Below are 67,856 nucleotides of genomic sequence, written 5' to 3' on the forward strand. Positions count from 1 at the left end.
TAAGAAGGAATGGTTCATTAGACAAAAACAAATAGTTTCTTATTTATTCTAAATCGAGGCCTGGTTGGTTTCTTTTAACATCGGAGCTGTTTAAGTCGACCATTATTAGTCCGTGCATAGCGAACAGAAAACTATCATCATCATGAACCGGCACGAGCTCTCGTCGTCCTCCTCTTCATCTTCTGCTTCGCTCCCAGACCACGTGCGCCAATTTGTCCGGCGTGGAATGCAATAACTCTGATGGGCGAGAGAACGGGTACAGAGAGAGTGAAAGAAAGAGATATAAAGAAAGAGAAAGAGAGAAATCGCTGGCGAAAAATATTCTTTGGCGAAGCGGAATTCGTCCTGTATACCCACGATCCGAAGGCGAGCGTCGTAACCACTCAGCTATCCAGGCACGCTAGCATAGCGTAGCATAGCCTTGTATGTATAGTATAACAAAAAGGTGGGAAGGAGACGTGAGGGTGAGGAGGTGAAAAAGGAGGAGGGGAGAGAGAGCACAGCATAGAAAGAAAGAGAAAGAGAGAAATAGAGAGAATCAAAGAAAGAAAAAAGCACAGCATAAAAAGAAAGCCAAAAAAGAAATAGAAGGAATGGGAGAAAGACACAGAATGAAAAAAATAGAGAAAGAAATAAAGAGAGATGAGAGAGATAAAGAAAGAAATAGAAATAAAATGAAGAGAGACACAAAATTATAGAAAAAAACACAGAGATGAAAGAAAAAGGACGCTGTGCGAAGCTTTTGTCTTTTTCTTTTGCTCAGCTCTCTTATCACCCCCTTCAAAAATAGACAAGCACAAATGCATTTCCTCTGGCTCCGGTGAAAACGCAGCACGACAGCATATTTGCGTATCTAATAATTGCGTAGGCATTAGCACGTACGCTCAATTATTGACGAAATGTTCTCTTTAAAAATAAATGAGTGATAAAAGCCCTTCGTTATTGGCCTCGAGATTGAACAGAGTCGACACCTAGCGGCGAGCGGATGACACCCCGTAGTGTGGACGGCTCCTTGCGTCGTCTGCTAGCCACACCGTGTTCGCATGTGAGCTAAAAACATGCACGTCCTCAGAAGGCAGCTTATTCTGTTGTGTCAGCACAGTATCAAATTCTTGTACGTATGCCTACATGAAATACGCAAGCGTTTCTTCTTCTGAGGCTTCTATGCACTCTAATAAGTGAGGGCATGCACGCGCCGGTAAGACACTAGGCGTAATCATCGTACCTTCCATTCGCTAAAATAATTTCAATGTGGATGCCACCTCGTCGTTCAAGCACATCACATAATGCATTTGGCATCGTCCTAAACGAAAGAATTACTAAATATCGAGGTGTGAATGCAGAATTTTAGCGTCACCATCTCGTGAAGTGTTGGCGATTTCGAAATTCTTGTGATACCGCAAGTATCAACTAGTCTCCGCAGAGGCTGGTTAGTGGTAAAAAGACCTCAAGCATTGCACATCTATCGTGGTACACGCATTCATGCAAACAGAAAAGCAGTGTGCAAAAAGTTCTTTTTTCAACAAATTACGCAGAAAACGGTTTTTTTTTTTGGTGTAGCCGCTAGAACAGAAAGTAAATACTTAATTGGCTCAGTCGCACAACATTTATATTGTAATAAGGTAGAACACAAGCTAAACACGTACAAATACAACAAGCAAAAAAATCAGCGCAGATTGCACAAAGTCGCGCAACGCTAGGTCACAGCAGAGAAGGTAGACTAGAAGCAGAAGAGGAAGAAGATAACGTAGAAAGTGAGTGCAGGTTCATGAAGATGATAGCTTTTCTACGCCACACGGCAAACTCTTCTTGCTATACTGCACTATATATATGGCTATGCTGTCTCTCATTTTAAGAGCGACGCTGTTCTTAGTCGAGGCTTTCATATCCGGGGGCCGTGTTAACGCTGATCATAAACGGGTACGTGCCTCAGAAATTGGGCAAGTCCACTACTCACCATCTGTCCACTAAAAATGAAGAAGACAACAGTTGAAGCTTCTTGGAGTGGTATGGTCAACACAAAATAAAACTATACTACCACCTCAAAGCTTAACAAAGAGTGTTAAATACAGAGCAGTGATACAACATATGTGAAAGACTTGCAAAACATTGAAATGTGGTAGCGTGACGAAGGGAAGGCCTCCAGCTTCGCTGTTTCATCGGTGTCCGCGAAGATTTTGTTTCTATCTTCTTTTGTGTATATTGCTTTACATATATATATATATATATATATATATATATATATATATATATATATATATATATATATATATATATATATATATATATATATATATATATATATATATATATATATATATATATATATATATATATATATATATATCCGTCTTTTTCTCTCTTTCTTCTTTTTTTTCTATCTCTTTCTCTGTGCTCGTTCTCCCATCCTCCTTTCCCTCCTCCTAACTTCTCCTTCCCACCACCTCTCTTTACTATGTTATACTACAAGGCTATGCTATGCTCCTCTCTGTCAGCATGCTCGGATAGCCGCTTGGACGCGTGCCGGATATATATATATATATATATATATATAATATATATATATATATATATATATATATATATATATATATATATATATATATATATATATATATATATATATATATATATATATATATATATATTCATGTGAATCATTCTGCGAAAGCAAAATCCAAGGCTTAGGAGGAAAAGGAAAGATTCTACCATAGCCCCTCCCTAAGTAACTCGCTATGCTCGTCCTGGCCATAATTTTAGCAGTGCAAATAATCTATTCTTTTCTATGTTCCTTTGCAAGAGCTGTACATTGGGCATTCGGTTCGCGACCCTGTCTTCTATCTCAGCCGGCCTGTACGTGCACGACTATGAATATGTGCACTTAATGCTTCAGCGAACCAAGTAATCTTATCTCCGAACTTCGCGAGGGGAACATCCTTCTATTCTGTTATCCGTGCACGTAGACTTATTCCCACCACGTTCTTTGTCAAACCACGGAAGAATTTGTTTTTGTTTCTTCCTTCTCTTCCAAATCTTTCTCCGGAGCATCCTCAAATAAATATAGCAGGCGGCCTCTTTCATGATGCTTTAAAAATATGACTTCCATTTTCCTCTGCTTTAAAATTCGCTTTGGCGAGCGAGGCCAGCGCATGCCGGTGCAGCCCCGTATTGATATTGGGTCGGCAAGCAGTATGCAAATAAGTGCATATATACGTGCTCTTATTTCTGAGTAGGCGCACGCCACTACGATCGCGCCAAACATCCTTTCCGTATAAAGTAATGTTGTGTTCACCACGTGGACAGAGAGAGCCGATTTTTTTCCGCCACACTGTTCAAAGACAAATTTTCAACGCATTCCGAATCTATCTGAGGAAGAAGTTAAGGTGTTTGAAGAGTGGCGTACTAAAGGCGCACAGTGCCTGCATCTTGTTCTACAAAGGATGAAAATACTTGCGCCTTAGTTATCGATACTGAACTCTGATCGGGTGCATTGCAGCAAATGAACATGGATGCAATAAGCAGCAATAAAATGATCTTGTGTCTTCTGCTTATGCTTGTCTTCCCCCAAGTCAACTTTACAATTCATGTTGTGCTCTTCCATGAGTGCGCGGACAAGTTTACAGAATCACTGCTAATATTCTTCCACGTAATCTAGTTACAAGCCGTTATCTGAACTTCATTTATTATTCATATGTTTTGAGGCAAATCTTTACGATTGACAGAAACCCAGACCTGTACTTTTGCTACGAAGACCCTCAAAACGCTTTGAGTTGTGCAGTAAATTTGCTTGTGTACATGGAAAAACTAGTTTAGAAAAAAAACCTGCATCTTACTTACTTTCGTGCGTTTGGGACATTGAAAAAAATAATTGCTATCATTTTATTGCAGCAGCTTCTTTTCAAGTTTACTTAATTAAGAAACAGTTAGCAAAGTTTTCTGTTTTAGACTCAACGAATTTTTATATCAGCTTTGAGCTTGGGAAAAGTTGGTTATAAAAGGATTGTTATGTAACTTGCTCAACTAAATCAGTGCGTCTTGTGGTTGGCAAGACCTTTAGTTATGTCCCAAACTTGCTTTAAACTACTGGTACGTTTTTTTTTTTTGTGCGTCGTACAAAGCTGAAGATCAAAGCATTCATCAATGCCAGGCAATAGTGGTGCGCTCCATAGCGACAGTCACGTTAGCTCTCTGCCAAGATTTTGAAAAGGCACCTACAATGGAACTTCAAACCTGCAGCTTTGTTGTGCCGGTTGCAACCGAACGTATCAATACTCCCGATACCAAGCTTTTTGCGAAGCCCCCTTAGCTAGCACATACTTCTTTTTCAAAACACTTGCTGACGTGCATGCTGCCGGAGGCGGACATTCGCCGATCAATATGCGTTGACTTGCTTATTAGAATCTATACTCCGATACGACGGCACGTACGTGTGCTATGGGCCACAGTTCTTGCTGGTCTGATGACTGCGTTTTTCTTTTTTTATAAAGATTCAAGTTTGTTTCTTTTTGCGCTAGTACTAAAACGTTCATGAAGCGTGCAGTGAATAGTATAACAATCTATTCCGCGGGAACTGATTGCAGTAGCCGTAAAATTCATGTTTTAACCACTTTGTACAAGAGCACTGCAAAATGTTCTTATTGATATTAACAATAAAAGAATTAAGGCAGCTTTGCACTAGTGATGCCGAGCCTGAAGGAAGTGCAGGCTGGGCGGCCTTCTTTATTTCTCTTTGTTTTTGTTTTCGTTCTTCTTTTCTTCCTTTCTTTTTCTCTCTTTGTTTTTCTATGCGCTTTTCGTCTGTGTTTCTTTCTTTCTTTCTTTCTTGCTTTCTTTCTTTCTTTATTTCTTTCTTTCTTTCTCTATTTCTCACTTCCACTTGCCTTCTCTTTCTCTCCTTCTCTTTCTTTCTACGCCATGCTTTATCTCCTCTTCCATTCATTCATAATTTTTTTTTAATTCATTATTTTATCATGTCTATCGGTTACGCTACTGATGCTAACGGCGACGCCTCTAAACGCACGCGCACAGGCGGCCTAGAGCTGCGCTCTAAAAGCCTTCTTTGTCTATTCAAGTCTGTAATAGAAAACCCCTGCAAAGCTTCCTTCTCCACTACATTATGTGCTGTAAGAAAAAAATGCAGTGCCTTAGCTCGGCTATGCCAGGATATACGTAGCGTTAGCAAAGGTTCAGCTGATTATTCTGAGCTTTCCAGATTGTCTAGGATTAGCTTGATTGCCATGCTTACTGCTGCTCCAATGACACACGCACGGAATACGTATTATGTGGCACATGCCTATTTATTTTTGCTCAACGTCAGGTTGCTTTTTCATTCTTCGTACGCTGAACCGCTAATTGCCAGGCAACTACTTCGGAATCTGATGACATAAGCTTTTCGGCTCTTCTGCACCGTTAAGCAGCATTTGCGCTCTCCTTCTCCATGGCATTGTCCGCCTGCAAACCCCAGTCAGAGGCGCTATCAAGCGGCTCTAGCACAGTGTCAAACGGCGACTGCACAGCGAAGGCGAATAGCTGCGCGCGCCATGGCTACGACGTCACCCCTCTCGAATGCGCAGAGCAGCAGCGGCGACTCGCGCGCGCAGGCGCCAGTCTGTCTGCCCGGCTACGACGCCTCTCCTCCCGCTCTCCGCCACCAGCAGCGCCGAGCCGCGCGCGGCGGTGGCGGAAAGCGCGTAAGATGCCGGCGCCGCACTGATCCTCGCGCAAGCGCAGCACGGCTCATGAGGAACCAAGCGAAATTGGCTCCGGCGAGGCAAGTGTAGCTAATGCTACAAAAAGCCTTCTTCGGCTATCTCATCTGTAATAGCAAATATTTGTAAAGCTTGCTTCTCCACTATGTCATGTGCTGTGATAAAAAGCCTTCTTCGGCTATTCTCGTCTGTAATAGCAAACACCTGTAAAGCTTGCTTCTTAAATATATCTTGTGCTGTGAGAAAAAGCTTGCTTCCGTTATTCTCGTCTATAATAGCAAACACCTGTAAAGCTTGCTTCTCCACTATATCATGTGCTGGGAGAAAAAAGTCACAGTTTCGCCGCAAAGGCGAAGCAATGAATGCGATAGCAAGAAACTGTAATGCTATACGAGGTGAGGTTCGCCAATGGATACTCTCAGTTTGAACAGCGCTCCTGTTGCAAAAGCGGCCGAAGCAGCTAAGGAAACTAGCGTGATTCAAGTGTCTAGCTGTGACACTTGATAGTTCGCGCTCATCTTCCGTTTGTTCGTTTAGCGGCGTCCCTTGAGCTCGAGTGACGTTCGTACGCTCCGTAACATGAGCGCGGACATCACGGTGAAAGCCCGAAACATCCCTCCTCCCCTCACCACGAGGTAACCGAGCGAGCAGACAGCGGAAGGGCAAGGTTCTCCCTGCGCAAATATTAGAAGAACCGGGTGAGCTAGCCGACGACTTTTAAATACGCGCGTTGCGCTCCTCGCGCCATCTCGCTGGTAATGAAGAAACACTTATAAGCGCCAGCCGTCTCGGAGTACTGCCAGCGGTAAAGGGTGTGTATATAACGCTCGCCGTTGAAGGATCTGCGTTTTGTGGCGTAGTGGTTAGCGCCACGCGCTGCGGAGCGAGAGGTCGCTGGTTCCATTCCGTGCTTCGGAAGCATTTTTCTGAATTATTTTTCCTTTGGGACTTATATATATATATATATATATATATATATATATATATATATATATATATATATATATATATATATATATATATATATATACGGGACATGACGGCGGCGACGGCAACGGCAAAAACCAGCCGAGACTGTCGATATAATTGCTATCGCAATAAAAGCCTTCTTCGGCTATCTCGTCTATAATAGCAAACAGCTCTAAAGCTTGCTTCTTCATTATATCTCGTGCTGCGACAAAAAGCTTGCTTCGGTTATTCTCGTCTATAATAAAATATATTTTATCCAAATAAATATCCATCTAAATAAAGATATTTTATCTGTAAAGCTTGCTTCTCCACTATATGATGTGCTGTGAGAAAAAGCCTTCTTCGGCTATTCTCGTCTGCAATAGCAAACATTTTTAAAGCTTGCTTTTGCACTAAATCATGTGTTGTGAGAAAAAGCCTTCTTCGGCTAATCTCGTCTATAATAGCAAGCTCCTGTAAATCTTGCTTCTCCACTATAGCATTTGGTGTGAGAAAAGGTGTTCTTCGGTTATTCTCGTCTATGATAGCAAACACTTGTAAAGCTTGCTTCTCCACTACCTAATGTGCTGCAAACCTGCTTCTGTAGTTCGCTTCTTTTTACTGTGTCCCGCGAGCAAAAATAAGTTTATTGAACAGTAAAGCAAGACATTGTGCTAAGCACGTTATACAAACGCAATTACGCGTGGCTGGCCACAATCTTCTAGAGTGGGACCCGTAAGGGGACGTACTAAAGTTCTGCACAAATTTTCTAGATGTTTTTCTGTAAGAGTAATTCTGTACTGTATTCGAGGAGTGCTTCTGTAGGGAACAGAGCCGTTAACCAACATATTCGCAAGGCTATCACAGGCGGCTTTGCTTAAAGCCGATACATCATTTCCGCGTTGTCTACAGCGGAACGAGCACTGGCTTCCTCCTATTGCGACGCCAGAGTACTGTGGTAGACATGGCGCGACGTGGAGCACATCGTAGTAGCAAACCAGAACACATGAAAGAACTATCAAGCGGACACAAGCGCTAACTTTCAACGAATAATGTTTTTTGCAGAATCCGTCGTACTTATACGCACTTATGCGTTCACAGTGTTGTCAGTGCTTTATGTTACACGACGACACGAAAGCACTTTGTAAGGAGTGGGGTCCAGCAGGTCTAGTTTCGGTAGCTGCTTCCGAGAAATCCCGGCGACGAGGTTGAGACCGGCCGGAAGGTCGTTGACTTCCGAGATCCTTCATGACAGCCACTGTCTCGAACACCTGAAAATGCTTATGTTTGCGTTCAGATGAAGACAAGCCCTGGCGCGATGAGAACCTTTCCAGCGGCTCCCTCTCACGTTGAGGACGCCGCGCAGGAATGGGTGTTCGTGACTTCCCCGTCGGGCGTCCGCGTAACACACGACGACGCGTGACAGGTGAACACACATCGGCTTCTGTCGGGTTGAATTTCAGGGCCAATCTGAACGCCTTCTTAAACATGCACGACACCGCAAACACAAAAAGAAACAAGCAGAATACGCTGCAGATGACGTTCCTTCTCAACGAACGTGTCAGCGTTGCTGTCCTGTCCGTTTGTTGTATGTTCTTGTGTCTTCGTTTACTACTGCGCTACGATAAACCCATTCCGTGGTGACAAACCAACACGCACACACCCGAGCACTCGTCAACTCCCTTTCTGCTGCAGTGCCGGCTTGGAGTTCCAAGATAGTGTCGATCCTGCAAAGTTATAATTTAGCGCATCTTACTAAACTGCATTAACACCTGCTCTACAATTTCTTGCGCGAAAAACTTCTTAGACAAAGGACGAAAAAGACACGGAGAGGCGCAGAGTTTTCGCGCAAGGAATAGTAGAGCATGGAGTACCAACTAGCTCGAACCCAAACCTTGCACTAATCCTTCCAACTGGCGTCAGAACTTTACGGACCACTCTCAAAAATTTTATACCTTTCTTTTCAGACTCATATTCGGTCTAAGCGTGCTTTCGAAGCGCGAAGGTGGATGCTAGCGCAAGCCGATTCCGAGGTTTGTAACGATTCACTGGGAGACTGGGAACGCACTTTTTCCAGCTTCCCCGTATACCGGCGACTGCAAACTCGGTGCAGAAGCCACCAAGATATAACTAAAGAAATAATTACGTCGTGAATCATTTCAAATATTATGACGCAAAGATCAAAAGCTAAGTACAAGCACTAAAAAAATGAATAAACAGTAAAGAAACAGCGCTGCGTTCTCGCACGCAACGAAAAACGTTGTACGCACCCGCTGATTTACGAGCGCGTTGTGAAGGCCGTTTCGCGTAGGAGCAACCGAGTATAAGTTTAAGTAGCTGAGGTAGACCTTTAAATTTCTTCTTTTATTTCAACGTGAAGCTTGAAGAAATAAAAACAGCTTGGCCACTTTTTACATCACTATAACAGCTGAAACAATTCCTAAGCAGAAAAGTGCCCATCGCTAGGTGGTCACGTAGCGACATTTGTCATCGCGGCGCAGGAACCCTGTGCGCTTTTACGGGCAGCATTGCTGCTATTGCGTCCGCGAGGCTATAGGTGGCTCTTTCCTTGGAACATTTGGTCACATCTGCAGCAACACGGCGCACCACAATGTACGTTTCGCTGCCCCATTCGTGTCACAGTTAATTGATATATATACATATATGGACGTAGGCTGTATGAACCGACTTCGAATATGAACAGTAGGCCCCGTAGAATTCACGTTGGATAACTTTTTTTTTTCAGTTTTTCATTCTTTGTTCGCGAGCTGTCAAGTTCTGCTCTAAGGCGTTACCCTTAGTTTATGCTGATTGAAAGAGTTCGTCCTTTCGTGATAGTGTTGTCACCCGGAAAGTCGTATGCCGTGCATTAGGCAGGCGGTAGATACGAAACCGCAGCTACTGGTATCAAGAGCGTCTTGATAAAAATTATTACAACAGAGCTGTTATGCTCGAGGTTGGCCTTGTGTCGTAGATGGAAAATTATCTTGAACCGGCACGCACGCTCCTATTCAATGTCGTCTTCTACTTCGCTTCCAGAATATGTGCGCCCATTTCTCCGGCGTGTGATGCAATAACTTTAATGGGTGAGAGAACGGGTAAAAAGGAGAGAAAGAAAGAGAGAAAGAGGCAGAGAGAAAGAAAGATAAATTTTTGGCGAAAAAAAAAATTATTGGCGAGTGCAAGCATACGCATTTATAATTTAGTATAGCGAGGGGTGGGAAAGAGAGAGATGAGAGGGTAAAAGTCTAGCCAAGCGAGGACTAGTTAGGTGCCCACCAGCTATGCTGCGACCAGCCTTGCGCGTCTTAGTGAAAGCTGCGCTATTTTTTTTCTGTCATGTAGGAATGTCGGTGTGTATGATCATGAATTGCTGCGATGTTAGGTGAAGTAGGTGGTTGAACTAGCGTCCCTCGCTAAATTTAAAGCTTTACGAAATTCTTACTGAGCTCTGGTTTTTTTTTTATTCGCTATACGAGATTCATCATAGGTTTTTTGGGCTTCGTCGCAGAACAAAACGAGGCACTTTATCTGCGGTTGCCTATGATTAGAGGCAGGTTATGGCTAGTATGTTGGCGTAGTTTCAAGTGTCTTAGCGTTTGTTACGCATGCTAGCGATCCATTACATCTTTAAAACGGAACAGAATTGATCCCGGTGTTATGGCGGAACTACGAAAGAAACCTAGATTAAATTCAACGACACAGGATAGCGGGGCATTGTCGGCAATTTTTCGGCGAAGTGAAATGTTTGTAGAAGAATTAATGTTGCATCTGTGAACATTTCATAATTAATGCTCGAAAACTTTGTATGCGGCCTAGGATTCAAATGCGCTATATATATAGTCATAAACGGGTCATGTCTTGATTTATGTTACTTAGTTACATGCAACTGAACTTTTTATTCCACACGGTAGAAATGAACAGCTTCGCTGAAAATTGCGTTATGATTCTGCAGCGTCACAAAAGTCGGCTGTTTTGTTAGGAAAGTCGTGCGATTAAGATTGAACGGCAGCATAGAAAATGGAGTTAGCAAATTAAGAATGCTAATCGCAACAAACTACCTCGTCTGTTTCTTAATTAAAGTGATGCCAAATATACTAAATGTATGCTATCAATGAGTCACAGTATTAATGAGAACTAACAGACAATAACGCCAAGGAAAGTAAGCCGTAGCTCAGTGGTAGAGCATCGGACGCGTTATTCGAAGGTCGCAGGTTCGGTCCCTGCCGGCGGCAGGTTATCTTTTCGTCCACTTTACTTTCTTCACATTTATATTCTGAATACTACAGATAACACCCCCTATACTTTCCTTGGCGTTATTGTCTGTTAGTTCTCATTAATATTGTGTCTAACAAAGAAAACGAGCCCTTAAGAGTCATCTTCTTTCCTTCATTCATAGCAAGGGTCTCGCTCTGGCAGACTTGATGCCTTCAGGTAGTATGCGAGGGATTATTGGTCAGCTGCCAGCTCGTAAAAAGATCACGTGCTACGTGACGCCAGAAAGGCAGAAAAAGAGTGTTCCACACTCGCCGCCATGGCTGCGACTGGCGCTGACTAACACTCCAAGGTTTAAATGCACATATATACCCCATAAAGTGGACGGGAGGATGACCGCCGCCGTAGCTCAGTGGTAGAGCATCGGACGCGTTATTCGAAGGTCGCAGGTTCGGTCCCTGCCGGCGGCAGGTTATCTTTTCGTCCACTTTACTTTCTTCACATTTATATTCTGAATACTACAGATAACACCCCCTATACTTTCCTTGGCGTTATTGTCTGTTAGTTCTCATTAATATTGTGTCTAACAAAGAAAACGAGCCCTTAAGAGTCATCTTCTTTCCTTCATTCATAGCAAGGGTCTCGCTCTGGCAGACTTGATGCCTTCAGGTAGTATGCGAGGGATTATTGGTCAGCTGCCAGCTCGTAAAAAGATCACGTGCTACGTGACGCCAGAAAGGCAGAAAAAGAGTGTTCCACACTCGCCGCCATGGCTGCGACTGGCGCTGACTAACACTCCAAGGTTTAAATGCACATATATACCCCATAAAGTGGACGGGAGGATGACCGCCGCCGTAGCTCAGTGGTAGAGCATCGGACGCGTTATTCGAAGGTCGCAGGTTCGGTCCCTGCCGGCGGCAGGTTATCTTTTCGTCCACTTTACTTTCTTCACATTTATATTCTGAATACTACAGATAACACCCCCTATACTTTCCTTGGCGTTATTGTCTGTTAGTTCTCATTAATATTGTGTCTAACAAAGAAAACGAGCCCTTAAGAGTCATCTTCTTTCCTTCATTCATAGCAAGGGTCTCGCTCTGGCAGACTTGATGCCTTCAGGTAGTATGCGAGGGATTATTGGTCAGCTGCCAGCTCGTAAAAAGATCACGTGCTACGTGACGCCAGAAAGGCAGAAAAAGAGTGTTCCACACTCGCCGCCATGGCTGCGACTGGCGCTGACTAACACTCCAAGGTTTAAATGCACATATATACCCCATAAAGTGGACGGGAGGATGACCGCCGCCGTAGCTCAGTGGTAGAGCATCGGACGCGTTATTCGAAGGTCGCAGGTTCGGTCCCTGCCGGCGGCAGGTTATCTTTTCGTCCACTTTACTTTCTTCACATTTATATTCTGAATACTACAGATAACACCCCCTATACTTTCCTTGGCGTTATTGTCTGTTAGTTCTCATTAATATTGTGTCTAACAAAGAAAACGAGCCCTTAAGAGTCATCTTCTTTCCTTCATTCATAGCAAGGGTCTCGCTCTGGCAGACTTGATGCCTTCAGGTAGTATGCGAGGGATTATTGGTCAGCTGCCAGCTCGTAAAAAGATCACGTGCTACGTGACGCCAGAAAGGCAGAAAAAGAGTGTTCCACACTCGCCGCCATGGCTGCGACTGGCGCTGACTAACACTCCAAGGTTTAAATGCACATATATACCCCATAAAGTGGACGGGAGGATGACCGCCGCCGTAGCTCAGTGGTAGAGCATCGGACGCGTTATTCGAAGGTCGCAGGTTCGGTCCCTGCCGGCGGCAGGTTATCTTTTCGTCCACTTTACTTTCTTCACATTTATATTCTGAATACTACAGATAACACCCCCTATACTTTCCTTGGCGTTATTGTCTGTTAGTTCTCATTAATATTGTGTCTAACAAAGAAAACGAGCCCTTAAGAGTCATCTTCTTTCCTTCATTCATAGCAAGGGTCTCGCTCTGGCAGACTTGATGCCTTCAGGTAGTATGCGAGGGATTATTGGTCAGCTGCCAGCTCGTAAAAAGATCACGTGCTACGTGACGCCAGAAAGGCAGAAAAAGAGTGTTCCACACTCGCCGCCATGGCTGCGACTGGCGCTGACTAACACTCCAAGGTTTAAATGCACATATATACCCCATAAAGTGGACGGGAGGATGACCGCCGCCGTAGCTCAGTGGTAGAGCATCGGACGCGTTATTCGAAGGTCGCAGGTTCGGTCCCTGCCGGCGGCAGGTTATCTTTTCGTCCACTTTACTTTCTTCACATTTATATTCTGAATACTACAGATAACACCCCCTATACTTTCCTTGGCGTTATTGTCTGTTAGTTCTCATTAATATTGTGTCTAACAAAGAAAACGAGCCCTTAAGAGTCATCTTCTTTCCTTCATGAGTCACAGTGTGATTTCACGGTTGTTTCTCTAATTATAGCATACCTATATTGTAGTAATGACAATTATCGTGATAAGATCACTAACGATAATTATTATCTTGCTGAGAAAATGGCGTATGTATAAGGCCGACCTTTCTCTGGTATATGCTATTAACATTCGGAGCAAACATTCCGAGCAAGAAGAGCGACGTGAGGTTTCGTTTTATTTTTGCAGAAGACGGCCCGCAGCTCTGGGAGCGTAGAATCGACGACTTAGCAAGGTGTGCGGCTCCAGGCACCTGCGGCTGCCATCGGCACTGCCCACTTTTCACCGCGTACGTAACAAACGTAATTAGGGCACTAAGAAAGAAATTCGCTCTCGGCTCCTCGCACTGTGGTTGTTCAGATCGCCTAAGCCTCAGTTATATGTATTATTTGAAACAGCGATTGGGAAGAAGCTATCGCTCAAGCAACGCCCTCAACTATCTATGTCCTGAAATCTCTCGCTCCTTCGAAAGAGAGCGTCCTTTTATCACACCTTTCTCAGTTATGTGCACCGTATAGATTACCATTATGAAGCACTTGCAACCTTCTTGAAGTACTGCATGCTAGCTCAGACAAGACAGCATGCGGTTTGAGCCGCTCTCCGAACCCCAAGCATTGCATGCAATTAGCGACAAATGGCAGCGTAGAGCGGCTAGGCTAAACAAATATAGTGGGCGTGTGAGTGTGTACAACCAAAGACGATGCGGAAAGAGCCTGCACATGTAATTGAATTTTCGATGAACTGGCAACACCGCCTAGATTCTGTGCTCCTGCTCACCTGACTTCTATTTGACTTTGTTTCTGCGAATTAGCAGCACTCAATTCAATCATGGTCGGTTCACATGTGCCTTTGGGTTCAGCCGTAAACATCGGATTCCTTACGCGTCCTTCGCTAGCGAGAATCTAGTAGTTTCGAGCTACTCACAATAAAGATAGGATATCTCGGTCGACCAAGAAATTATCAATGCGTAAAGCTGTGCGAATAAACATTGTTCCAAGAACTAGCTCAATGGTACGCGTTAAACCAGAAATGCAGTTAATAAACCGCAAGAATAATGGCAGTGGAATGATTATTCCTGTCATAATTATCTTATGGTACATCCGACTGGTCGTTTGAGAGCGCTCTGACTGTGTTTGAAACTGTTGAATTCAACAGCTTTAAACCTATTCAACGAGAACAAGCAGGTATGCAAGTCATCTTTCTCCTTCCTGATCATGTTTTGACCCGATAATGTTAGTAGCAATGGTTAATTGCTATTTTACACACTTTTTTCAGCGCCTGCGGAGCGCTCGAAAACGACCAGTCGAATGTACCATTAGATGTGCACAGTTTCTCTTAACAGAACCTAACATTCGCAAGATTCAAGAAATAGCAGTCCATGCATCCCGCCTAGGGTCGCCCCAGAAGGCAGATTTAAAACATGTAGGTCATTCGTTGTCTGGTTTTTTACAGAGAAAGCTGATATGAGATCACAACAGCCGATTTTGGCGCTTTAGTTTTCCGCCGCCGCCGGTGTCCGTAACCACTATCACGCGAAATAAGAAAAAATATATCAGAAAAAAATATCCAGGATCAGATGGGAGTTCAACCCAGGCCCTCTGCGTGGCAGTCGAGTATTCTACCACAGAGCCATGCCTGTGCTTAGAGAACCCATACAGGCGTCATGTCGGGCAAGGAATCGCGTTAACATACGTAATGTAGCGTCGTAGAAGAGTAAAATAAGAACCAGGCGTCACACAATGCGAATTGCACAACGAGTGAGTCGATTAATGCTTCCAACCCATTACAAAGGGCTCAGCCAGAATTCTTCATCGTCATCAGCCACAGCACAAACACGGTGCACATAATGCCTTACATATGTGTAGCGGGTACCACGGTTCTTAGCAGAATGACGAAAAATGGCATAGTAGGTGCCTCCCTACTTCACTAAAATTACGATGATTTATGGTGTAGTGGGAACCTTGCAGTTGCATTAGTTGCCCCAAGAGAGTTTACAACGGGCTCAAGAAAGGCCGCTCTTCCAGCTTTCGGTGTGACTGTGGCTGTGCTGCGTGTTCGGCACCAGCCTGGAGATTTAGTGTCACGAGAACAGAGTGACAGAGTGCGCGTGCCGGTACATGATGACGATAATTTTTCATCTACGACACACGGAAAATCTCGACCATAAGAGGTCTGTTGTAAAAAACAGAGTATGTTACTGTTTTGTCGAATCCCGACTTGCCACGTATATGACTCGCTTTAAAGACACACGTAAACTTCCTCTTGGTTCCCACGACTTTCCGGCAAGTTCACGTGGCTTCTTGAAAAGAGTCATATACGTGGGAAATGAGGACTTACAAAAAGCTCTCAAAAGACCTTCTTTTTTTTTAGAGTGTATGTGGATTCAGAAAGAGATAAGGGAAAGGGAGGAAAGTTCACCAGGTAGAGCTCCGTTGTCTACCCTGCACTGGGGAAAGGAAAATGGGACTGAAAGATGAGAAAGAGGAGCTAAGTTCATACTTCGTACTAACACATACACACAGAGAAAGTATCAGCATCCAGTGCGTCACCAGTGTTGGTGTAGGTTCGTGCATCTCAAGAAGTGCAGCAGCGCTTTTGTAGCTTTGTACACCATTGCATTTTTAATACTATCAAGACTTTTTCGACCCCAGGATACGGTAGCTTCTAATATCGGCAAGAAGAAACGAGATCAGCGATACGACGATCAGCGTCACACCGGCTTTATGAACACATGATCGCACAGAGAGGGCAATTTTTGTGTATGCATCTCCAAGCAAACAGCGTAGCAGACGTGCGTACTCTCTGCGCTTGAGCATCATACGGAAAATATCGGTACTTCCGCCTATATTAGGTGCTACCATGTTCAGGGGTCAGCGCTCGCGCGGTATTATTAAAAATTGCAAGTGTGTACATGATATCCACACAGGGGTATGGTCGCGAAATCATCGCTTCTGTTAAAGACAGGCCATCTAAATTCAGCAGAAGTCATGCACATGGTAGTGTGATATCTGATTTTAGTATATTATGTCGGTTATCCAGTTCTCACTCGGCGTAAGGCGCCACTTATTTTTCATAGAATTTTCTCTAATGTAATATAATGTAATATCGGTGATCGAGCACGAAGCGCTTTGCTGGACGTGTTCAGTGAGTCTTGGAGAGATGGAATGGTGTCCAGAGAACGGAAAACAAGCCGTTTCTTGCCACTTCTCAAACCTGGAAAATCACCTCTAGAGCTGACGTCATACCGCCCAATAGCGCTGGCTAGTGGCGTAGGGAAGCTGTAGGGCTAGTGTAGGGAAGGCGGAGCTCTCGTCGCCAGCCTTGAAGCAGCTGACCCAACTCATGTTGCACGACCATGAGGCAAAGACCATGTTAAACTTAACACGTATGGCTCGACAACTGTTGGAGGATCTGCAGGAGCTGTGATCTTCCCAGCAAGAGCCCAAAACATCCAGTTTCGAACGCCACACAAGACAACGTCAACAGCCGCGGAGCTCGCGGCACTCCGCCGCGCACTCCGCAGGACTGATAGAGAAGCACCACTAAAATAGTGCATTTTTACTTATTCGAAGCCAGCTCTGCAATATCTTCGAACTGCTCTACGTCGTGGGCCTCAAGACCAATTGGTGCTGGAGATACGACAACTGTACCATCAACTAATAGACGAAGGACATTATGTAACCTTTCAGTGGTTACCAGGCCACTGCGGCATCATCGGTAACGAGCATGCCGACGATGCAGCTAAGAATGCTCACGAAAATGACGTGATGGAACCTATTCCACTATCAAGAAGCGACGCAGCAGCAAAGATTAATACGCTCACGCATGATGTCGCAAGGTCTAAGTGGAACACGCCCGGTTTTCTTCACAACAGTCTTCACCGCCTGGATCCAAGCCTACGACTCACTATTCCATCCGGCCTACCCCGATCCGAGACAACCCTTCTCTGCTGCATGGGGCTTGGGGTGTCTTTTACGAACGCCTTTGCTTCCCGCATCGGAATGACAGACAGCGCTGCATGTAACCATTGCGGCAATGACGATACCATTGAACATATTTCATGTCAGTGCCCTCAGTACAGTTCTCAGAGACAGTCCCTCTCAGCCAGTGCTGGGCAATATCGAAGATACATGTATCTTCGGTACTATCTTAGATACTTTTGGGGTATCTTGTATCTGTATCGTGATACGTCTCGCAAAAAAGTATCTGTATCTGTATTTCCGATACATTGAAGAATGTATCGTGTATCTAAGATACAAGATACTGCGATCGCACCACCACCGTGCGAAGCAATAAACGTTGGCTGAGCTCGAGCTTCTCAAGCTGTTACTGCTGCCACTAAGTCACCGGAATAAAACTAAAGGCGGTGACATTATTTTATCTTTCCGCAAGAGCTTTCCATCGAGGATAGGCGATAAGCTCCGAACGTCCCTATATATTGGTTGAGCAGAGGTACGAGGTGGCGCTCGCGTCGTCTCGAGAGACAAGCGCGGGAACGTCGGCGCCCAGCCGAATTTTTGTTTAATCGTTATTTTAGTTTTGTCAGTGCCATGACAATCGGCACTTAGCCACTCTCCTGTGCCGCGTACTACAATGCGTGCGGCGTCTTTCGCACACATGCTGATGCCGCTGTAAAGTCATTATCGAAGTTCGTCTTGTGTGGTGCTTCGTTACGAAGTCTGAAGAATGCAAGAATGGCGGGTTGCTTTGCCTCTCGTGGCTTTCACACTTCGGCGATTTGAAGGATCTCGTGAATGTAAGTTTGCATTACATGCAATGAGATTGCCTTATATGCAAATAGGATTCTAACAGCTAATGCACCAACGGTACCTCTGCTGAATTTAACAGAACAAGCATTCACCTAACAGACGCTATCTTGGCGTAGGTCTGTTTTTCTTTTATTCAAAGAGTTTCATAATAATTTGATTGTTAGCAGAAGTTATTTCTTAGCTGTCCTTCTTTTCCATCCCGTACATTACCTATGTCTCTATATTGTTTTTTTTTCTTTTTCTGCTGGTCAATATGCCTTTAACGTGCTGCCAATGTAAGCTCTCTGCTTTATTCCTAGTTTTAACTGTCTGCGTCATTTCTGCTTCTGTTCTTCTTCAAGTGGAATATGAGCTTATATACTTATATTCCACTTGAATTTACTGTTATGTAAAGGTGATGTTGAGAACAAATATATAATAATCCGGGCGTGCCTGGAGTATACAGTAACGATAATTCCGCTTACTGCTAAGTAAATTAGCAAATTTTAGTTTGCATTATAATAACGTAAATTATTAGGCGCCATATTAAATACGTTGGCAAAGGTATTCGAGAAACACTGTTATACCATATGCTCCGTTTTTCTCATGAACGTCCTAAAGAGTCATTTTACGCCATTTTCCATAGGCACTGTATTTAATTGTCGTAGCTATTAGTGGTTACCCGCCGCGGTGGTCCAGTGCTTATGGCGCTTGACTGCTGGCCCGAAGGTCGCGGTAGCCGGATTTCGATGGGGGGAAATGGTAGAGGCTCGTGTGCTTATATGTAGGTTTTAGAACCACAGGTGGTCAAAATTTCCGGAGCCCTCCATACAGCGTCTTTCATAATCATATCGTGGTTTTTCGACGTAAAACGCAACAATTATTATTAGCTCTTGGGGGTGCCTCCTGTATCGTGTTTCTATACTTATTCACTGTGTTTGATACGGAACCGCTATTCTATTTTACTTAGATATATTTGTTTTCGTTGTTTAGGCTTCCCTGAATCCTTTTACTGTTGCTGGTCACCAGGTAATCGGATCTATAAGTGTCGATAACGTGAATAGCGGCGGTGTCCTGCAGCGGTTTGCGCAACTGTACAATTCGTCTGAAACGTTTCTGGACTGCACATGTTCTTGATGACGTACACCTGTCCGGTGATCCGTTATTGCGAAAACCGTAATATGTTTGCCGGCAAGGTAGAACTCCACAGCGGTATTTGCACCATCGTGCGGAGGCTTCTTACTGAAGTTCATATGGTTACTTGGCAACCCGCTTGCTGGTCAGCAAGCACAGCAGCGACTGGCTACCATCAGTTACAAAAACTACAAGAAAGAACCGCTATCAGCGAAATGTATAAAGAGCTGTCATATTAAGCAGCTAAAACAGCGCCAATAAGTTGTTGCGGAATGAAACAGATATACCTTGAACAAGAAGTAAAAAACTTTTGAGATACTAACAGAGTTTTCATTCACATGAAACACAATTGGTCGCAGTTAATAAATTTTCAAGCGAACATCTATGTGCATAGGCATTTAATGTTGCGTTATATAGATATATATTAACAAATTTGAGAATATATCGAAGTACCTTACGATACAATTGGAATGTATCGTATCGGATACAATCAGTGTTGCAGTATCTTGTATCTGTATCTCAAATACTTCTTGCCTGAGTATCTTTTATCGTATCGCAATACAATTTTAAAGTATCTTTGCCCATGGCCCTGCTCTCAGCAGTGTTGCCAGCAGGGCACTGACTACGGTGACGGGGCCCGTCAGCGTAGTACCATCATAAAAGTGACGGGGCCCGTCACCATAGTGTGAATTGTAATAGTGACGGGGCCCGTCATAATAGCGACGTGCTTATTGTGACGGGCCCCGTCGTCGTAAAGCGGTGACCACGGTGACGGGGCCCGTCAGCGCAGTACCGTCGTAAAAGTGACGGGGCCCCTTTACCGTAGATTTTTGGTCGTTTTAGACGCCCATGTCGTGTCGTGTTCGTGGCGTATAGTTGGTTGGCGCGCTCTCCATAGTGTTATGGCTGCAGGTAGTCAGTTCGATAACACCCGTTTTTTTTGTTGTTGTTTTTTTGTCAGGTTATGCGTCAACGTCAACGTCAACGTTACTGCTCTGACGGAGTGGTAACTTTTTCGTTCATGTCTGCGGCGGTTACAGAGCCCTAGCATTCGGATGATGCGTTGTTCCTATGCGACCTCTGTTCTAATCGCGCTGAATAAGAAAATGTTTCTGTTTTTTTTTTTTTTTTTTCAATATTGTTTCACAATACCGTCCCGAGCTTCCGGCTAGTCAACAATAGTTACTCATTCGTGGTAGCACGGCTCAGCGTGGGAGAGCGGAGCCCGTTAATCAGCATATGTCGCTGCGCCGCTGACGCTGCATATCAGCATGCCGCCAATGTCGCTGCGTCGATGCTCCCCACGCCCCCCTCCCCCCCCCCCCCCCGACCCCCGGAAATGTTTTCGTACTGACGTGCACCGCCGACCACAACAGCCACCTGCGCCTGAAGTCTTCCTGGAATTTTTCTAGAATTGCTTTCCATGGTCGAAAGAGATCTCGGAGGGAACATTGCTGATTTGACTGGCTGTCTTCGCTGCGCCCATGGCGTCCCTGTATAACTGGCTGCGCAGCGCATGACCGTCAGCCGCGCCAGCGACATGCTGATTAACGGGCTCCGCTCTCCCACGCTGAGCCGTGCTACCACGAATGAGTAACTGTTGACTAGCCGGAAGCTCGGGACGGTATTTTTCACAATACTGAAAAAAGAAAAAAAAGGAAACATTTTCTTAGCGCGATTAGAACCGAGGTCGCAAAGGAACAACTAGGCTTATGCGAATAGTAAATTTTAGGTCCGAAGCGAATTCGAAGCAACTTTGACTAGTAGCAGGATTTGACTTTCGGTTGAATGCAACGTTAATTAAAATTTATTATAGTTAGAGCATATAAGCCGGTATAACAAGCTTTTAAACTTAAAAAATGATGAATCGATGTGAGGGTAATACAGTAAAACCTCATTAATTCGAACTTTTATTTCGAAATCCCGCATAATTAGAAGGATTTCTATGGCCCTGTATTTTGCAATGTAAATCTGAGTGGATAATTTGAAGCGGCGGTGAGTACCAGCCCGGTTAATTCAAAAACTTTGGGTATGTGCCAATTCCCGATCCCGATTTAGCCGCAAATCCGCAGAATCGATGGCCCTTAGGAGCCACAAGGCAATGCAATGTAGCGATACTAATGAGTGACAAGTCAAGCATCCCAGCCTCGGTGCTGTCCAGCGCAAGAAAAAAACAAAACAAACGGCGGTCTCGTGGTCAACTGAAATGTGCGCCTGCGGAAAAGAAGACGTGCTTCACTGCAACACAGCAGTGACACGCGGGCAGCATGACGAATGCTTCTCTGAACGTCAGTGCGTCATGGTTTACCCATTTTTTCAGGGAAAATAGAGAAATTAATAAAGGGCGGTCTGACGGAATTCGCGATGTGTGTGAACCTCCGATTGGCGGTTGTTCCGGCAGTTTGCGCACTTGCACTGCTGGCGGAGTACTTGCCCGCAACGCCTACTTCGAAAACTCAGTTCGAAAGCTTCAATGATCCTCTTTTTCCACCCAGAACACATCGCGAGTTCCGTCACACTGGTCATTATTACATTATTTTACCAGAAAGAATGGGCGAATGGCCGCATCATGACGCACTGACGCTGTGAGGAGCAGGTGACATGCTGCCCGTGTGTCACCACTGTGTTGCAGCGAAGCACGTCTTCTTTTCCGCAGGCGCGTATTTCAGTTGACCACGAGACCGTTTTTTCCCCTCTTTATTTTTTTTCTTGCACTGGCCTCAGCGAGGCCCGCCGTTTCCCCGGTTTAGCGGCAAAATTCGGACCAAGTATTGCTGGAAAAAACCCTTGTAGCCGCAAACTAGGAGGCACAGCAAACGACCACCTCTGATTACTCCAGTAACACAAAGTTCCTTGCATCCCGCCTTTTGTATGTTTGGTTAATTCGAAAACCCGCTTAATTAAATTTGTCACAGTCCCAGTGACTCTGAATTAACAAGGTTTTACTACATGCTCATTTAACCTTGAAGTGGGGCTTCGCGGCAGTGCGGATTTTTCTTGGAAAGATGTGTTCACGGTATAGCACACGTCCACTGCAGTGAAACCACTTTTACAGGGGGTTACATGCGGTTTATATATGTCTATTCGTTCATTTCGAATGCTTCGAAATTTCCTAGAATTTAAATTCGTTTCGAAGCGAATTCGAATACTGTAATAATCGTTCGAATATTTGAAGTGCTCGAATATTCGCACAAGCCTAGGAACAACGCATCATCCGAACGCTAGGGCTGTCTAACCGCCGCAGACATGAACGAAAAAGTTACGACTCCGTCAGAGCAGTAACGTTGACGTTGACGCATAACCTGACAAAAAAAAAAAAACCCGGGAGGAATCGAACTGACGACCTGCAGCCATAACACTATGGAGAGCGCGCCAACCAAGGAGGTTTGGCGCCAACCAACTACGCCACGAACACTTTTTTTTTCTTTATTGCCTCGCACAAGTAACTACTACGCCACGAACGCCACACGACGAGGGCGCGTCTAAAACGACCAAAAATCTACGGTAAAGAGGCCCCGTCACTTTTACGATGGTACTGCACTGACGGGCCCCGTCACCGTAGTCACCGCTTTACGATGACGGGGCCCGTTACTATAAGTACGTCGCTATTATGACGGGGCCCCGTCACTATTACAATTGACACTACGGTGACGGGCCCCGTCACTTTTACGACGGTACTGCGCTGACGGGCCCCGTCACCGTAGTCAGTGCCAGCAGGGTTTGCACTTCTCGACGACCAGCCGCTTTCTGAGCAATCAATCTTGGAATGCCGGAAAGATCAAGCGTTACGCCAGAAAGCGCGCGCGCGTCTCTCTCTCTCTCTGTGCGTGCGTGTGCGTGTGTGCTTGTGTGTGCGTGCGTGCGTGTGTGTGTGTGTTTGTGTGTGTGTGCGTGCGTGCGTGTGCGTGCGCGTGTGTGTGCGTGCGTGTGTGTGCGTGCGCGTATGTGTGTGTGCGTGTGTGTGCGTGTGTGTGCGTGCGCGTATGTGCGCGTGTGTGTGTGTGTGTGTGTGTGTGTGTGTGTGTGTGTGTGTGTGTGTGTGTGTGTGTGTGTGTGTGTGTGTGTGTGTGTGTGTGTGTGTGTGTGTGTTTCCCTCCCTTCCTATCTCATTCCTCTCTTCCTTACTTTATCCCTTCCTCAGTGCAGGGTAGCAAACCAGATATTTGTTTTCTGGTTAACCTTCCTGCCTTTCCGCATTACATTTCTCTGTCTCTCTCTGTGTGTGATGTCGCTGATTCTAAATTGAAAAGACCTTGTCTACCTAATCAGACAACACGCACAAGCTGTGCCGCTAATTACGGGATCGCATGGCGACAGACAGCAGGGTCAGATGAGGCGGTAATCTCACACTGGGAATGTCGTCTATGAGTGTTTATTCCGCGCTTTTTTCTTGCTGCAGTCTTTAAGAGTACCTATAAGTGTTCCTCTAAAGTAGCTTCGTTGGGATGTTGGCGCACTGCAATATAAAATGTCCATAGCCTAACAAGTGGGTTGCAGAGCTAGCTTCTTGGTTCCTTTTTGAAACATTTAAAAATGCGAAAACTTGACGGGACAAGAAGACAAACACAGGACCGATAGAGCTTGGTAATTCAGCCTGCTGCTTAATTACGGCGAATAGGAAAAGCTACAAAAGAATTGCGTTGCCTATTTATGATAAGGCAAGAATCTGTGTTTTTTCTTTCACTCGTCCGCGTCTAATTCAATTAACCTTGACACCAGCTCACAATCGCTAATGCACTGCTCGTATCACTCGGTCGTCTTCATCACGCATTCGTAACTACGCCCTCGGCAGCGTCGAAGCGAAGTAAAGGATGAAGATAAGCTGTGCACTAAAGGTGAGGAGACAAGTCTAGAGGTGAACCAAGCGAGACACGAATTCCGCTGGGAGTTTTCCTGACGAGACTGCGATCCTTATGGATGGAAGACTTCGGCGAGGCTAGTGCATCAACTTTTCTTGTTCTTTGTCTGCAGTCTTCTTTTCGTTCTCTCTCTCTATCCTAACGCGAAACTTTAGCAAGCCAGTAAAATCTCTGCAGGATCGCGGCGAGATTGCTGAGTAATCTTGATGTCTTTGTTCGCCTTCTCTTTTTCACACTCGCCGGCTTCGCTGTCATTCACGCTTTCTTCTAACCTGTCGGCGAGGCTGTCTTGGGAATACGTCCTAGAAGAGTTTTTTTCTGCAAGGCAGTCTACGCCACTACGATGCATCTGTGCCGTAGTGTGAAGAAATCTGTTCGAAAATCCCTATCATACTTTACTTTATGACATTTTCTTTTTCTATTTGCTTAAGTCGGGCTGACAATAAGAATAAAAACCGAAGCCATTTACACCCCAAGTGAGAGCTATATGAACTGCGGAGCAGTGATTGGCCCGTGTTTCACTTGTGTTTATCTTGTGTTTATTTCAGTCCATATGAAAGGCTTATAAGAGAATGCAACCAAAGCAGAAGTAGCATCTCGAAAGAACCTGCCTTGTCATTACCCCTTTGTAAGACCTGCCACCCTCAAAATTGGTGCCAGGAAGTTGAAAGCGATAAACCTTGCACTTTAGGCTAGCCTGGCGCATGTAATTGATAAGAAAATCAAGTGTCAGATTCAAGATTAAGCTGCAGTCGAAGCAGTGAAAAAGCGTCTGCCAATCTCTTTCCTCTAGAAAGCCACTGTCGTGTGTATGGAGAACCCTTCAAAGTTATTCTTCTGCGCACTGCTCCTACATCAAAGCTGTCGAGAGTTTGATGCGCCTGACAAATTTTGTATGCAAGTAGCTAGCGAAACAGCATTCGACATCGTGACTCTACAAAATGTTTCCGAGGCACGGTATCTAGATATGTACAAGTCTTTCCCTCTGAGGAGGAATTTCAAAAGTAGTCTTAGCTACTTACAGACAGTCGTGGTCACCCTGTACCGATGGGACAACGTCCCGAAATGGCAAGTTGGGCTACTTGGTGGTTGTTCATTTTTGAAGAAAAACCACGCACAAGAAAACGCAGACAAAAAAAGCGCTGTGTGTCTTCCCTCTCTTTTTTTGTCTACGTTTCTTTCTGCGCTGTTTTTCTTCGAAAAAGGGATAACGTATACGCTGTTGTACGCCACGTTGGCCGGGAAGCGCGCCACTCGCTCCTACATAACCAGTACTTACCATTAGGAACGTATGTAAATGTATATAACCATCTGGTTCCTCTAATGAAGCCCGCGAATTATCTGCCCGCGAAATATCTGCCTATCGCACTCGCCAGTCATGCAAGTAAGATCAGGAAAAGGAAGAAATTTAGCCGAATGTGATGGCACCTCGAAAACCACGATATAAATACTGATGCCAGGGCTTATTTTAGTCTCGGACGTTCGTCAATCGACTGCGTCAATGAGCTTGATTACAAGCCGAATCAATAAAGCGTCCCTCTGCGCCGTTTTTTTTTTGTTTTTTTATTTTTATTTATTTTTGCAATTGGTGATTGTGACAACGTAACTAACAAAGCACTTTTTCATTCACTATCTGCGTAACTGGGTGACAGAGTCATAAGTACATTTAAGAATTCTGCACCTCTGTGTGACATAGTCGCGCACACACTGTGGAGGAGTCACCAAGAACGGCGACATGCCCACCCATCGGGCACATACTTCCCAGAAAAACGTACCCTGATTTCCAAGAAAGAAATAATCTAAATATAATAACGTTAAGAAAATCAATGCTATTGAACGTCATGCCCCCTTAATAAACGCAGTTAAACTTGGCAAGTATTCGCGGACCACTTGGCTAGGATGTCTGGTTCCTCGTGTGACATACTTTGCGTATGAATTCATCGTACAGCGGCTCCATACGAATCGATGGCAGAAACTCTAGTTACTGCATTTCGTCATCTCCGAAACAATAACCTTGCGCATCGATGCGTGTAAGAAAGGCATGCGGCTCTCATACAAAGGCACGAGCTTCCCACACGCGCACGTGCTGCGCTCACCCCTTCACATCCAGCGTCTGTGGTGTGCTCTCTGGAAGACAGAACTAACCATGCGCGAAGTTCTCACGCGCGCATCTTCCTCTCAAAGCGCGCCATCTCATTGTTTCAGCCCACTGCCTTCAACGAAATGCAGCGCTTTTCCTGAAAAGGCCTATTTCCCTGGGGAGTCTCCTACGTCTCCACGGACCTGGTTTCTCTCTCTCTCTCTTTTCTCTCTCTCTTTTTTTAAGTTAGTATTTTTTTCTGGTTCTCAGGCATTCGCTTTTTGAATATTAGCTTTCCCCGTTTAAGCTGTCTCTTTTTATTTCATTGTGCCATGGTTAAATCAGTGGGGCGCTTTCTTTTCAGCTTCTTTTTTTTTTCTTTTGCTAAGTATTGCAAGAGAAGTGCACGGGGTTGGCCACAGAGACTCTGACGTAGCAGCTTCGACAGCCGTGGTGACACTAACCGCGCTATGATCAAATACGCGTCCACTGAAAACTCTCCTTCCTCTCTGTATTCACACCAGAACTGCCTTCGACATATCTCGATTAACGAAAACACGTCTTATGTGGTTCCTCGCTTCGTCCTTTGTGTTTTTTCCGCGCTCCCAGTTCGCTGAACGAAGAAAATGAATTACCAACTGGCCCACCTTTCGATCCTCCTGCGAAAACACTCCGTTTCGACAAAAATGACCTCCGAGATTGCGCTGCCTGCCTTCACTATTCTCCTGCTACGAAAAGCTATAAACAAACACCTCTATCTAATACTATAAGTACACAATGAGAGCGTAACGGTTATAAACTATTCACTGAGATCTGGAATTATCATGCAGTGTCGCTGCACGACATTTAAAGTTGAGTGGTACATAGTGCGTAAGCTGCCAAAATTTCGGAGGCCATGATCACTCGAGCACATTGAAGACTTCAGCCGAAGGATATCTGCTGTTCCACCACAGCTATCCCTGACGTCCTTAAAAAGTGATGGCAGACATGGGGCCGTATTCGTTACATGCTACAGGTATCTGTGCAATCTATATAGAGATAAGTGAAAAGCTGTACTGCAGTAAATATAATAAAACCTGATTAGTTCTTGCAAAATTGATAACCGCACGTTACCATCTCGTTTCATACGAACTGCCATTAAACAACGGCACCATGGAGTCTACATGAAGTGTTGAGGTGAGGACGGTTTTAGAACAAGTATGACATAACTTAAAACCAGTAGTTTAAAATGGTGCGTGTCGGAAACGGAAGCGATCGAAATAAACGTCCATCGTGAATAACGTCAAGAAAAAAATCTTTACAATTAATTAACGGCTTACCTAAAAAAAACATCCATGACACCCTGGATAAGCTACGGGAGAAACCTCCTATAGCAACTACTTATACTGGTTATTTTTCGTTAAACTAGCAACGTTACGCTAAGAAAAGCATTTACAGTGAAACCTCGGTGATACGATCACGGCTCATACGAATTTCGGGGTGATACGAATTTTGCTTTGGTCCCGGCCAAGGCCCATTGGCCTGCAATGTAATGGAGTACAGTTGTTGCGAACAGATTTTCACCCGCGACGTTTGATACGAACGTAAGCTGCCGCGCAGGTACGAAGAGGTGCTGCCACGGAAGACGTGCCAAGCACGTGCGGGCGCAGAAACGCAAGCGCGGGCATGCGCGCCGCCCCGCCAATTCCTCAGAATCACGGTGTAAGAAAAATACTTTTCTTACACAATGATCTCAATAAACATTCAGTGACGTGTCGTAGCCTCCGAGATTGTGTGAGCGAATCTTGGAGACCCTAATGTGCCTCCGTGTGTTTTCGCGCTTAGATTACAAGTCATGTCCTCAATGCAAGCGATGTCCTCGTGCATCAGACGTCCTATGAAAGGCGGACGAGGACCGAAAGAAGAATCTCTCGAAAAACATGCGAAAAACATTTGAAGGATCTCTCGAAAAACATCCCCAACACCACCGCGATAAGAAAATAATAACATAGGATCGCGGTTCTGAAGTTTTCTGGCCTTCATCTATCGCGTCAAAGCGCTCCTAAATCACTTTCGCCGCACTACTCCAGTGTCACGCGGAAAAGCATACTGAAGTTTGGAAGGGGCTACTAGCTGTCGCGGGTCACAACACATCTGGTTCAATAATTACACACGCGTGCACGGGCCGTATATTTACGAGTGCAGGTATGATCGTTGACGTCTAAAAACTTCAGTGGTAATCATTCAGAGCTGTTCGTGACTTTGCTGCGGCCCTGAAAAACAATAACTGAAAATGTATGCCTGCTTTCTTTTGTCGCATGCTAATTTTCCATACTTTCTGGTGATACGAATTTCGGATGATACGAATATTTTTGGTGATCCCGCGAGATTCGTATCACCGAGGTTTTGCTGTAGCTTGTTTTTCCCTGTTCTGAGCGGTCGCACACTCACAGTCTAGATGTTTACTCTCTCAGATGGCCTACTTGCGCTCACCAACTTACCGACTAAACAGGCCTACTTGCGCTCAATAATCGCTCACTTCAGTAAATAATTCACGCTAGCCCTCTCTCGCTCGGCCGGTGTTATGGAGTCGTGAAGTGCCGTTGCTTCTGTTGACGTGAGAATGGAAACTGTTGCCCCGTTTCGCTCGCTCTCGGCTTCTAATCAGGAATTGCGCATTACTCGCACGCTCAACAGGTGCTTGTAAGAGCGTACGGCTCACAAAGGGAAGGGCAGACAGGAGTGGAGGGGGGGGGGGGTATTTTTAAGAAAAAGAGAGCGGCTGTCTTTTCTGCAGCTACTAATTACCGACAGACGCCCTCTTCAACTGTACGTGCTGCTACGAAAGCATACTACGCGTATATCCTCCATGGCTCTCGACTAGGCTATACTCACGTGGAGGCCCAAGCGTATCTCGCTAAATTCGTGCAGTTCACTGCCCCTATGAAGTCACGCCCTTAAGGATAATATTGTGGCGGGGTAATGAAAGTATGCGGGGTGGCCGAATGGTAAGGCCGCAGCCGAGCACATTCCACCATTTGAGGTCTCCTTGTTTTGTTTTCTAGAGTTGTGTGTACATGAACTTTAATATCACAGCCCGAAATCACAGCCCAAAAGAGCAGCACGTTTCAACCTTTCCTCTGAGTGACATTATTTACTGCGGCAACTGCAGTTCCCACACAGCGCGTTTCCCAAGAACAAATTCCTTACAATAAATAAAGTTCAAAAGAGTGCTAAGCTGGGCTAGTTGGCGTGTTTTCGTAGTAATAAACAGCGCGAAAAAACTAGAGACAAATAGGGAACAACACGGGACAATGTGTGCAAACGTGGTTTTCTCTCAGTACGTATAGTATAGTGCTTGCTGTGTGCTTCACATGCGCAGGCAACATTACACTGACAGTCTGCGTGGTAGACTAAGCCCCGGACAAACTGCCAAGCGCGAAAGCTTCCCCCGACACGTTCCCGTGTCTTTGCTCTCGGATATCTCGTTTAAAGCACAACGCAGAGGGCGATTTCTTTTTTGAGGAGCGAGTTTTCTCAACCCAGGTGGTTCAAGCGTTCTTATCAACAAGGGCAACAATCCCAGAGAAGCTGCAGGCGTGTTTTGTTTTATTTTTGTTTTGTTTATTTTAGTATCTGGCAAACCCAATTGCGAGGCCCTTGATTCCCAACAGTGACCGCTGTGGAGGAAACGAGACGCCGTCGCGGAGAAACGGGTCTTTTAATTAAAAACAATCCCCCGGCCATGTTTCAAACTTCAAAAGTTGTTACGTGCCGCAGGACTCTAACCAACATGAGAATGCTCTGGCGATACGAATTCCCTTCTGGGAATTTTCTAAACACGCATTCATCTTCTGAGTGTGTAACTTTGCCTTCGACACGGTACCTCTCTTAAGCAGCTGTACACAAGGCGATAGTGCCTATATTTCTTCGGACTTTCATTTTCTCAGCGTATTACCGTACTAAATGCTCGCAAATAACTTGCGCCAAGCAGCGTAGCATATGAGAGAGGTTTCAAGCTCGGGTATTGAAGGAGTGGGCCGTTTCTAGTTGCAATTCAGAAAACAGTTCATCGAGTCGGAAAACAAAGCAATGGTCAGCACGGCTGTGTATCGTCAGATGTTACCTTCATAATTTCTCGATCAGTAAATTCTAGTTTTAGCTTATAGTATTTCGAGAAGAAACAAAGCTTTCGCGACACCGCGACAGACTTTACTTCCAACGCGGCTTCCATAAAGCAAAGCCTTTTTGTCACTATATACAGCACTTGCTAACGCGCTTTTATTTCTAGAATTCGCCTTCACAAAGCACTGCAGGAAGGTGCACTACAGCAGATGAGAAAATTTTACGAACCTAAAGGGACGCTATAGGCAAACACTAAAGTCAGAAAAGAAATTCACGTTTTAGACGTTGGCATACCGTTAGCGCAATTCAAACCGCCCGCATCCGAGAACGGCCTTGTGACGTAGAATTCGCCATGGCCGCCCTTTACCGCCTGACAGCCGACGTAGCGGAGCACAGCCAGGCGAAAGCGGAGCTTGCGTTGTTCTCAAGGCTAACGTCAAGAACTTTCCCACGAATCAATCTGAAATGTACAAGTTGAATTTTATCCCGCCTTTTAGTTCGCTGCAATGTCCTTTTTTTATCACGCATTAGTTTGAGCACTTGTGATTAATTGTACTGTGGCCATTGTACGCCATCGTGTTATAGTACAACAATGTCCCACTGGTGGCTCAATTCGTGTCCTGCACTTACCTTAATTTCTCGATTACTAAAGCGCTGCTGTGCATAACATTGACGTTTTAGACGTTCTCAAGCATTGATCATTCACGCTGACATAAATTATTTGCCTTTAGTGTCCCTTTAACGCCACTCATGCTTCGAACATTAACGAATACTAGCCGACATTGCTCATCATTTAGCGGACACTAACCAACAGTACCTGGTGCCAACCAATGCTGGTAGCATGCGAGTAAATGCGGTAGTTCAATTTCGTTCAAAAATGTTTATCGTACCCCGTTACAGAACGTGGATGGCAGTGGCCCAGGAATTCATTCTCTTCAGAAACACGAAAAAAATACGGCCACCTAAGTCGTGCGTTTTGCTTTGCCCAACGCACTCTTCCATTCTTTCTCACCAAGCAAGAGAAGGCACGTAATGCGATATTGCGCAATCAAATGTCCCACAAAAGCCGCACTCGTGAAAACGCATCAAGAGATCTAAATATAAATGGCGCCTCAATAAGTATAGGCTTGCTGTTGTATAAGTATAGCGATGACGACCACGGCCGCTTCTTTTGGGGAGAAGAAAGACGCAGCTCTGCGAAGAAAACGTGCACAGAAAACAATGCAGGGCTGCGTGTAATAATACCACGGTCGTCTTTTTAATGTTTTTACTTTTCTCGCATGTGCAAACTGCTCTCAGTGGAAGCAGTATAGTCGTGATGGAAGTGGTAATTTTCTTGAAATATAGTAATATCGTTTTTCTGAGTGCAAAGTCTAATAGCTGCCGCGCCAACGAAGAGGCAGAGGACGTCGCTACGACTCCAAAGGCATTTTTTTCCCTAAATGTTCCCTAGTCGTTCGTCAGATTAGAAAGAGAATGAAAGCGCAAAAACCACAAAAGCCGCGAAAAATTGTTTAACTGCAAGGAAGTTCGGGCAGTGGTGCCTCCCGATCTGCCATAAATATACTTTTAAAAAAGTCAACTCCCTTTTTTTTCTAAACGCTGCAAAGTATTTATTCCTTGGAAATGCTGTAACGCCCCTGCTTAAATGTCATTCAGTAATCCTACGTGATTCTTGACAAAGAATACAATAAGAAGAAAAAAGTAGTGTATCAGTTTTGTCCCCCTTAGGCGCCTCTTAGATGGGCACAGATAACTTTCGCGTTAGGCACAATTCACAAAGCAGTTACTGGTGTCAGATTTGCTCACTGGTGCCAGTGGTCCTCCTCGGGCATTCGCGATCAGTTTGTTCAAAACAGGGTGCTTATAAATCGCGTGATGTCACATGCGTTAGAAGTGACACGAACAACGCAGTACGACACAGCAGACGCAGGCAGACTGCCGGACACTGTTTGCATAAAATGAACAGTCGTTCCGCAGTCGCCCATAACCACGTATTCAGAAGATACTCCATGATCCCCAGTTACATTTCCAAAGTTAGCCGTTAGTTGAATCGAATACAACGTTCCCCACTGAATGTTATATTTCAGTTCATTGAAGAAGCCTAAAACCTTCTGGAAAAGCGCTCTCCTTGAGTTTGCAGGCTTTTGCCGCCTCGGCCGTCATTACAAGAACTCATTACTGAGACCAGCTTGCCGAGTTATCCTGCACGGAGCAGCGACAACTATAAGCTAAGTAAAAACGAACGACCCGCTGCACTTAAAGGGGTGGTGTCATCAAATTTTGAGGCCATAACAAGCCTGTTGTGGGTTTCTTCTGTATGCAAGGACACTCCACACGAAGGGTCGGACACAGCAAACGTTTAGAATATATTTTAATTCACTTACAAAGTGTACCTAAATACTCATTCTCCCGATCGAAACCCATCGCTAGCGCGCCAACACTGACGTAGATCTGTAGGATGGGCAACGAAAGTTGTAGTGACGTCACACCAAATCTGCTGTAGTAACGTGAGTGACCTCCGAACCTCCGCCACTTCCGCAACGTACGTACCGGCTGTAGTGAACTAGAATATATTCTAGTTCACTATAGTACCGGCAAAGCATCGGTTGCTACATCACTCGCCGAGTTTCGATCGCTGCATGGCTATGTGCGTCACAGCCTTGTGTGGTCACGTGACCACACCTCCTACACTTCTACGTCACTGGCCTACCTCGGCGCCCAGAAACCGAAACCGAAAGTTGTCCAAATCAAAAGGCGATATTAAATTATTTAGCGAGAATACATGAATCTTGGTGCGTGCATCATGCTTCCTGGAGCCATAGGAAACGCTTACAGCAAAGAACGCGCAAGCCACAAATATGGTGGCACCACCCCTTTAACTCGTTATGGCTGCTTTTTACGCGGTGACGCACCACCGAAGGCGGTAGCGTGTACGCTTAAATTTACTTTGAACTCGGCGAAGCCCTTTATGCGGTGCACTCGCTCGCTTAAGACGATTATGCCACCGTGCTCTGCCGAGTTTACTAATTAAAGTGAGGAGGCGCCATTCGCACCCCACAGTCTCCAAGACAGATGGCCCGAGCGCTCGTCGTCGCCTCGCCTGCGGCAGGCGTCCAGGTGAATATAAACACCGTCAGCGCACCCGAAGTTCCTAATTAGCAATCGCTTTCTTGGTCGAGCATCCTACCGAACCACGGCGCCGCACGGTAGCAGCAGCCATTATGACAGATGGCACAGCAATAACTCTTTGACACTATTTCTTTACACGGAGCTGGCTATACCGATACTTCACGTATACCCACAGGCATGCGTACAGGGCGGGTGGCCAGCCCCTCCCCCTCCCCCCCCCCTTAAACTATCTGAGGGGGACGCCTAGTCAGCCCCATATCTTTACTCAGTCAGAGCTGTCCCGTCATTGTTTAATGTTCAATGTTATGGCCATGCAAGTTTTTTGGCGATAATAGCTGCCGAGGAGACCTGTTGTTGCATTCCAAGTGCTGTTTACTTCCCGTCTTCACCCCAGTAAAATGCGGAGACCAAACCCAGGCCGTCGTGGAAAGGTCGCTTCAGTTTTGTTTTCGTATCCATTGCGAAGGTTGTTTTCGTTGGGACTCCACTAACGGGGGAACCCTGCGTACACCTATCACCCTGGGCATAACCATTACATAGAGACGGAGGTTGAAACGCGGTTCAAAAAGCTACATGCACAGAGCTTATCACGCAGCTACAACCAAGCTTCTTCAAAATATCTACATCGGCAGGGTAGTCGGGATGCTATTTTAACAATGACGCTGTTTAAGCTTTTCGTTGCACCGTTTCGCGTGACCAGAAAACTAAGTTGTGCTTAGCGCGTGCATCGCAATAACTCGGCCGGCAAGCGCACTCTTCGTTCTCTTCTTCACCTTAGCATTAACTTTAAATGAAGACAGTTATAGTACATTTTTCTGAATGAGCTAGTAATTTGGCGGATCATAAGGCCGCGGCGGCCAGCACACCCATTTATATTCACACGATTGATGTGCAACGTAGGGGTTTCTTCAATGCCTCTGCCTTCTAAATAAAACAAAAGAGAAGCACAGAACCGATAAACGGAATAGAAAGGAGGGAAAGAAACAGAGAGAGAGCTAATTAATTTGAGACCATGCTAATAATCGAGGTCGGCCACGAGCCCCGCTGTTAGTCCTGCCTTGCCCCACTAGTGCAAGCTGCCCACACTTTTTATAGATCGCTTAATTAGAGATAAATGAAGGTAAGGAAATCGCCTTCTTGGCAATTACGTGTCGTGTTCCCTGAATGTGTTTGTTATCACTGTAAGGCGTCGTTGGCCGTGAACGTCTTTTCCATTTCCTAGAGTTGGTGTAGGGCCGTCTATCAATATTATGACTTTATAGCTTCGTTAGTGTTTTTTTTTTTTTGTAATAAATCAACTAAAGAAGAAGCGCCCATATCATTTTTGTACCTGTCCTCTTGGAGGTTTTTTTCCTGACGATACGTTCAGCAGTCTTTTAAATTTTCAATTTTAGTTACACCTTCAAAAGTTGTAGGCCTTATACGGGCTGATCGCAAACACCCCATCAAGTTCCTTTGATGAAGCCAATGCTTTTAATGTAGTATTTTTCACGCTACCACAGCTAAGAAAGGTCGCAAGATAAGTAAATTTGACGCTGCCCCGCTCGCGACTAGATCGCAACACTCATGAGTATGTTTTCAATGAGCACGTTCGTACGTGTTTGCCGCGCATGCGCATTTTAATGCCACCGGCGACGGTTTATACGTCGTTATTGATTGCAACCACGGCGGCTATATCTTCACAATAAAGTTAATAATAATTGCTGGTCTTTTACGCGCCAGAACCACGATATGATTATGAGGCACGCCGTAGTGGAAGGCTCCGGAAATTTCGAGTGCCTGGGATTCCTAAACGTGCACCTAAATCTAAGTACACGGGCCTCCAGCATTTTCGCCTCCATCGAAAATGCGGGCGCCGCGGCCGGGATTCGATCCCGCGTCTCGCGGGTCAGCAGCCAAGCACCGTAACCACTGTACCACCGCGGCGGTCCTTCACAATAAAGTTGCCGATGATACTACGAGTCTCATAATGGAGTCTTTTGCAAGCTACGGAAATACGGCACGCAAATACGGTAAGGCCGTACGGTAGCGTTCCTCCTTTTCCGCTCGTTGTGCTTTTGCCGGCGAAGGCACCCCAACACCACAAAAGCTTTTTCAAAAATTACTGTGGGATTGTCACGTCTCATTGTTGTCTGTCAGCCTACGCATTGTTAACAAGGAACCTGTCGTTTGGGGGGCGCGCTGAAACTGGGAGCGGGTTAAGCACTTGACGAAAGCCAGCAAAAGAACGGGACACGAGAAAGAGGCAGACACAAACACCGCTGGAACTAACAACTGTGACTTTATTGTCGAAAAGCATTCAACCAAGAAACATCACAACGCATGTGCAGCACGTCTGTATCACCTATACAACGTCACCCGGAGAAAGAGAGTACACAATCATCTTTCTTGCCATCGTTGCAACACACTAAATTCCTTGTCAATGAGGCAAATTGACGGTGTGCTTACACATCTATCTCCGCTTTTCCTAATGTAGTATGCCTCCACAATTTCCCGTTCTTCTTTGCCCTTTCCTCTTCCCAGACAAGTGACATTACTAAAAAGCGGGTGGCAACCGCATTCACGACAGTGACGTGCAAGATTAGCCCCATCAACGTTAACGCCTACAACACTGTGCATAACTGATCACATACTTTGTCTTTGTCCCTTCTCTTGTCCAGTGTCAAATTTTGCGCTACATGATCAGTTATCATAATTGTTTCATTAACATGGTATGTACCTAGAATGTACATGCATGACAAAACTCCAATAATGAATGAAGTGACAAGCCATTGCATGGATGTCATGTATTACATAAAGTGAATGTCATAAATGACAAAATATCATTGTAATCATTTCTTTAGCTAGGATATCTCAATATGCGTGAAATCGAACACAATTCTCTAATGCCACCGTTGCACTTACTAAGTGCAAGAATGTCATAGTGGCTATTCTTAGGGTGATATTTCTTACATACTGAACGTTACACTCCCAAAATTGCAAATAATGTTTGTCACATTCAAAGTATGGTAATGCTCCCACCACACTAGCAGAATACTAACATAAGACAAACTCTGGTAGCACTGAAATTGGCTGTACACTTTATTTCAGAGAATAACAATACAGTACGTATTACATGTCTATTTTTAAATACAATGATCCACGAACTTCAGACTCCACTGCAAGCCCCACTGTCACACCAACAGTCACCTACATGAAACACACCTGCAAACAAGGTTCACCAAGTTAGTACCCGTTCATAGAAAATAGCAAAAGATAACAAAGTATCATTCCTGATTTAATGTGGGAAAGTTAGTCAAGTACACATTATTCAGACGCTCTTTAACTACATTAACGACAGCGCTCCAAAGCCATAAAAGGTATGGCGGTGGGCAGCACAAGTTTGACGGAAACACAAGTACTTCAACTGAAATATAATGCAGTACTATATACCAGGAAAGAAAGAAATTTAACAACCGTTAGACATGTCATGTCATCAATGCAACTCATCCATTGCTATCCTGCACACCCTCTTATTTTACCAATTTCTTTATCGCACGCCACACCATGAATGTACTGTATTATACTAGATGTTAGGGCACAGGTACACAGAAAACGACATCGAAAGACAACTTATCAGTGCGAGTCCCAACTAGAGAACTTGTTTTATTTTTGTCTTCATTTTCTTTTAAGGACCCTGGCCATTCCTCCTCACTCTTAGTGGCGATGGCAGGGGAAGAAGCAGTTTTAGGTTATGCTAGAAATGTTCTCGCCAGTTTTGCTGTCACCCACACAGCGTGGTCAGTTGATTCTAGGTGTTCTCAGGTGCGGCCTAGTCATGGCCAATACAGCACTTCCCTCTAGTAAGTAGCCCAACGATGCACTGTGCGCCTTATACCGGTGTCACACGGTCACTTTTGATTGCGATCAGGCCTGATCTGGATCGAATTTCTTTATCGTGAATGGCTCCTTTAAGCAAACTGCAAAAGGGAGCCAATCACTGTTGAGAAATTTGATCCCAATCAAGCTTAATCACGATCAGCAGTGCACCATGTGACAGCAGTATTAGTGCAATGCCACAAATCAGGTTGAGTGGGAGCACTTGAGTATTCTTCGCTGCGCGTATGTCGTGTAGGCACGTCCAAAGCTCAGGCTGTCATTGTAATCTGAGGCACTGAAGAAGACGAGGACTCGGTCTAAGAAGGCACTGTTGTGTCGTAACAATATGTGCGCTGGCTTTGTTCAATCAAGCAACACGACCTTCTGGCAGCTGCATCTGTCGATGATCACATGCTTGTCTCCATAGCGGTTTACCTTAAATAGCCCTCATACGGTGGTTGAAGATGCCGCCACACTGTATCACATGGCACAAATGCGTGAAAGCTTGACTTGAGCTGCACGTAAACATGTACAGCCCGTATCCCTGGGTCCCGTGGAGGCATGGCCCAATGTTTGCTTGTCACGTGACATCGTCAAAGTGTGTAACCACTGCAGGCCATCGATCTTTCATCTTAGTTGTGCATCCCAGTTTCGTGGCTTAGACTAACTCTGCAGTGCTGCAGCCAATGTCTCTTTTCAAGGAGAATTGTATGCCTGAAAAGGCGAGCAGGAGAGCACCTCCACCATGTTCTGTTCTCCAGCTGCTATGGGAGATCCTTTGAGTTGACAGTGAAACTGCTCCATCACACCATTTCTCATGGGGTGGTACACCATTGTGTCTATGCAAGATGCATTGATGAGCCGCATGATGCTCGTGGAGAAAATGGATTTGAACTGCCAAGCATGGCTTGTTGTAATGATGGAGGGCACCTGAATCATGCGACCCAGTAGTGTATAAAGGCACCGGCAGCTGTTTCAACTATGATGTTTGTGATAGCGACAGCCTTTTGACAGCAGGTGAATCTGTTCAAGCAAATAACTCTTCTTGGCAGGATGAAAGTGAGCCAACAATGTATATATATGCATATGGTGAAATTGAAAGTTCGAGCTCTTGGTACGTGGAAGAAGTTAAGGTCGCGCAAGACACTGTCCATGAATACGTGTTGCGCACATAAATGCGAATATCACTGTGCCAAAGGAAGCCTGAGCACAAGGCAGCGAATTTCACAGCTGTTACAATAAATATCCATAGAAATGTTTTGTTCATGTCTCAATCCAGCGGCAGCAACCACAATCCACAAGTAGCAATGGAGATATGTATTGTTGACCGCCTGAAAACAAGGTGCCCAAGGTGAACGGCTCTCGGTCGATCACACCGGCACTGCGCTCACCTGTGCACCAGTGTCCAAGAGAAATCACACGCCACTACAGAAGTGAGTAAGGAACGAAAAGGGATGGGAAACACTCTGATCAGTCCAGAGCACTAATCATCCTCAGTGCTGGCTTCTGACATTTCGTGCATAATCGCAGAGTATGATGCATTTATGGACTGCATTGTTGAGCTTTCTGTGATATCAAAACATTCCTTGTACCGTTTGGAGATCATTGGCACGAGCTCGGCTGTACTGCAAATGAGTGCAGCTCTTCTGTATAGCTGCTATAGTGTCAGCAAAGCAAGATATCTGTTCATGTACGTATGTCCAGGAGTTCATTGGTGGATGCACAAAGTCACACATCTGATTGCATCGCTATAATGGACCACAAAGTTGCTGCCATGACTGCGCTGATGAGCTCAGCAAGCTTTATGTAGCCATTTTTGTGCAGCTTAGGTAAGGGCCATACACACATTCATCAGGAGTCATAGTAAAAAGAGCTCGCAGAGCATAATGCTGTCAATATGAGTGATCGTTGCGCCTAGTAAAGTAAAAGCTCGATAACTTGACCCCCATTAATTAGAAAAATTGCATAATTTGGACGCGTTCTCTGGTGCTGGCAAGCGTATGTATTGTTTAATAGCATGAAACTCTTGTTAAGTTGGTCATATCTGGCCGCAACTTGGTTAATTCAGATGATCCTCGGAGCGCGCCAAGCCAAAGCGCCGCAAATGTACGATGCAAAGGAGCGAAAACTATGTTTGCAAACAACCGAAATGGCCACGGGCCTTCAGAAAGGCATAGTCGCCATCCACAATCTTACCACCACTGCATCGTGGCCGACCAAGGCCTCAGTGGTTATGGCTACCTTGTTCCGTTTTAGATTTTACTCAGCGCACACAAATTGTGCGGGCGCTATCTATGATCGCATCAATAGCAACTGGGGTCAAAGCTGCTACAAGCAGTGGTTTCACTTTCACCGCGTGCCTTCAGAGCTGCATAGTCACCATCCATGATTGTGCATTAGTAAACCAGGTTTATTCAGTAGCAGATGCGGTGCTCAGCAGTTTCGTTTCGACTCTTAGCGTAGGACGCATGCGTGCCTTCAGAACTATGTGGACACTATGGTCATGTCTTTACCGGCCATGGTTTTGTTCATGGTGGATGCGGCACTCAGTAGCTTCATTTTGACTTTGGGCAACGCGAGTGCAATGTCACAAAACTCAAACATGATGGAAGCTGTTGAAGATGAAGGGCTATAGCCGTGGTTTGCCTGCTGGCATAAAACTCGCTTGCTACATTGCAATGGACAAACGATCAGTTGCCGGCCATTTTACCGACGAAAAAATTATCATCATGTGCACGTGGTGGTGTTGGTGGCGGCGGTAAATAATAAGGGATGAGTTCAGAGCATGTTTCAGCTTAAGGCATGGGGCTCTTGAGTCGTGGTCACAGTGAACGATGTCGCGAATGATGAAAATTGTGGCTTTTACACTGCTCTAATGCAAAACAAGTACTGGATTTACGTATTCGTCAAGAAAATGAAAATCCATTGATGTTACAGTTTGTTGTTTTTTTGATACTTTCGATAATTCGGCATTTGGTTAATTCGGACATTTCTTCCTGTCCCGTGAAATCCGAATTAACAAGCTTTTACTATAGCTGTTGCATGTGATGCAGCAATCGATTTGGGGTCCAATCTCAGAGCACAGCACCCTTCGGTAGCTGTTTCAGTCCATGGGGCTCTTGTGGATTGATGCGGGTGATTAGCAGCTGCGTATATGCATTAGCTGCAGGTGGAGCTGTCACTACACCCACACCTCTTTTGCTATTGCCACGCCCGCTTCTTGTTTTATTTTGATGTATTCGGGTTTGACCAACAAGCACAGTTAGCAACGCTCGACGCTGACCACGCTGCAATGTTCAAGAAGTTTCACGATTGTCGTAGATTATGTTGTTAAGATTGCGCGCAGGACACGAATAGTCTAGATTAATCCAGAGCTTGCGCGACCACCAGTGATAAGACTGGAAAGTTCAATGCGTGATGTATAAAAGACACCGCATCCCAGCCATGAGCAGTTTATCAATGGCCGACGCCCTGTTCGCCGCTATCAGTGTACAGCGTGTATTGCTGTAGTTTGGTTTTCATTTCCCTGCCACAAGTTCGGCCAAATAAAGTTTCATCTTGAACACGCCGACTGCTGTCTTCGTCGACGTCACGACCCCGTGACACTATAGTCAAGCAAAAGCTGCTGACGACATGGTGATACCTTCCTATAGTATCACTGCAATTCAGCCTGCAGGAAGGTTAGTTATGAATCAGACATCCAAGTATAGCGGTAGCCGTAAGTCGGCAAAAAAAGTGGAGCTCACTCAGACTCACTCAAAAATATATTTTGCTCTGAGGGCTCACCCGGGCTCAGACCAAAATTTTCCTCAACGAGACTCACTCGGACTCAGACTCATTAAACTTTTTCTCAAATGGACTCACTCGGACTCAGACTCACCAAATATTACTCAGCCGGACTCACTCAGACTCACGGCTTGACCCGAGTCTGAGTGAGCCTGAGTGAGTCGACTCATGAGTCCGTTAGCGTAAAATGAGCTTTCTCGGTCATGGTGCCAGTGCTCTTTAACGCCAATATCTCACATAATCGGTGCTCTACGATGTGCCTTTTGATCTTGTACCTTCGAATACGTGTCATCAGTGGTTTCAATCCAGTAAGGACATTGTTATGAAATGCACGACTCAAATGAGATATTTCATCAAGAACTTCCCATGAAAGAGTTTGCAGGGGCAGGTCATGGATACCCCCCCCCCTTCCTTGAACTCATGCCTGTGATCAATAAATGTTGAGGTGGCACATGACCGCTCGTGCATTGACATATGTTGCATAGATTTTAGTATAAACGTTAGCCAACATAAAACTGGTAGTAATGCTGAAGATAACTAGATAGGACAATAAGTCAGCTATAGAAGGTGGAGCTCACTCAGACTCACTCAAGAAATATATTTTGAGGTTGGGGCTCACTGGGACTCAGACTCACGAATATTATCCTCAACCGGACTGACTCGGACTCAAGACTCACTAAAATTTTCCACAGCCGGACTCACTCGGACTCAAACTCATCCAAATATTACTCACCCGGAGGACTCATTCACATTCAGACTCACGGCCCAATCTGAGTCTGAGTGAGCCTGAGTGAGTCGACTCATGAATGAATTTGCTGACTTAAGGTGGTACCTTCACATTGTTGGTGGAGATTGCGTGTGTGACAAATGGAGTTTCCATGGCGTCGATGCAGTTGCCACTCCATCAACTACAGTGAAACCTCGGAGATAGGAATCTCACGGGACCACCAGAAATATTCGTATCATCCAAAATTCGTATAACCAGAAAGCATGGAAAATTAGCATGCGACAAAAGAAAGCTGGCGTACATTTTCATTTATTGTTTTTCAGGGCCGTAGCAACGCCAGGAAGAACCCGGAATGATTGTCCAGTTAAGTTTTTAGATGTTGGCAATCATACCAGCACTTGTAAATATATGGCCCATACGCACATATTTCATTAATGAACCAGGTGCATTGTGACCGGCGACAGCAGTAGCCCCTTCCAAATTATAGCATGCTTTTTTGCATGACACCACAGTACTGCAGCAAAAGTAACGAAAGAAGCCCTTTGATGCGATAGACCAAGGCCGCAAAATTACAGAACCACGGCCCTGTTTTATGATTTTGTTATCGCGGAGGTGTTGAGGATGTTTTTTGGGAGATTTATGGCCGTGCCCGCACAAGTGCGACCTCAACGGTCATGCATGTTGACGTTGTGAGGCTTGACTCCTTCGCCAAGACCGTCCTCGCCTTCTTTCGGTCCTCGTCCACCTTTTATAGGATGTCTGATGTACGAGGCAGACACGTGTATACACAGTACAATGACAGCAGCCCGTGTCTGCACATTAGAAAAGAAAAAGAATGACGCTAATGCCCTCTGTAATCTAAACGCGAAGGCACACGGAGGCACATAAGAGCCTCGTGGATTCGCGCACACAATCTCGGAGGCTGTGACGAGTCTCTGAAGGTTTATTCTGACCATGAGAAAAGTGTCTTTCTTACAACGTGATTCTGACGATTTGGCAGAGCGGCGCCAGAGTCATTCAATTATCTTATGGTCACGAAACTGCACCGTCACACTATGGGCAAGCTTCATACGCTGCTCTAAAATGCCGCAACGTGTCGCCGCTGCGCCACAGAGGCGATCGTCTGCGCCGTCTGCGTATTGAAATACTCGCGCAGTGCAAAACAAGCTGCTGGATATGATATGTTTAACTTAGCGGAAATGTTGTCTCAGGACTAGGATGCCTAACAGATGTTGCGTGCCAGGGTGCCATTGCCGCTACAAGGGAACCAAAAAGGTGTTGTTTTTTCTTATTGCGTACCATGGTGGCGTTCCGGCCACAAGGGAACCGAAAAGGTGTCGTTTTCTTTAACATTAGATCAGCAGCAGCGCAAGAAATGGAAGCGGGTCATACCACGGCTGGTAAGTGACGATTTTAACTTGAAGTCGAAGTGTACACGTGTGTGTGCGAACAATTTCGACGCCTCAAACATTGTCACTGCGTATGACTTTAACATCAACGGCGACTCCGTGTTCCTGAAACGCAACAAACCAACTCTGAAGGCTCACGCCGTTCCTAGGATTTTTGAAGGACTTCCTTCGTATCTCACGAAGCGCAAACCTCTATCTCGCTCATCGACAATGCGACCACCATGCAAACGATCACGTGAGTCGTCCTGTGAAGAGCTTCGAGCAACGCCGACGCCCTGTTTATACCGCATCGTAGCCACACGAATGGGTGCGTAACAGCTCGTATTTTCGCCTATGTTTACAACTCGCACCGCTGGCACTTTGCTGCGAATGCACGGTGTTTAATTTGACAGAAATGTTAAACAGCTGTAACTATCGTAGTGTCGTAGTTTTGAGACGAAAGGTGCTTGCGAGGCCGCAGCAGCCGCATTTCGATGGGGTCGACATGCAAGAACGCCAGTGCACTGAGAATTAGGTACATCTAAAGGGACCCTAGGTGGGAAAAATCATTCAGAAGTCCCCCGCTATGGCGTTCGTAATTATATCTTGGTATTCTTTCGTTAATCCCCTAATGTTCGTATTTTTTCGGCTGATACCACCGCGAGCTGCATGTCTTGAGCTGAAGGAAAGAAGATTACTTTTAAGGGCTCGTTTTTCTTACACAATATTAATAAGAACTAGCAGACAGTAATGAGAACTAATAGACAGTAATGCCAACAAAAGTATAGGAGATGTTTTTTGTAATAATTGGGATATAAATGTGAATAAAGTAAAGTGGATGAAAAGATAACTGGCCGCCGGCAGGGACCGAACCTGCGACCTTCGAATAACGCGTCCGCTGCTGCCTTTTTCATCCCGGGTGCTCATTTTAAAACAGAAAATGCGTTCAGGATTGTATTTATGCATGCCGAGTGCTAAATGTAAAAGCGTGAAAGCAAAGCGACCGTTGCGGAAGTTTAGAAAGCTAAAACACCGAGGCTGTCCCACACACAGCCCCAGCGATAGCAGTGTTCGCATCGCCTCTCAAGCACAGCTACGCCTCTGGTGGTGGCCGCTGGCTCCATATGAAACTGACGCGGCAGTTTCGTGACCATAAGAAGCATTGAATGACTCTGGCGGCGCGCATGCCCATGCTTGCGTTCCCGCCCTCGCACGTGCTTGGCACGTCTTCCGCAACAGCGTGGACAGCACCTCTTCATACCTGGGCGATAGCGTACGTTCGTATCAAATGTCGCTGGGTGAAAATTGGTTCACAACAACCGTACTCAATTACACTGCAGGCCAATGGGCCTTGGCCGGGACCAACGAAAAACTCGTATCACCCCGAAATTTGTACGAGCTGTGATGTATCACCGAGGTTTCACTGTACTCTTCACCGGGCCTGTTCAATTAGCAAATACCATGAACAGTGGGCATATGAGATTCGGGAAGCATATACAGACATCATAGATCACTCCTAAAGCACTTTCATGAAGCACTTTTCTGAGTAATTATTAAATGACCTTAGTATCGGAGTTTATTGCCACATGAATCGATTGTTGCAAAAAATTGTCGAATCCGTCAAAAGTGAACAAAGTTACAGGGTTTGTTTGTCTTCTCTCATTGTGACGAGCGTGCTGGAAGCTAAGCAGGAAGGGATGGCACGGCAGAAAGAAGTTATGTCAGTGCGTGTCATGACCTTGAGCATGTGTGATGAAATGCGATTGCTCTCTCTCATTACAATTCTTGCACATGAGTGTGGCTCACTGTGTGAACGTTAGCAGACTATGAAGCGCAGCGCCAGAATGTGGCGGCACACAGTAGCAAGAGGCGCGTCTCATCCAAACACTGCTCTTGATTCATGTCAGCTATTAGCCAATAGCATGCTACCCGCTGTTCGACGTCAAACAGCGGGCACCGGCAGCTCCAAGGACAGTGAGCACAAGCCTCTGTATGAAAAGAGAGCACCTGAGAAAACGGCAACTCTGCACTCCGCTTTCCCATGATGCACTCGCAGTCTAGCTATAAAATCAACTTCTTTAAAACGAACATTGCAGTAGCTGAAGGGAACGTAATGTCAAAGGCACACGTGACTGCGAGATATGGGCTGAGATGTTTAAAGCAGTGTCTGCTATCCGCAGGATGTGTCTTCTCACCAAGCTCGAGAGGTGGTTCATGACACCTTCAAAGCAAATAGGTCAATTCACGAATGCCTGCACACTAACTACAACATTTTCAAAGGCTGCGCACGTGCAAAACACAGAAATCAAGCAGTTTCGCACATCTGAGAGTTGGAGCATGTGACTGGAATGTTTGCGTATGTTTAAATTTGTGGACGCTGAAAAGTTGAAGTGAGGAGACCTGCAGTCTTTGGTTCAAGCAAAGAAATGAATACCAGGGAGAAAAGAATGCTGAAGCGGAAAGTATGAAGACCAAGTGTTTTCAGACCTGTCAAGCCTTCACATTTCCCTGTAGCACCACTAGCAAGTTCACAGAAGCAGTGTAGAATGGCAAATGAAATTATGCAGATAGTGTGACGGCTCATTCAATTTCTCATGCAGTACGCATGCACAAGGTCGGATATATGGTGACAGCAAATCAAGTTGCCTTCATTTGAATGTTCCATGCACCGCCGATGCCTTCATTGTCATTGTTGAGGTGGTTTCTACACTTTCCAAGAGCCGTCTACAGCCACAGCCACTGCAAAGTGCTTTTATTGACTATACACTAAGCCGACTAACTCTGAAGCAGCACTGGTTACGATTAGCTGGACGGCTGTCACTCGAAATAATGTTGCAAGAAGCTTTCCCTTAATGCACTCACAGCCTAGTTATGAAATCAATTCCTTTAAAACGAACATTGTGGTAGACGCAGTAGCTGAAAGGAACGTAATGTCTATTTTATCCATGGACAAACAAAACACATGACTGTACTACCCACTTGTGAACTAAATAGCAGAGTTGTAAGAAAATGTGACAAACAGGAGATGAACATCACACCAGTTGGTGTGGCTAGGGTTATGACATAGAAATCATGTCGGATAAAGTTCAGTGAAGGTGTCCAGTCAGACTGTTAGTCTGAGGTTGATAGGTGGACTTTGTTTCACGTACTGTGCTGGATGCGTGAAGTACTTCCTCGAGGACACGGGAAAGGAACAATTTGCCATTATTGCTTAAAACCATGCGAGGGGCTTGATGCCATTACATGATGGTGTGCAGAGAAAACTCAGCAACTTCAGAAGCACTACCGAATTAGAGGGAATCAGACACAGCACAGTCATTGATGTGTTGACAGCAGTCAAGCTAGTGGTTGGTAGGGCATATTCAGTAGTGGGCCATACGAGTTGATGCCAATGAATTCAAATGGAGTTGATGAGCACACCATAGGCTGTAGTAGCTTCGCAGGAGCAGTGGTCAAATGTTTGCAGTGTTGACAGGGCTTGCAACAAAAGACATATTTAGCAGCTCAAGTATAGTGTCCAGGCCAGAAGTACCTCAAGTTAACACGATTATAAGCCTTAGCCCAAGCGCCCAGCTGCTGTGTCATCAAAAAGCTTTCAAGATGTTGACACAGTGCATTCATCAAGATAACTTGATGAATGTAAATCTGAAACGCACTGAACTCAATGTTGCGGCAAACGTCGTCGATAAACACACAAGTGGGGAGCAGTTCAATCAGATCAATCAAGATGTCATTAGTGCCATGATAAAAAGAATCGAGTATGTTGTCTGCATTTGAATCTCAGAAATCGCAGCACTAGTGTCCATAAGTACGTTCACAGGGACACCGTCAATATACATAAAAACTAAGTTCACAGGGCAAGCAGGAGAAATTGATAGTTTGACAGAAAGCAGTTTTTCTTCCTGAAACCATAGCTTCACATTTTCCAAATTGGGTAGAGAAGCCGCATGGCAGGTCAAAGCGGCAAAGGAGAATGGTGGAGTGACAAACAAGAAAGTGGGGTGCATCGATAGTATCCATAGTTGATGGAGAGTGAGTGAGAGTCCGAGAGAGCTGCATACACATGGGGCTGGAAAATGTCAGGGTGACGGACAGGTCTGCTCTCAAACACTGCATAACCATGACATTTGTCCTGCTGACACCGATGGCAGAAGCTTGAGGTGTGCCTCCGAATACTGCAATAGTAGAGGTGGGGTGGTACTGCTGCCAAAAGGTACAGAGCACTGTAGGCAGTGCAGGGGTTTCCATCAGAGCTACATGGTTGCATGCAGGAAAAATCTACAAGGGCTACAAAAGCACTTGCAGTATCATGTAGAGTCTTTGATTCCTAGTTTGGGCTAATATGTATCCCTTTGGTACATTCAGAGTAACATCAGTCTGATGCTGGGCCGCGCGTGGTTCCAGTCCCATCATTATTGCTTGGCTGAAAGCTAGGACCAGGCATTTAAGCTGAAGCCAGCAATGCCATGCGGTGACCTCAGCATATATGGGGATGTGATGTCGTGGCAAAGGGATGGAATGTGACAAACACAACAGCTATGCTGCTTCTTCCTTCATAATCTCACGATGTCCAGAAGGAGCACAGTGGTGAGGGGCAGCACATGGGAGCACTGCGTCTGTATTGTGAAGTTCCTGCTTTTGGGACCTTGCTTTTGGGAGCTCGTGGGTAAACGTCTCCAAAAAATGCATAACGTCGTAGGGACTAAGCAAGGGAGTGCAATCTGTCAAGTTTTTGGCAAGTTATGATGTCACTATCTGAAATGGGATAATGAGCTGCTACTACCAGGGCATTAAAACCAATGAGGCTGACACACTTCAGTATGTGGTGAATATGTTATGCTTCCACCATGTTGTTGCTGGTACGTTGTGGAGATAGGTTTAGCACAAAGCTTACCCTACGAGGCGATCGGCAAGAAACGCAACGTTCTCTACTGCCGCAGCGAACAAAGACGCTACGGCCGGGTTCGTCGACTCTCCAGCACAGCGCAGAAAAGACACTCGAGGCAGGATGTCAACAAACAACACAGGTTTATTAACCCAAGATGCAGCACAGTACGACAGTCATGGGCTTGCAGGCCGTAAGGGGAACTCCGCAAGACCGATCGGGTACGCTTGTCAGCAGCGCTACGACTGTCACACAAAAGGCAGCAGTCGAGCACACAAACAAGAAGCCGCCTGCTAGAGCAGCGCGTCAACCTCTCGTGCGGGCCTGAGAGCATCTCCCGCGGGTGAGCCCGCACCAGACAGAAGCGAGCTCAAGGGGGAAGGGGGTTGTCACTGGCGGCCAATGAGGACAGGCGCAACGCAGTGACATAGGCTAGCATGGTCACGTGGTGGTGCGAGCATGCTCAGGCAAGTTCGGACGCGTGGCTCGTGCGGGGAAGGCCAATGCATGGCTCGCACCGAGCAAAAAGGCCTGGTGGCGTAGCCACGGTAGCCATGTCGCTGATTAACGGCGGTTCCCGGCGCTTGAGCCGCGCGGGGCCAGCACACACGCTAGCTGGGGAACGAGGCGCCAATGGGGAGGGCGCGCTCGATTCCCACAACGTACATCGCCAAAAGGCCAATACACCTTCAATGTACAAAGTATAGGACTCATCTTCATGTTGGCAGCAGCCGGCCAGCTTCTTTTCTTGCATAATCAGCCAGCAGAAGTGTTGAAGATCTGTGAAATCGTGTGCCTGAATATGGACCAGTTGGTCCTTTTGTCCTTGAGGTTGAGGAACCATGTTCTTGCTACGCGAGTGATGTAGAATGCAACAATTACTACCTTTTGTTTACAATCTCACTTGTTACAGCAGCTCGCCCTGTTGCAGTTATTGGTCCAGTTATGAACATTCTTATACTGAAAACATGGGAATCACGTTGAGGGTTAGTGACAATTCAAACCAGCATGGTACAGTCGACGTCCCAATTTCTCGGACGCCCGAAATTCCGGACATGCCTGATTTCCCGGACTCATTCGCGGCACCGTCAACTTCTCCACAGAGTCAATGTATTAAAAAGTCCGAAATTTCAGATGCTTATACCCTTCGCTGTCCGATTTTCCGGACTTTTTACCGCTAACTGCAGACCCGAAGTCCCCATCAATGCCGCCATTTTGGTCTTCTCGCATCCTCAAACCCACCGCACTCGCACTGCCGGACGCAGGTGTTGCAGCAGCACCACGCCGCGGCTACCGTACCCTTGAAGCTGCAATCTAGCGCACATCAATCCATTGCCAGCCGTAGCTTAGCCAAACCTCTTTGTGTTCATTCATGCGTTGTTGGTTAGCTAGATCATGTGCTCGTGTGCTGCTGCGCACTATCTTCAGCGTTCACTGAGAAGTTTCCCGCTGTTTGGTGCTGCACTTTTCATCGACTGAATTCGCCATTGACAGCGATGGCACCGACTGCGCCTTTGTCATCTTCACCCGCGCCTTCGAAGCACACAAACACCCCTCGTAGGCTGATGATGGAAAATAAAGCTGCCATCATCAAAGAAGTTCAAAGCATCCGGTCACAAGCAGAGGTGGGGAGGGAGTTCGGAGTTTCCAAGCAAACAATTTCACACTTCATGAAAAACAAGATGAAGATCTTGCAAGTGGCTTCAAAATCAACCGGGGCCGGAAAAAAGAGTGCGAGCCAGGTTGTTTACTCGAGGCTTAAGGAACCACTCCTCGTGTGGCTTAATGCTATGATTTTTAAGAAAATCCCGGTGTCGTCAGGCGACATCCTGAACCAAAAGGTGGAGGCTTTCTCACTTAAAATGAATGTCAAAGCTTCAAGTTCAGCGATGGTTGGCTTTGCAATTTCAAAAACCGAAATGATTTGAAGTTCAAGAAGATGTGCGGAGAAAGCAGTGCCGTCGACCATTCTGTAGTTGGAATGGAAAGCTGCAGTCCTTGCTTCAGTAGTTCACGTGTGAGAATATTTTCAAATGCGATGACACTGGGCTATTCAACAAACTGCTGCCAGAGAAAACACTTGCATTTGCTGGTGACCCCTGCCACACCGGCAAACACCGCAAAGAGTGGCTCACTTTCCTCATTAGCAGCAACATGTCGGGCAGTGAGAAGCTCGTCATAGGGATGTTAAAACGTCCGACATGTTCCAGGGAGCAGTAACTCTGCCTGCACTGTACAAGGCAAACAAGAAGGCGTGGGTAACACAGCAGTTATTCGAAGTATACGTATGCAAGCTGGATAGAAGGTTCGAGCAGCAAAATTGAAAAGTTTTGCTGTTCGTGGATAACTGCACTGCACAAGGCCACATCAAGGACCTAAAGGCTATACAGATAAAACTTCTGCCGCCGAACACCCCAGCAATCCTGCAGCCGATGGACCAAGGCGTGATTTGCAACTTGAAACATCTGTACAAATCGCGCGCTCAGCTGCATGGCGCTGTGCTCTGAGAGCGGGAAAAGTTACGCTGTTGATCTGAGGTCTGCTGTCAGCATGCTTGCAGACTCATGGAAGGCGGTAATGCAAGAGACTCTTTGGAACTCTTTCACCATGCGGGTTTCACACTCAACACCGAGACGGCCGGCTCACCCGAGAGGACAGCATGTGTGACGAACTTCCATTCGCGGAGGTTGTCTTCGACGACCTGCGCACTGCCAGCGTTTCACTTCCAGCCGGGATAACCTTTGAGGGCTTTGCCGATGCTGATAAATACCTCGAGATCTGTGCGAAATTGACCTATTAGGATATTGTACATCAAGTTACGAAGGATTCGACGACTCCGACACCGAGAACGAAGAGCCAGTGCCTACATAGTCGATAAGCTGAGAGTTGACGTTAGCACTGATGACACTGTCATCAGTGTACAGCGACAACATGACATTAGCTGACATTGAGGTAGATATCATCGCGGCAAGCGGAATACCGTGCAAAAGAAAATAAGTGACTTTTCGGCGCCAAGGTGTCGACCTTGTTGCATGAGGTAGTTCTATAAACAGATCTTTTCAAAGCCACCTCAACGATGTGCTCGCTGAATCGCGGCACGAACCTGGTACTCCGGCCTTAACCTTCTCTGCCAGAGAAATACCTATGAAAAGGCGCGTTTTTGCAGGCATTCATTTTTTTTTTTTTTCTTTTTTGGACTGCCTGAATTTCCGGACATTTTCGCACTCCCTTGGGGGTCCGGAAAATTGTACGTCGAATGTACTTAACATTGGAGTCGCTGGTTTCCAACATCATGAAAGTAGGTGGGCGCAGCAAGCAGCTCCAGGTAGAATGAGATATGTGTAGAGTACAGGGATCGAGTACCTCAGCCAATCAAAATTATGGAAGCCAATCCAACACACTTATCTAATCTGATTTCGACCAAGCAGCAGCACCCACCAAGAAGAGCCGGCTGGTGATGATTATACACAGATGAAAATGATGGGGTGCATCAAAAGCGCTTAGAGTATATTATAAAAAAAAAAAAAGGCAGAAGCTAAGGGGAAGATGGACGCTTGAAAAATTTGTAACACAGGGTGTCGGTGTAGCCAACGTTTCAACAAGTAGACTTGTCTTTTTCAAGGCTGCAACTGAGGCTGATGTTGCCTGCATTGCAGCCTTTGTAGCCTTTGCAGCCATTGCAGCCATTGCAGCCCTGCAATTGCAGTTGCAGCCTTGAAGACCAGTCCGCTTGTGAAAAGGTCGGCTCCAGCAACACCCCGTCTTCAAAAATTTTGTATCTTTATAGTATATGATGTGGAAAATGATGATTAAAGGAAGCTTCTAATTGAGAAAGAATAGCCGTTACAATACCTTCACATCAACGAAGCAAACCACACTGCTGTTGCTGCAGGATGGCCCAAGCCGTGATGAGAGCACTTTGCAGATCCGTGCTTGAAAGCTGGCCCATCTTTGCCGAGATAAGAATGAACATCGGCAGTATGTGGACCCATTTTCTTTCTTGAGGGCAATGGTCCTGTCCAGCAAATCTTTTCTTCACAGACTGCGTAGATTCAAGGATGAAATTTATCAGATGAAAGCGCTGCAGAGCCACATTAACGTTAAAACACAAGCTAATAATGTTGAACCTCAGCCAATAGAATTTTAGCATGCAGCGCCATTAATCTAGACAAGGAATCGTGATTAAATGCACGTGTGTAAGTATTATCCTTGTTATAGAAAAATATCAAGTGTGCAGACATGGACTTAATGAAAGGGGAATATGCAGCACACTTTAGCTTCTTTAAGTGCACTGCGTGCAGACCTGAAATTTTGTCTCAGGGTGGTAAGAATAGCACTATGACTGGTCACGAGCAACAACCTTGAAGTGAAAGTCTGGGTCGCTTCGGAGCTGTTCTTTAAAAGCACGGCCTGTTTTAACTCGACCATCTCTTTGCTCATTTGTGCACAAAATTTTATGATATTTTCGTCCGCTCATGAAGTTTACAGACGTCCAGAACGAGGTTTCTCAGAAAGTGACATTTCCTCCTTTTTCAAAGAAAATCACTCATACCCCTTTGTTTCTGCTATCGCAGCATCCTTGTTAACAGTGTTTAATATCACAGTAGTTGCTGAGTCAGGTTGCCATAACACGAAACAAAATTTCACAGCTGCCCGCTGTTTGCTTGAATTGGCCATCACAAGAAAACGTCAAATGCACAAACTGCTTTTACAAAAAATATTACTGGACCCAGAGAAAAGCTTCCTGGGAGAATTCACCGGATGCAATGAACTCGAGAGGTGTGGCACGATGCCTGCCTAGCGGGAAAAATTTTTACTACGGTAGCGCCACCTAACGCAGCACCAGTCCAGTTACTTTTGGATCCCTCCTCGTACTATCTGTAGTAGTGGAGCTGTTTGAGCTCGGAGAAGCCCCGTTAATCGCGAACAGAAATTATCATAATCATGAACCGGCACGTGCTCTTTTCGTCCTCTTCTTCATCTCCTGCTTCTCCCAGAACACGTGCGTCAATTTCTCCAGCATGGGACCCAATAACTCCGATGGGTGAGAGGACGAGTACAGAGAAAGGGAGAGAGAGAAAGAAGGGGATAAAAAGAAAGAGAGAGAAATTCTTGGCGAAAAAGATTTCATGGCGAGGCGGGATTCGAACCCGCATGCCCACGATTTGAAGAGAAGCGTCGTAACCACTTGGCTATCCAGGCCCGCTAGGAGAGCATAGCATAGGCTTGTATAATATAGTACACTCAAACCTCGATATAACGAACACGAATATAACAAATTATCGGTTATAACGAAGTAAATGAAGAATAGTCTTGTCATAGCTACAGTGTTACAAACATTTATAACGAGTTTTCGGATATAACGAAGTTATTTTCATGGCAGATGTGACTTTGTTATAATGAGGTTTGAGTGTATAGCAAGGGGTGGGAAAGAGAAGTGAGGGTGAGGGGGAGCGAAACGAGGAGGGGAACGCCATCAGCTCCACTGTTTTCTCAGTCTTAACACCACTAGTGCGTAGCCACCACAATTTTTTAACTGCTAGATCACAGTTCAATGACATTAACACATTACTCAGAAGGCTTAGTTTGGCTTTCATGACAAGTACCTTGAATGATGCTGCAGCAACATCAAGAACGCAAGAACTTGAGAGAAAAGAACTCCTCTCACTTTGAAGAAAACAATTGTGAGTTTTCTTGAGACATGGACCTATGGCAGACCACCCAGCTCCAGCAGGACAACAGCAATGAGCCTATATACAAAAAAAGACGACCAATCAGCAACGTCAAATTAGCGTGCTCCAACTAACTAGCAACAAAATCACCTGGTTTTGAAGCATACCAGCTTTCGTGTTCAGCAATACAACTGAAATACTGTATCTGTAAAATACACCCTATGATGATTACGTTCACTTTCTGTGGCGTGTGAAAATATTTTTCGCAACTGAAAAAAATAATAAGCAGAATAGTTTACGTAGCATCATACTTACGATGGCACTCATCAGAAAGATACAAATTAGATTGTTTAATCAGGAAAATATACAAGCAAGCAATTGGACTCTCCATCACCACTAGCAACGATAGTCTACTGCAGCTAGGTCTTCACAATACCCTGGATGAGCTAATCGAGGCACAACGCATCGCTCAATACGAACGCCTATCCAAAACTAAAACAGGCAGGCAAATATTGGATCGGCTTGGTATTACTTATCACACCCAACATGGCGTCAAAGTAGATATGCCCAGACATATTAGAGGCGTGATAACCGTGCTTCCTATACCCAAGAATATGCATCCCGCCCACCATCAGGGCAGACGGGAAAGCAGAGCACGCGATATACAAAAGAAATTTGGTCACAGCATAGACACCGTATTCGTAGATGCAGCTAGATACAGACACAAGCGCGCCTACACAGCCGTGGTGATAAATTATGAGGGAAAATGTTTGACGAGTGCTACCGTCAGTACGCCACACGTAGAAACCGCAGAGGAAATAGCTATCGCATTAGCCATAGCACAAACACAAGCGGACGTGATCGTCAGTGATTCGCAGACGGCGATACGAAACTTTGCAAACGGCCGAATCTCCCCAGAGGCACTTCAAATTCTACAACTCGGTAATAATCAAGAAAAAAGTGTCCATCTGATATGGACACCCGCTCACACACTATCAGAAGGTAGTAATGAGGCGGCGCACCGCATGGCTCGAGGGCTTACAGACCGAGCATCGATTAGTGCCGTCTCAGGGAATACCGATGAGTGGGAGTGGGAAGATAGAATGACCACATTTCATGAAATTACAGTACACCATAGATTGCAGAGGCGTACATTCCCACCGCCTCACCCGAAATTAAGCAAGAAACAGTCTGTCGAATGGCGGCAGTTACAAACCCGATCCTACCCGAGTCCAGCTATCATGCATGTAATACACCCAGACTTATACACGACAGACAAGTGTAGGCATTGCGACTCTAGAGCCACCTTAGAGCACATACTATGGGGATGTCCAGACATAATAAACAATAGCTGTGATGCAGCCTTAAACAGCGACAGCCTCCGCGCGCGCTGGGAGTCTGCGTTGCTCAGCTCGGACCTGGAGCAACAACTCTGGGCCGTCCAGCGAGCCGAGGAAGCCGCCAAGGGCCAGCAACCCTTGGCCGAAGCCTAGGCGGGATCCAGGCCCATCCCACCAATTCGCAGGGCAATCAATAAAGTTAATTCATCATCATCATCAACTGATACAAAAATATAAACTTCAAATTGGGACAGTTGGATATGGTTTATGGTGGAGGGTATAAAACAGCAAAAACACAGAGACACAAGAAGTGCTTGCGTCATGTACCCCTCCTCTTGTGTGCCTGCATTTGCACTGTTTATTTGCACCCTCTTCCATGAACCTGATGCAACAGTTACATTTAAAGGGCCCCTGACACCAAAATTGAAACCTCAAGATGCTTGTGTTGTTTGATTGTCCTGTATAACATGGGCACTTCTAACTGATTATTATTGGCGAATGTTGCCTTTACGATATTTTAATTTGGGTTTAAAGTAAGCGTGAGTCATCTTAGTTGGCAGCACCTCGTAACACCATCAATGGTATGACGTAGATAAGGGCCCTGTGTGACGTTCGTGTAAAGCAAGTATTGTCGATGTCACAGAAGATTTCCGGGGCACACACTACTGACACCCGATGAGGGATATAGTTCCTCACCTCTCTCGCTCTGTTGTCTCGGTGCTCTCAAGGTGGTTGTGGCTGCTTATGCCAGGAATACTTTTCTTTTTCCTGAGGGGACACACTCTTAACAGGCTTAACTCATACCAAAGCTGCTGCATCATTTCATTCTTTACCGCGCACGGGGCCCCGATTTGAAAACTGCACTTTCAACATCCCAAAAGCTTGAGTGCACGTGATCTACGGCCAGCGGTCTCAAACACACGGCTCGGGGACATTTCACTAGCGGCTCACAGCTTCACAAAGAATAAAATGTTTTCTTTGCTAAATGGTGCTCGCATTATTTACTCGCCTATTGCTATTGATAAAAATTTGTTTGGGTAAGATACAAAGACGGGACTGGTCTCAAGCACCTTTTTTTCGTGAGGCACCCCATGCGGTCACAATGTGTTGAAACATAACCGTGGAACAAAGTCTCTATACAGTAGACTCTCATTAAACGGAACCTGAAGAGACCAGATAAATGTGTTCCATTTAACAGGAGTTCCGTTTACTGAGAGATGAACTGCATTGTAGCGTTCAGGTACGAAACCAATCATATCGGAGTCAGTTGTTCCATTTAAGCAGCAGTTCCGTTTAACAGATTTCCGTTTACTGAGAGTCTACTGTATTTCAGAATCGGCTTCCAGATTTGAGTCATTCTGGAGATCGGTATCGATCAGTTTTTTAATCCTGACCCCGAATCCCCTTCAGAAATGATCCATATAAGATATAAGAGAAATACATTCTTTGAAGTGGCAGCTTTAGGTACTATTTTGCTCCCCCCCCCCCTGCCCAGTCCAGTCTTCTGTGCTGTTCCCCCCCTTGCGGGCCTAAATTTCGTGACTGCGGCCCACTAGCTGAGGTGAGTTACAGACCCGTCTTAAAGGGGTGGTGCCACCAAATTTGTGGCTTGCGCGTTCTTTGCTGTAAGCGTTTCCTATAGCTCCAGGAAGCATGATGCACGAACCAAGATTCATGTATTCTCGCTAAATAATATAATATCGCCTTTTGATGTGGACAACTTTCGGTTTCGGTTTCTGGGCGCCGAGGTTGGGCAGTGACGTAGAAGTGTAGGAGGCTTGGTCGCGTGACCACACAAGGCTGTGACGCACTTAGCCAGGAAGCGATCGAAACTCGGCGAGTGATGTAGCAACCGATGTTTTGCCGGTACTATAGTGAACTAGAATATGTTCTAGTTCACTACAGCCGGTACGTACGTTGCGGAGGTGGCGGAGGTCCGGAGGTCACTCACGTCACTACAGCAGATCTGGTGTGACGTCACTACAACTTTCGTTGCCCTTCCTACAAATCTACGTCAGAGTTGGCGCGCTAGCGATGGGTTTCGATCGGGAGAATGGGCATTTAGGTACACTTTGGAAGTGAATTAAAATATATTCTAAACGTTTACTGTGTCCAACCCTTCGTGTGGAGTGTCCTTGCATACAGAGGAAACCCAGAACAGGCTTCTTATAGCCTCGAAATTTGATGGCACCACCCCTTTAAGCCCTCCCTCACAGTGGCACACTATTTTCTTACGATTCTAGGCGAGCATTTCGAAGTAACGCTAAAATTGATCACAATTAACGATGCAGCATTAATTGTACAATACGTTACAGCATTTATGATTCAATTTCGAGGTTACCAGACAAAAACTACAAATTACAGTAAAAAAAAGTCACAAACAAAAATTTCACTGTCAAGGGTCCTTTAAGTAACCTACTGACAGAAATGTCTTGACTGGCAAAGCATCATTTCAAACATGACATCTTCCTGCACCCCAAGCACTGACACCTGAGAAGGATGCAGTAGGGCTCACTATTCATTTTTGTGGCAACAATAAATGACTGCATACAAGTGAGAAAGTAAACATCCCATGTACTGAGCCACTTCTATAAGGTCGAACAATAACGCTCACAAGCATCTAATGTAGGTGATCGAATGCAGTATGTGCTCATTGTAGCCAGTGAGCACCAATATGAGTTATATGCGTGAAACTGAAATGCACTTTTATTGTATGTTGTGAGTGCAACTCGGCAATCAAATATACCAGTACCATAGCTATTTCTGATCATGATCAAGCCCAGTTCGAATTCAGCTCACTTGGGATCAAGTGCTGCTGTGTAGGCAATTGCAATCACAACTACACTAGATGCAGTAAATTGCAATAGAGATTAAAAATTGGGAGACCTAAGGCCCGGTCGGCGAAAGCTCTGCAGGACTATCAATAAAGTTGTTACCAACCCAATTAAAAATTGCTGGCTGGCTTCCGCACTGTGACTTTTACTGCATATTAGCCAAATTTTTCAAGCTGCTCACGCAAATAATTATCAAACTGTAAAAAGCTGGAGCCCACCTAGGTGGATCTGAATCGTTCCAAGTTTAGTGGAATGCAAAGCTGTGCTCAATATTGATGATGATTAAAAATTCACGAGTGACATGGGTTTTACATTGTATGCTACACATCCCTTCAGAGAAATAAATGTTTATTATTTTAAGAGCTGGTATGTTCTCTTCACCTTCGACGGGTGGCTACCTCGGTCAAGACAGCCATTGGTCTTTGCTACAGCACGGGCATAGTTTATCAGCTTCCATTGGTCCTCCAAGCTCTTAGCTGCAAACTCAGCCTTGACTCTTCCTGTCCTGTCCACTGGGATCTTTGGGTCCGGCACAACCCATTACCATGTGGCAAAATTTGCTCGGTTTCTTGCAGATCCTGCATGCGCACCTGAATTTAGTAGGGTAGATTCTGTACAACATTTTGCTGCTAATGATATGTAAGAAGATGTACAAATATTGCTGTCTCCTTTTTAAGAGAAAAATGAAAAAACAAATACATAATGCACGATCAACACTGTTACAGAAATTATGTCCAGTCATATCATTAAAGACATTGCTCATGTGCAAACAGTGCAAGCAGCCAAAAAGCACCAGCACAGACGTGTCTTAAACGAATAATTATTTTTTTTCTTTTGTCATTTTTGCCCTAAGTGACTACTATCTACTAGCCTTTTGGGACACTATTTCAGCTTGCGACACCATCTTATAACACCTAACTTTCACACTACACTATTGCAGTAGAGTTACCTAAGAAGCATGGCACCACCTGCCAGCATGAGGAGGATGAAACTGACAATTACAAAGTCAGACTCCCTACCTTAGATAACTGTGCAACTATCGGATGCCAAGCAGCTATGCATGCTGAGCGTGCTTAGCACACTTAACACTTGGAAAAACAACTATGAACGTCTCTCCACTGATCTGACAAGCTGTACCAGGTTGTGGTAGAATAACTCATCGGCTTATTTGCCTGACCCATGCACAAAATGGAAGTGAGTGATATGGCAGCGCACACTATACCGAAGCGGCCACAGCAATGCTAAATGTGGTGTCGTGAATTGCAGCCAACAAGAATGAATGCCTGTGCATGCTTGATTTTTCTGGTTATCGTAAAGTGAGAAGCACTCTGTCATGAACAGCTAGACTAATTAATCAAGCTCTGCTCACTACAGGGTGATGGCAAGAACTGAAATGATGTTAGCAAAACACTCTTCTAGAACAAACTCGTACTTCTCCTCGAGTATCTTATGACACGTGGCGAGAAGCAAAGTGAGTGTAATGAGTTTGCAACACAGCAGTTTTGCTGTTTCTTCTTCAGTGCACAACCAAATGAATTGAACAGACAATATTGCCAGGGAAAAAACAGAGGACATTAATTGCTGTTTTAACTGAGGTGTACTAATCGTGACGTGAATTGAAATGAATTGTAGTGGACGAAAGATCACCCATTTTGTTGGTGGGATCTGAACTCACAATATTCGAATTACGCATTCGATACTTTACCAATTGAGCTACGACGGAAGGCACTTTCCCGTCCACTTCGTTGGGTATTTCTGCGCATGTAATCCCTGGAAATATTAGCCAGCACTGCTCGTAGCCCAGGCGGCGAGTGTGGAACACTCTTTTTTTGCCAGAGACGTTACGTGGCACATGATCTTTGCACGAGGCGGCAGCCGGTCAATAAACCCTTATATGCTAATCTAAGGACTTACGTCTGCCGTCGTGAGGCCCTCGCCACGAGTGAACGAAAGGGCAATATTTTCAAGGGACTCGTTTATTACTAGACACTACCAAATGAATCGGACAGATAATTTGGCCAGGGAAAGCATAGAGGACGTTAATTGTTGTGTTCAGCAAACATATACCATCATACAGCGCACAACCGAGCGCCGACCCACAGAACGGCCAAAGAACGGCTGCGTAACCATCCAACGCTGCTTTTCTTCACTTAGGATGCATCAGCCTCTGTTCAAACAGTCCTTACTCCACTCTTGAGCACGTATTCGGACGTAGTTTCAACCGTATTGAAAGCATTTCGAAGAGCAACTGCACTGACAGACACTTCTCAATTTTGAGTAACGGTGGTCATAGCCTCAGAGATCGCACGCCCACGGCGCGCACTGTGCCGCCTGGTGCCGCATTCTTACTCACGGAGGCTGTATTGCTGACTACTACCATTGTTGCCTGCTTGAAAGGCGAGTGTCTGAAAATTAAAAAAAAGTAGTTATCAGGCAGCAAATTCTAAAAAAAAAACATTGTGGTGCCTCCATAAGCTATAAAACATGCTAGTTTTGGCTGTTTGGGGTGTTTAATGAGCTGGTAAAGGCGAAAAAAGAAAAAAAAAGTTGCATTGGCTACTGCGTTCGACTGCTGCTGCTGTCCTCTTCTTGTGGTGAAGCCACTTGCGGGAATTTTCTTTGGTCTTGATACCGGCGGTTACTGTTCTTCTTATCTGTTTATTTCCAGTATAATTTGATAACGCTTTTAAGTGTGATTTCTTTCCTTTTTTGATGTCTGTCTCATCTCCGGGCCAGAGGGCTTCCCTCTGGTCTGCTTCAATCCCCTCTCAGGATGTACCATTGGACCTCTTCTTGCGTGGAGGCATCAGTGCCGTTCCTGTTGCTCTGGTTCCTACGAATGGTCGAGTTATTCGCATGAAGAACCCCAAGGCCATCCAGTCTGAGCTTCGCAAGGTGACCCCTCATTATCTTCAGATAACTGAGGTTCGACAGTTCGGACGTGGCGGCATTCTCTGCTGCTCCCCAGACCAGGCCTGTCTTCAGGACCTTCTAAAGTGCTCGTCTTTTGCTTCACAACCGGTGAGCTGTTTCATTCCATCCCACCTTGCTTGCTGCAAAGGCCTAATCCGTGGAGTCGACGCCAGCCTTAGCCCGGCGGAAGTCTTGGATGTTTTTTCAGAGGCAGGTGCAGTTTCCGTTTATCGGTGTAACAGGCAAGTGAACAATGTTAGGATTCCAACCGAGCCAGTTATCGCCACATTTGCAGGGACATCGCGTCCATCAGAAATCAAAGCATGGCCATTAATCTACAGAGTTGAACCCCTTGCTCCTCGACCTCTCCAATGTGGTAAATGCTGGCGCTATGGTCATAGTGCGAACGGTTGTCGATCAAATGTACGATGTCGTAAATGTGGGGCTGAACACAGTGCTGATGATTGTGCCTCAACTAATGAATCCTGCTGCTTATGCCAAGCCACTCGCACAGCTGATCACTCAGATTGTCCTGCGAAGGCTAAAGAAATGCAGGTCCTTGACATCATTGAGAGAAGGCGATGCTCGCGCAGAGAAGCTCTTGCTGAGGTTCAGAGTAGAACACAAGGATATGCAGGCGTTACAGCCCGTCAGTCTTTCAATATGGATGCATCACTTACTCAGTCAATTTCTTCTATTGTAGAGAAAGTAGTGGAAAAGTCCCTAGAAAAACTTCTGCTGAACATATCAGAGACATTGGCTCAAGTGATTTCGGCGCAGTTAACTGGCATTTCGGAGCAGTTATCCAAGAGCGTTCAGAATTCTTTGGTACTAAATAAGTCTTCACTTGGGCCTCTATCAGGTACTTCTAGTATTAATGCCAAGCAAGCTTCTAACTCACGAATGTCTGATCATGAATGTCTGTCCGATTCCGGCTCTCAGAGTATTCAGGATGTAGACATGGATGCCCGAGTGCTGAAACGCACCATATCTCCAACTCACAAGAAGCACAGTTCTTCTCCTAAATCCAAGAAAAGTGTGAAGGAGTCTTTGTCCAGAAATGATTTTTTAAAAGATAGTATTTTGGATCAAGCAGTTGCGACTGCTTGTCTGTCATCACAATAGGGTGTCTTCGAGTCCTTCAGTGGAATTGCCGTTCTATACTTTCTGCTGTCACCGATTTATTATACCTTATTTCTCAGAATTCTCCGGACGTTATTTTATTACAAGAAACTTGGTTGTCTTCAGGTCAAACGTTCCATCTACCAAATTATAAATGTTTTCGGCTAGACAGGAATTCACGAGGTGGAGGAATAGCGTTTTTCATCGCATCAAAATTTTGTCATAGAGCGAAAGTGGTTTTCCAGACAATGTCAAGTGATCACGAAGTTTTAGTATTAGAAATTGAAACTCCAGGATCGGGTTCAATCACTCTTGTGAACAGCTACTTTCCGATTGGCGTAAAAGATGAACGTATTCTTGACTCCGCTCAGAGTCTCTGTAAACCGAATACGTTATTAGCGGGCGACTTTAATTCGCACCACGTATCTTGGGTGTATCGCACAGACGCATCAGGAAAAATTTTGTGGAACTGGATCTGTAAAAACAACTATACATGTCTCAATTCCAAAGTTCCTACTTTTGTAAGAGGTACTTCAAGATCTGTTTTAGACTTATCATTCGCTAGCTCAACCCTTCTTATCTCTTCTTGGTCTGTAGCGAATACTGCAACTAATAGTGATCACTGCCCAATAGTGATTGATATTAATTACTCCTTGGTCCCATTGGATATTCCAACTCACAGTTTTGTTAACTATTCCAAATTTAAAACTTGCTTACAGTCAGCTTTGTCCTCTCTGACTAATTCCGATAGTGCTATTAAAGCTATGAGTCTGTGTTCGGTTTTAAAATGCTCTACGAAGAAATCGCAGTTTACAGTAACCTCAGCAAAAGAAAAACCAGTGAGTGGTTGGTGGGATTCAGAGTGTGAACGAGAGTACAGGCGTAGAAAGGCCGCATGGAAAAAACTTCTCCACAACCAGTGCCCTACTAATTGGAGTAACTATAAATTCGCCAAAGCGATGTTTAAGAGAACTGTTCCATGGTGAAAGCTAAGTATGATGAAAACCGTTATGCTTTTCTCTCAAGAGTAGGAACAAGAAAGCTCTTTTTCGATTTCTTAGGTCGCGCAAAATTATCCCTTCGCCCATAAACATTGAATCCGTTGTTCTCTCTCCATCAGAATTGGCTGACTTATTAGATGGCATCGCACTAGGCTTACAAAAGCGCTTCACCTCTCAACTGCAATCCGTTTTCCCCAAACCTTCTTGTGTGAATAATTTCGAGCGAGTAACTATAGAAGAACTTGCAAGTGTTGTTCACACTCTTCCCAATTCAGCTCCAGGGACAGATGGCATTTCAACAGGTATGTTAAAATTGCTATTTGAGGTGTCTTCTCAGGACCTTCTCAATCTTGTCAATTACTCACTCGAGAATGGCTGGGTTCCTCCAGATTGGAGAACTGCAAAAATAATTCCTCTGCTCAAAAAACAAGGAGGAGGTGTACATATTGATAATATAAGACCTATCGCACTAACTTCGCATGTTATTAAATTAATTGAAAGAGTATTGTACAATAGGATAAACAAATTTATAGCAGCTAACTCAATTCTGAGCCCATGTCAGATAGGCTTTAGACCAGGATATTCTATATGGTTTGCACATGTAGATTTAGAGGGACGGATTAAGCTTGCTCGGCACAGGCGGCAATATTCAGCATTGGTAACATTAGATTTGGCTAAGGCATACGACAGTGTAGAGCATGCTACCTTGCTCAACTGTCTAAAAAACTTGAACTTCCCGCAATATATTATTAATTGGCTGTATGAGTTTTTAAAGGGGTCATGAACCACTTTTCCAAGTAATGATCTAATGGCCTCAGTATCGGAGTGTACTGCCTCCCGAATCGATTGCCGCAAAAATTTCTCGAATCCGTCAAGAATCAGCGGAGTTACGGGGGTTTGGCGCACGCTCCCAGCGCTTTCTCTCTTTTCTCGTGCCGGCGAGCGCACTGGAAGCTAGACAGGGAGGGATGGCATGGGGGAAAGAAGTTACGCCAGCGCGCGTCATGAAACGCGATCGCTCTCCCGCTGTGATTCGCTTGCGCGAGTGCGGCTACCGTGTACTGAGGAGTGCGGCGCCGGCAAGTGGCGGCACCCCGCGGCAAGAAGCGCATCTGATCCGAACGCCGCTCTCGATTTACGTCGGCTATCGGCCAATAAGCATGCTATGTCTCTTGCGACGTACAGCGGACAGACGCCCCGCCCACCGACGAGAGTGAGAACCGGCCTCTGTTTGAAAAGAGGGTGCCTGGGGAAACGGCAACTTCGCGCTCCGCTTGTGGCCATTACGCGGCGCGCACGACTGTAATATTTGGCAGAACAGTTCATAGCCGTGTCAGCTTTCTGCAGGATGTGTTTTTTCAATCAGCCCAAGGGGTGCTTCATGACCCCTTTAAAGGATAGAAAATTTTACTGTTCCCAGCGTGGCTTATCTTCCCCAAAATATAGCCAGTCCAGAGGAGTCCCTCAAGGTTCCGTTCTTTCTCCTGTTTTATTTAATGTTCTATTAAGTTCAGTTCCTATGAAGACTAACGTTCATCTGTATGTATATGCAGATGACATCGCGTTTTTCTCTTCTGCGTGTGGTATTCAGTCATTGCATGCTACACTGCAGTCATATTTAGGAACCTTAGAGTTATGGTTTGATCAGATACGAATGACACTAAACGTCAGTAAATGTTCCGTTATTGTTTTTCCTTTGAATGCTCCACTTAGCATTTCACTACAGTACCGTCAAGAAATAATTCCCCAAAAAGACTGCGTTAAGTATTTGGGGGTTTTTTATGACGAAAAACTAACTTGGCTACATCACATTGAGCATATTAAATCGAAGGCAACTCGCAATATTGGAATGCTTCGTAAACTTGGTCGTCACCCCACTGGGTTACGCAGGGACAATCTCCTTATGATTTACCGTATGTATGTTCGCCCGATTCTAGAATTTGGTTGCGTGTTATTCTCTGGGGGGGCCAGCATACAAAATTAATCCCCTGGTTCTTTTAGAGCGCGAGGCTCTTCGTAGTTGTCTAGGGGTTCCGAAATTTACAGCGAACAGTGTTCTATATCAAGAAGCCCGAGTACCTACTCTGACTTGCAGATTCCGCATTCTTACAGTCAAAACGTATTTAAAAATTTACGCATCTTCTCTAAGACGTTTACAGTTTGTATTCATTTCTGAATCGAGATCATTTTTTAATGAGCCATGGTCTCGGATACATAAGCCGCAAGTTTTGTTTGTGCAGGAGCAGCTAGATCCTTTAAAGGTGAATATACGCAATGATTGTTTCAAATGATTTCTCATTGGCTAAGACAAAAATTGAATTCGATGATATATTCCCATCCAATTCTAAATTTCTTCCCTCTAGATATCTGAGAGGCTTGCTAGAAGACCATTTAGGCCAGTTGGGAATTTTTAGCGTCATTGCTACTGATGCATCCATGCGTGAAGAGAAAGCGGGAGTAGGTATTTTCTCAGAGGCTTTATCTTGGTCATTCTCACTGCGACTGCTGGATTATACTCCAATATTTGAAGCAGAGCTCTTAGCAATTCTTTTAGCCCTTCGCAAGCTTTCAGCAAATGAGTCGTCAGCTGTAATAGTCACTGATTCGAAATCTGTATGTAGTGCTCTCACTTCGGCTTCTCCTTCCGAGTCCTCCTCCTTAAATTTGTTCATGTCATTAATTCCTAAAAACTTAAGCACAGTTCGGTTGGTATGGGTGCCAGGTCACCGTGGCATATTTTTAAACGAGATGGCGGATGTTCTCGCGCGGTGGTCGCTAGATGGTCCTGCAATGTACATTGTACCAGATACAGACTTTATTACTGCATCTAGATTCCGAAAATACGCATTACATCAGGATTCCATGAAAGCAAGATTACCACAGCAAGAATATGGTCACCTTTCTTTTCCTTGGAACAATAAATGGTGTCCCTCTCGTAAATTGGAGGTGGCCCTTACTAAACTTCGATGCCGTATTCCTCCCCTAAATTTTTATTTACACAGGGCTGGTCTGGTTCCGTCCCCTCTTTGCTTTTTATGTCAAGAGCCTGAAAACATTGATCACTTTTTAATACATTGCCGTCGTTTCTCCAGTCACAGGAAAAAACATTTCGAATATTTATTTAGAAATTTGAACATTCCTCTAGATTCTGCAAATATTCTTTTCCTTGGAGCGTCTTCTCTGGGCCACAGCAACAGGAACGTTTGCATAGCTGTCTGCGAATTTCTTCGAGACACAAGAAGAGTTCCTTATTAAGTTATTTCCTATTGCAATTTGGTATTTTATAATTCTTTTCTCTAATTGATTATTTTCGATATTAAGGTTCTTTCCTCATTCTATTGGCACATAAACCAAAGATTCTTATTTTATTTTCAATTCTCGCTTGTAGTCCGATTAATTCAATTACTTCTGTCTAAATTCTAAATTTCCATGTAATGTTTACCGCCGGTTTCATGGCCAATCCCCCTTTGTGGGTAAGAGCCAGTAGAAGAGGATCAAGCAAGCAAGCTCGGCTATGCCGTGATATACGTCGTTAGCAAAGGTTCAGCTGATTATTCTTAGCTTTCCAGATTGTCTAGGATTATTAGCCTTCTTCTGTTCATTCTTCGTACGCTGAACCGCTAATTGCTAGGCAACTACTTCGAGATCAGATGAGATAAGCTTCTCGGCTCTTCTGCGCCGGCGCAGCATTTGCGCTCTCCTTCTCCATGGCGTTACCCACCTGCAAGCTATCAAGCGGCCCCAGCGCAGTGTCAGACGGCGACTGCACAGCGAAGGCGAATAGCTGCGCGCGCGCTGGCGCCACTGTGTCTACGACGTCACTCCTCTGGAATGCGGCGCAGACCAGCATCGGCGAGCCGCGCGCGGCGGTGTCGGAGAGCGCGTGAGATGCCAGCTCCGGTGACCCAGCTGTGTGACATCACTAATCCTCGCGCATGCGCAGCACGGCTCATGACGCTCCATGTGAAATCGGCTCCGGCTACGCAAGTGTAGCTAACGCTACAAAAGAGGGTTGAATGACAGCTACGCTGTTTATGAATCCGGTGCTCTCAGTGCCGCTAGCTAGGTTGTCTAGTGCCGCCTCGCAGCGTCGGTCATCTCGTATGTCGAGGCCACTGGTGTAGCCAAGGGGGCGGAGGGGGGGGGGGTAGTTCAAACCCTTCCTGCAGTTATTGAAACACGCACGTATACAAACACACGCACGAACATACATACATAAAGAATAGTGGTAAAGTGGTCACATAAAGAATAGTGGAATAGTGGCGACTAGTGGTAAAGGTGTACTGTTCAGCTTCTTGCACTGAAAATTTTCTTACTGTACCTGTAGATACAGTGGCTCTGCAAGCAACCATTCTGATGCTTCAACAACTAAGCGGCCACCGCATGATGTCGCGCGTTATAAAAGCGTCAGGAAATTCATGCCACTTCCTCCATGCGCATGTATACACGCAGGCACATACAAAAAGATAGTTTGCTAGCCAGTGGGATCTTAACAAAAACGAAAAAGGCAAAGGAAGGCAGGAATGACGATGATGATGATGATGATGATGATGCAAACTTTATTTGGGTCCAGAGAAGACGCAGAGGAGACCACGGTGGCGCAAGGAAGGCAGGGAGGTTGAACAACTAGCTAGCGTACCTCGGGCCTAGCTTGCGACGCTGCACTGGTTAAGGGGTCGTGTGCCATTACGATCCATCGCTCTCTGTTCTTTTCTTTCTTCCTAAAGATCCATATTTTCACATTTTAGTTACTTCCGTGGTTTTTCCGACCGACACTGTAGCCGTTTCTTGCTTATATCGACGGCTCACCAGTTATTTCTTATTATAGTGCGCTACTTCCATAACAACTTCAGCTGCCTGGTAATGGCGCCAAGTAGTGTGACAGAGTCTATCGGTTAAACAATGAATTATGAGATTTTACCTGTCCAAAACATGTTATAATTATGA

The 67,856-nt window shown here is 45.3% G+C and overlaps 1 long non-coding RNA gene across 4 annotated transcripts; it reads right to left on the reverse strand.

Moving 5' to 3' along the window:
* Positions 1-36,448: 36,448 nt before the first annotated feature.
* Positions 36,449-60,180, reverse strand: LOC119393269 (uncharacterized). Of its 4 annotated transcripts, none has more exons than XR_005183880.2 (5): positions 59,949-60,180; positions 58,255-58,451; positions 53,634-53,777; positions 51,880-52,069; positions 36,449-36,587 (listed from the first exon to the last, which is right to left on the reverse strand). It is a non-coding gene; the product is annotated as an uncharacterized LOC119393269 (long non-coding RNA). The 4 variants fall into 4 exon arrangements; XR_005183878.2 differs by having other exon boundaries at positions 59,941-60,164; XR_005183879.2 differs by having other exon boundaries at positions 59,579-60,164.
* Positions 60,181-67,856: the final 7,676 nt, after the last annotated feature.

This window comes from Rhipicephalus sanguineus, chromosome 5, assembly GCF_013339695.2.
Source record: "Rhipicephalus sanguineus isolate Rsan-2018 chromosome 5, BIME_Rsan_1.4, whole genome shotgun sequence".
NCBI classification, from domain to species: Eukaryota; Metazoa; Arthropoda; class Arachnida; order Ixodida; family Ixodidae; genus Rhipicephalus; species Rhipicephalus sanguineus.